This window comes from Dermacentor silvarum, chromosome 4 (genome assembly GCF_013339745.2).
Source record: "Dermacentor silvarum isolate Dsil-2018 chromosome 4, BIME_Dsil_1.4, whole genome shotgun sequence".
Classification (NCBI taxonomy): Eukaryota; Metazoa; Arthropoda; class Arachnida; order Ixodida; family Ixodidae; genus Dermacentor; species Dermacentor silvarum.
This window is the reverse complement of record NC_051157.2, coordinates 52,550,468-52,622,556: the sequence shown is the minus strand read 5'-3', so window position 1 is coordinate 52,622,556 and position 72,089 is coordinate 52,550,468.

Genomic DNA, 72,089 nt, shown 5'->3' with positions numbered 1-72,089 from the left:
AACAAACTTTGAGGACAGCACTTCCAGACCTCCTTCGCATCTAACGCAGGCTGTCTTTAGCTATAGTGAGAAATTCGAGCCAGTTTTAAAACTGCCGTCATGATTATTCATTTTTCAAAGTTTGTTCCTGTCAAAACTCTTGGCGCATAATTGCATCATCTGAATATAATTTTATTTTAAATAAAGCACGCATACAGCGCAGCTTGCGAGCAACAAAAGCAACCTTTAATACTAGCACCTCCTTCCTCCTCCTGCCTCTCTCGCTTTCTTTTTCAAGAGCTATATATAAACAAGCGTAGAAGCGAACTAAAGCAGCTGAAAATACCCTTGCAAAGGCTATATATACTCATCGCTGTTGAGCGAGGCCATATTTCTTCCATTCCTCACTGCGGGCGTGCATGTAATTTCCCGTATGCGGCCATCCTCTCAACTACACCACAGCGTTTAATATGCGTGCTCGCAGACGCGCGCACATTTTTACGGCACCCATTCTTCTCTAGGCAATTTCGTCGAGGCGCGCTCACGCGCCTTCTAACGTCACCGCTCCCGCAATCCTAGTCTCTCTGATTACTACGCGTCAGCATAACCAGCCCTTCGAAAAGAACATGCCCGCCGCCACGAATGCAAAAACAGTCGTACATTTAGATTTAGAAGCGCGTTAAAGGATCCCAGGTGGTTAAAAGTATTGCATAGCCCGCTACTACGGCGTCCCTCATAACTCACTCTTCCCTCACTCTAACGTGCAACGTGAGACATTATACTGCAGCAATGTCAGCGCTGTTTTGTTCATGAATAACAACAGAACGCGCTGAACTTTCTTGGGTGCACGAGCCATCAGTGCACACCTCTTTCTCGCAAGCTCAATGGTTGCACAGTTGAAACGCTACTAATTGAAGCGCAGTGATTGACGAGATTTCGTCCGTTTTCTTCATTAGCTAGACGTTCACAAAATCTCGCCGTTTTGAACATGGCCGTGCCGGCAGTGTTTCGTCATTTTAAGTGAATATAGTCTCGTACCCGAGAAGTTGCGAATGTAAGTTATAGCAATTTCTTAGTGGCAACACCTTGGAACGTGGATGGCGTTTATGAAAAGTAGAAATTTCTAAGTTTCGCAATGTCCATCTCTCTCTCTCTTTCTTCCTCTGTGCCTTCAAGGGAGGCTCTCGCGCTTCAGCTATGACCAGTGTGCTCGACGTCGTCTTCGGCAGACACACTCGAAGTCTTGTATGCGATCATTAAGCAGTGCAATTTGTGGCTAATTAATCGTAACATACTGCGGAGAACTGGCAGTGAGTACACCAGAATTGATCTTACTAAAGCGACATGAAACTTCAATGGTTACCCGTGAGTATTTCTTATCCTGCTCCATTCAGACATCTCAGAATCTGGACAAGAGCATTCAGTTCATTTTCTATAATGCTATGATGGGTTGGGTCAGCACTATTACCACGGTTTGAAAATGGTGAAAGAAATAAATGGTGCGAAGGTATTGAATTTACACATAGGCGCAATGAAAGCAGATCCTAACGTGCTCTTTCCGAAATGAAAAAGACTCGACTGACCGCATTAGAAAAGTGTGTTCGACATTGCTCGCTTCTAAAATGAGAAATGTGAAAGAAGTACTTAACCTTTCCACTCTCAGGAGTTACGGAACATCGGATTTGGTCACGCAAAAAACTAAAACACTGAACAAATGGTACAGCTTGGCTATGACTAAAGCAATACTATGCCACAAAATATTCTGCGTGGGAAAACACTAAAACGATTATAGGTGAGTGCATTAGTACCTCCAGAGGCTGGAGGTACTAATCTCAAACGTTAACACTCTACAAGCACCCACCCCACCGCTTTAAACTCAAATGCATTGCACGAGCGAAGGCAGCGGGTCTGCTTGGCGTAGGTTCTCTAGTCGATAACGTCATAGTGCGTATCAGCCATTTAGGGAATGTGAAATGGCGTTAATTTAAGATGTTTGCTTACAATGAGTGCTCCGCGGGCTGTACAGCATAAACACGGTATAGTGCAATGCGTGCAAGCAAGACGCAGCTAGAATTCGTCCCAAAGGAGCTCCCTCCAAGTTCGAAGTACGGTCTCACGACTCTTCCTTTCCAGCCATGCGGTCGCAGCTACAGGGCGGACGCACACCACTGAAGCCCATTCCGGAGCTCAACCTGCAATTAAAGCTGAAACTGCCCGTAGGTGCAGCACAACTGAAAATGGTAGTAAGCGTGGTAGGCAGCGGCTCGGTTGCGAAGCGCATCCCAACTTTTTCATAAGGGAAACGCTAGCTGCAGTAGTTTTCGGCCTGCCGGGGCAGGTCCCACAGGAACGAGCTGGCGAGGCAGTGCGAAAACCCGACTACGGAACAAACGCCGGTTTGCGAGAAAGGCATCGCACACCCGATGAGCACACAGACGTGCAGTACACACGAACGCAGAGGGGCGCGAATGCCTAACGAGGCGTACTACCCGGCTTCTTCCAGCTATCCCACCACTCCTGGCGCGAGAGGGTGCTTCCATGACCCTGTGGAGCATCACGCTTGCAGAGGCGTCCTCGCGCACATCACTTCCACTCATTCTCCCTTTACGCGGACAGACTCGGGGATGAAAAGGGAGCCTCGGGATTTTCCTCCAACTAACCGAGCTTCCCGTCGCCTTCCCCATCTGTCATGATGGCAGGTGCCGCAGATGGCGTTGGCGCTCGTCCTAGACGAAGCTGCTGAAGCAAGCAAGCATGCTGGTTGCTTCTGTAGATGGCGCAAGCAAGGAGGACGGGAAAAGTAATGGGGAGGGGCGCTTTTGGCTCAGTCCGAAACAAGTTCTGAGAGGTACGGTAATTGTGAAAGTGCTGCGCTTGTACTTATACATGCTGCAAACGGGTATCGAGGACTTGGATATCATAGAAGGAATCGGCGGCTGGCTTGAAGCGGACAAGAAGGCAATAAATCTTAATGATCATACATACCCTTGCTGGGGAACTGAAGAAGCTTCGACGTTCATCGAAAGCAAGTACGCGCGACGCACACGTCTAATAACTTATGATGTGATCTGAATCGACGTATCTCACAATATTAACATGCACTCTGCAGGAACATGGTCAAAGATATACGATCGCTCAGTGCGACATCAGCACCCGCGAATGCTTCTGTACAGCAGTCACTTTTTCGTCATGCACCAACTGCACGGCATATTGGAGAGACGTCGTCAAAACGCGTAGTAAATATATTTCGCAGGACTACTGCAGTTCGAGATCTCCAAATAAAATTACACTGCACTTCTCCATTTGCTTCATATTGAAGCACCAGAATACCAGGAGTAATTTCGACTGTCACCATTGACTTTTAACAGCGGAGTTGTTTAAGCTCTTGCTTAGGCCGCGTAGTGCGAACAAAAACTGCGCCTGGCGATAACGTCACCGCGCGTTGCCTAGCAACCACCTCGCGGAGCGGTGTGTGCTTCGCCTCCTCTCCGTGCCATGCTCATGTTGCCTTGACGCTGGGACGTTAAGAAGAGGAAAGTAGAGCATGCGCGCGGAGTGTGCTATGCGGCGTAGAGAGAGAAAAGAAAATGAGAGCGAGAGAGAAAGAAATTGTAGCAGCACCAACGAGGCAACGGCCAGAGCTGCTGCCGACGCCGTCCGCGTTTCCCCGAGCTCGCGCCGAACGCGCGCGATGTCCGTGATTGCAGCCGGCGCCTCTGGCGGCGGCTCGGCAGGTTTCGACCAGCCACGCCCCGGCAAATGTGGAGGCGCAGCTTGGCCGTGACGTCGCCGGGGAGATAAAGCTCGGAGCCGCCGCTATGGTGGCAGAACTATCGTTCACTCTGGGGCGAGTACATGTAGCCTTGACATGGCACGACCAAAGATCCGGACACCCAAAGATCCGGACACCCGCTTATCTTTAAGCGCGTCGCGCGGCCAAGCGAAAATCTGCGCGTCGGCGGCGAGGCGATTGGGAATACCGTAACTAGCAGCACTTAGTATTTCCTAGCAAAACTTAGCCAAGCCTAGTAAATCCTGGAAGATACTAGGTCGATCACCAGCTCCGCTGTTTACTCCAGCCTTGCACCACTAGTGCAAGCTGCCCACATTTCTTTCTTTCTTTCTTTCTTTCTTTCTTTCTTTCTTTCTTTCTTTCTTTCTTTCTTTCTTTCTTTCTTTCTTTCTTTTTGGAAAAGGAAAAGGAAAACGCTAGCTAGCAACTGTGGGAAGGGCGAATGAGATGAACCAATGCAATCTATAGAAAAGAGTATCCCTACAATTCACTGCTGATTACTGCCTCCACAACTGTGTGTTCCGGGTGACGACATGACCTCACGCGAATCCTACTAACCAATATGAGATAGGATCGACGCGCTTTCGAGGAGAGATTCATCAAACAATCTAAGGTCGTCATCTTCATCACGATCACCACACGCCACCTCTCAACAGTCTATGCACATCCTGCACAGTTGTTATTGGGTCTGCTTTTCTACCTTCCACCGGCACCTTGGAAATAATACCAGCTTTCGGTGCGGGTAGATGTGCTGAGAAAATAATATTGCATGTCGACGACAACGTGCACGTAAATTAAAAATGTGTTCAATGCGGAGTATTCACTTGGCTTCATGGACGTCACAGTATTATCCCAGCCACAACTATCAAACGATTCATTCGTGATTGTTTAACGTCCCAAATGGGCACTGGGGCTGAGAGAAGTCGTTGTGGAAGATTCCAGATTAACACTGAGCACCTGGGATTCTTTAACGTGCATCTAAATAAAAAGTACACGAGGGTTTTCGTCTTTCGCCACCATCAGAGTGGGGAGTCGCAGCTATTCACAGTACCGGATCAGGTAACTGCAGAATTTGTGATCGTGATACAACGCGGTGATATCAGGGGAAAATTAATGTGGCTTCCTTGCCTCTAGGTTCTGCGCATCCCATGAATCCTATGTTTTGTTCTAGTGAAAATTCAGTTGAAGTCTAGCGTTCTGTCCAGTTTGCTTCTTTCTGTCGTCCGATGTCTTTTTCGCGCTATAGTTAATGATGTCTCAAGTCGGTAATAAGCACCAACTAACCCAACTGTCTTCTCTAATTGTGAAAGACGTACTTATAAGTTTAGTGAATACGGTTTCGGGGATTCCGCTTAAGCTGTAGACCACTTTTCACACGAACAAGTGGGTGCCGTGCCTAAATCTCTCGTTTCAATCTCTATAGCACCCGGCTCGATCAAGGTGATCTGTGGCTCCAAAATGATCGAGCGGAGGTATTCCGGAATACCCCTTTAGCAAAAAACCAGCCTCTATCACTGCCACCAACGCTATTTTATTTGCTGTGCATTCTCTGAAGGAACTAAGCGGATTCCCGCACCGTTTTCGCGAAGCACTCCGCGACCATCACGTTATCACGCACGATTTAGCTAAAGGCCCAGCAATGTGCCACGGACGAGTGGTCCTTCCATCGCCCTCGTTTCCAGCCTGCGCTACAACCAGGAACTCGCAACCTGAGAGCTTAGCTAGCAAGACCCAGGTCTGGGCGCGAGCTTCCTAAACGAACACTATCGCATTTGCATCTGTAAGTGTTTGCTTGAAACCTCACCGGGCTAAAGCGATGCGGTGAATAGAGCGAGGAAGGAACCATCAGCGCAGGCACGCGCGTTCCATTTGCCGGCCTTCGCTTGCGCCGAGATGCACACAAAATGCCCGTGCACAAACCATGGCGCCGGCCGCATGTCCGACATCGCACTGGCAACTTGTATATGTGCTGCTGAAAAGCGTAGCAAGGTTTCGCGCTGGGAAGAAATGCTGCTAATCATGCGGCGGAGCATAAAAGCACCCTTCCCGCAACTAGAAAATGGACAATTAGGTGCTTTTCCCAGCAGCGGGAGCGAGAGCATCCGGGTCCATTATGCTAGAACCCGGATGCTACCCTGCCTCCGTCACTCCGTGTCTCTTCTCTCCAGCACTGTCTTGCAGGTCTATGTTAGATGGTTAAATGAATGCTCGATAAGCTAACTTCGATTTAAGGAACGTCCGATACACGTGACAACTTGAGAAACATTATTTTATCGTTAAAAACTTGACAGCGCTGAGAACTATACCTTAATGAGGGCCCTGTACAACCGTGATGTTGCATAGCCCACCGGCCGAGGGGTAGCGCCCCCGCTCAATGCCACCTAGGTGGCTTTGCTCCGCTGCGGCGCATTAAGCGTAAGCGCATTTCACTTTCCTGCTGGACGCAGGCCTTAATCAAACTGTGGAATGGTAATTGCATTTTTGTGTCTGATCGAACGCATGCGACAACGGCGAGCCGGCGGCGCGGGCAGAGCAGGTACGGCGCAGAGAACGACGTCACTAACGGCGCTAGCAATGGCGCGCTCGCTTGGGGGCGACGTAGACGTAGAGAACGATGTAACTGACGGCGCAGCCAATGGAGACGTTTAGAGAAACATGGGACGAACGGTTTTTCGTTTCGCCTAGCCATATACAGCTTTCGCTGTAATATTCTATGAATCACTGGATCCTCGCAAAACACTGTCACATATCTGGTCAGTTATTTAGATTTAAATTCTTGCAGAAACTTTCCGGGTGAGACGCTATCTAAACTAGCTAACCCTGAGTAATTATATGGTCTACGCTGAATAAAATGTCCTCGGGGTCATGCTTTGACACATTTACGGTCGAAAATACTTTTTTTGCAGCAGCAGCACGGGCTTTCTCTTTTAATGAAAAATGAACATTGTCATCCATGTAACAAACGAAGCTCATACGAGTTCCCAAGAAAGAAGCAAACCCAATTGATGAAAAAGTATGTGATCCAACCCACATATTGGAATCTATGCGAAGCGAAGCTCTTGTGAGGCGGTCAGTGATAACGCTGAATATTTGCGCATTTCATTCTTACGTCTTTGGCGTAAAGGAAACCGGCTCACGTATGGGCTCTCGCGCATGCGTACTACAAATGTGGCAAATCTTACATCGGCTTGTATTTCTTCATAACTGTGGCTGCCATCGAGGAGACGATCAAGCACCTCCTCTGTGACTGTCTCCGTTACAATGTAGCAAAAAAAGTGCTTGTGACCGCACTCGTAAAACGAAACGATGGCTCCTTCACAGAGGAATCATTTCTAGGAGACTGGTCCAGACGGGTATCGGCACTCAAGGCCTTAAGGGCACTGCTCAAGTTCTAAAGGGCTTGTGAATTTCCCGACCGACTTTGATAGTTGTAGTGCCTAGCATCGCGTTATTGTGCGCATTTTTCTCACTTTATTGTTTATATTTGTTTCTTCTATCACCTTTCATTCCCTTTACCCCTTTCCCCAGCGCAGGGTAGCCAGCTGGTACTTACACTGGCTAACCTCCCTGTCTTTCCTTCCCTGGTACCTTTCTCTCTTCTTCATTTTAAATGTACTGGTCGCTTCTGGGCCGATCCCCCATTGTGTACAATTGTCATAGTATGAAAATTAAAATTATCGTCAACATGCAGCGATCATCTCAGAGAGCAAATTAGCTCTCTGAGATGAGATGCCAAATTAGGCGCTGGCACGACATGTACCGCCCGTTTGTTGTTGTTGTTGTTGTTGTTGTTGTTGTTGTTGTTGTTGTTGTTGTTGTTGTTGTTGTTGTTGTTGTTGTTGTTGTTGTTGTTGTTGTTGTTGTTGTTGTTGTTGTTGTTGTTGTTGTTGTTGTAGCCGAACCCGCATGTGGCTCCTACCCACGGTGGAGGATTGACCAGGAAATCGGTGGATTATTCTAAATTAATATGCAGGATAGATTTCTGAATATCTATGGAATTAGTACTGAACAGCGTAGAATCGTCCAATCCCCCGTTGTGGTTATGTGTCATTGTATTGAGAGCATCATCACCATCATCATAATCAAAACGCGGACACGCTTGTTCACCTATCCCACGTTGTAGATATTGTCCATAGTATGGAAATCATAATCCTCATCAACAAGCAGCGATCATCTCGGAGAGCAAATTTGGCGCTGGTAGGACATGTACCGTCCGCTTCTTGGCCAATCCTCGTTGTGGATATGTGTCATAGCATGAAAATCACCATCATAACCAAAACGTGGCACCCGTCTAAAAGAGCAAGTTGGTGTGGGCACGAGAGACGAATGCATGCGGTTGGGGCCTAATTCAGTTGTAAAATTTTATGATCAAAGAGACTTCCAACCAGACTGGTATCCATTGTTGATGCTGTGTGTCCTCTTGGCTCCCTTTTAGAGAACTTTTTGCAGTAATAATTGTACATTGGAGTGCTTGTTTTGTGCTTGTAGACGCGGCTATGACTGTTTTGGCAACTATGTAAATACCTTACTCGTGTACGTTTTATATTCGTAATAAATACCACGAAAGAAAAAGAAAAAGAAAGCGAGTGTGGCCTAATAGTTGGAGCATTTGGCTGCGGCGCTGGGAGGGAAAAACCCACCTACCAAGCAACCGACTCACGCTAAACCATGGATGCTAGGCAAACAGGACTTCGCTTTAAAAGGCATAACTTTCCTTTTAAGTTCCTTGCTTTAATTGCCTATTTGCTTCATAATCACACCACGACAATGATGGTTCAGGTCGTTGTATTTTTGAAAACTCATAGATAAGAAGATGAGGACCGTGTCAGTGCCACAAAAACACAAGCTTCTGGATTCTGTATGTTTTGTACAGCACCCCCCCCCCCCCCCCCCCCCGCCCCTGAATTCCTGAAGATTGCTATTCCTGAAAATATGTCAAAACAACCACCAAGCGATCTTGTTTATAACTTTCCCAGCTTTATACACCTCTTCTGCTAAAAGAAGAGACTACACGAACGCCACACTTTCACATCGGCGCTCTACCGGCAGCAAAAGGGGCAGCCAGAGGACTCCATCGCTCTTACATATCGGCGCTGCCCGATGTCGCCATTAGGACAGCGGACGCCCTCCAGTATAAGCCACCCCGGAATCAGCGCATCTGTCATCGCGCGGGTGAAGGGAGGCAGGCCGGCGGACGACACGACGACATGGGGCCGGAATCCACGGCAATAAGTGGACGCCAAAGTGAAGGGACGGCGCCCCGTCGCCCATTCTACGTAATGAGCGCACTCAGACCCCGGGCTCCTACGACGATGGCTGGACTGGGCGCAGTGGCGACGCGTCGTGCACCGAGCCTCAGCAGCAGTAGTGATGCTGTAGGCGAAGCGCAAATGCCCTCTTCGGCACCGCCTTCCCCCTCAGTTCTCGTCCCACCGGCGAGCCTTCGCCGAGCGTGGTTGCGTGCCTTTTGCTCACCCATCACATCGGCTCAGAGTTGTTGCACCACGACCAGGACCGCTGTGCCGGCCGTTTGTGTTCGCCTTCCTGGTCGTTAGTGCTGGTTCCTTTCGGCCTTGGAACAAAAGTGTAAATCTACAGGGTGATGATTTTAAGTTTCATGGATTTAAAAAAAATAGCCCTGTTCCAGATATAACATTATTCTAGTCCTTGAGATGAATTATTTAGAGTGGCGGACATTACTTGCACGAGAAATCGAAACACATATTCAACTAATTAAGAAAAGTTCACAAGTTATTTTTTGAGTAATTACTTTACGGAACATATTGCAATTTACGAATGGTAGCCAGTGAGATTGCAAGGCGTATCCACTCGAAATGAATTTACAGAATGCCGCCAGTCTGGAGATATGCACCTGCAAACTCGCGGTAAAAATACACTACTGTTCCACTTACGTCTTTAACATAAAGTTCTTTTCAGTAATGAATCACAAAATAACTGGAACGCCCATGTATTTCGTTCCACACATTAGAAATAAATACATCGCGCGCGCGCGAGCGCGTGCGTGTGTGTGTGTGTGTGTGTGTGTGTGTGTGTGTGTGTGTGTGTGTGTGTGTGTGTGTGTGTGTGTGTGTGTGTGTGTGTGTGTGTGTGTGTGTGTGTGTGTGTGTGTGTGTGTGTGTGTGTGTGTGTGTGTGTGTGTGTGTGTGCGTGTGTGTGTGTGTGCGTGTGTGTGTGTGTGTGTGTGTGTGTGTGTGTGTGTGTGTGTGTGTGTGTGTGTGCGTGCGTGTGTGTGTGCGTGTGTGTGTGTGTGTGTGTGTGTGTGTGTGTGTGTGTGTGTGTGTGTGTGTGTGTGTGTGTGTGTGTGTGTGTGTGTGTGTGTGTGTGTGTGTGTGTGTGTGTGTGTGTGCGTGCGTGCGTGCGTGCGTGCGTGCGTGCGTGCGTGCGTGCGTTTGTGTGTGTTTCATTGCGTATCCACTAACTAGATCACTCTCTAGAGCAGCTCGCGAGAACCAGGTGTCCGCATACTGTTATAGCCAACATCTTAACTACAAGCCATCCCAGCCAGTTTTTACGAGCAGTAACTTTTATTTAAATTAACCATTTGGGGCACTGGCCAGAACCAGACGCCCTAGATGCTTCTTAGCGTGCATGCTTGTGTTCGACAGCACGGCGTATGAGGAGTAGCATGTACGCACGTATGGCGATGCAAACATCTCCAGCACCTAATTAAATATTCAAATGGACGCAAGTGCAACTTAAGAAACTTAACACGATGATTAGGAAGCTCGTTAAAGCTACCCTAGGGATACCGATTAACACTGCAACCGAGATACTGGTGAGTCTAGGGGTGCACAACACAATCGAGGAATTGTGGAGGCTCAGCAGCTAGCGCAACAGGAAAGCATGAATATACTACGTAACTTATTGCGTGTTTACGTTCCAACTGGTTATTTTGAAGGATTGTTTATTTCTGTTCAGCTGACAAACTGAGTCTGGGTAAAGGCACAATCTCGTTACTACTGCATTGGCAGCCCGAACGTCTTTTCCATTTTACTTAAAATCGTACGCATACATAAAAGCACTCGCTTTGGATGGAACCTGCTATGACGTATCGCCTCCAGCTGCGTCCTCCCTGATCGCTGGGCGAGAGTCATGCTGTTCCTCCGAGCGTAACAAGGACGGATCATCCAGATTATACCGCCATATTCCGATGGTATAGGTTACTTATACGTAAAGATTGTATAGATTGCTTAGTAAGACACCAACAAGAATTTCCGATCAATCATTTTTTTCTTGGAATGACACTTCCTTCGGAAACGTATTCCGGTGAAATAAAGCTTAGTCAGTATTATTTATTTATTTATTTATTTATTTATTTATTTATTTATTTATTTATTTATTTATTTATTTATTTATTTATTTATTTATTTATTTATTTATTTATTTATTTATTTATACCTCAAAGGTCGCAACAGGACATTACATGAGGGGTGGACACGGAGAAGGCGGAAATGATGATGATGACATTACAAAGATGAGTCACAACACTCGATGGTAGATCTAAAGCGCGCTACATCGCGTATGAGTGCAGTTTGTCTAGGACGGCCATTCCAGTCTCGGACAGTTCGCACGAAGATTGACTGCAGGAACGTAGTGGTGCGGGCTCGTGGCGGGATTACGGCGTTCGGATGGCCTGTTCGACGAACACGATGAGCCAGTTGGATCAGCTCGCTGTCACGAGGTATGGAATAAAAAAACCTGTGCTAGAGGCATAGGCGAGAGATGCGACGACGAGAGACAAGAGGCAACAAGTCTAGTTTTGATTTTAGCGATGAAACGCTAGTGTGATATGAGTAATCTAAAAGAATAAATCTGACAGCACGGTTCTGAACAGATTCGAGAGTTTTAGTGAGATTAGTTTGGTAAAGGTCAACTATAGCACATACATATTCAAGTTTTGGTCGCGCGAGCGTTTTATAGGCAACTGATTTTATGGGTGGTGGTGCCATGAAGAGATTACGGCGAAGATAACCAAGAGTTTTGTTAGCTGAATTGATTATGTGGGTTACATGATTTGTCCAAGACAAATCTTTTGGAGAGGTGAATGCCTAAGTACTTGAAGGAGTCAGTGGTAGATATAGTACTGTTATTATTCTTGTAGGCACGGGGGATGTAGTAAGGTCGGCGGTGTAATGAAATGTGTACAGTCTTACTAGTGTTCAGGGACATATGAAGGAGATCCTCTTGAAGGGAAGTTACTTCCGCGAGGTTATTGATAGGGTGGTACAGTACACAATCATCCGCAAAAAGACGTATTGCAGAAGTTACAGTAAATGGCAAGTCATTAATGTAGATTAAAAATAGGAGCGGCCCAAGAACAGTGCCCCGAGGTACACCAGACAGAACGGAGGAAACAGCAGATGTAAGGTTGTTAGCATATACGAACTGTTTTCGGTTAGTTAAAAAACACTGTATCCAGTTAAAAACAAATGGATGAATGTTTAGGTGTGATAACTTTAGCAAAAGACGAGAATCTGGAATCTTATCGAAAGCCTTTTCGAAATCTAGGAACAGGGCATCAGTTGGAATGTTATGGTCGAGGTTTCAATGATTATCATGAATAAATATATAAGAATATAATAGCACGGCGATCAGTGCTGTACAATTTTCTCCAGGCGTGAACCTCTTTCTCCAAAGCAACTGCTCTTAAATTTCATTTCAGCCAGCACACAGCACACGCATCATGTAAAAGGTCAAGTTCCCGTTCTAGTCTCTAGGAACACGCTCACGCAGGCAAGGGAAGAGTACAACGAATCATATGGACTTCCTCATAGACTCGGTAGACGCAAAATAACGTCGGGGACAATATACACCGAGACATTCGAGACCGAGCTAGTGGTCCACGTTAAGGGCATGCATGTCCCCATGTCATTCTCGTCCATATTTATGAGACTTAGCGTTGCCTCGAAGTGCCCGTAAAATTGCGAAATATGCACTTTGAGACGGGGACGCTTCGGTTACTATAGTACTATTTAAACGAGAAGAGGAGAAAGGGCGAATGAAAGTGAACTTGTGTAACAAAGTTATTCTGTAGCGCTTTCACTTCGTGTCTTCAGATTGTTACAGGGCATGAATATTGCACAAGGCATGCAGTGCGCAACCTCCCGCCTTCCCCGAGTAAATTTCTGCGGTGCTTTCCGCACAAAAAAAAATGTGACCAGCTGGTGGGGCTTCGTCCGTTAGCTTTTTAAGGTGGCAGTCTTTTTCCTAGCGGCAAGCATACGAGTTGGCGAGCATTGAGAAAGAAGCTCTCTTGAGAAAGACTTACAGTTGCGGCGAAAATTCAGAAGTTTACGGGTATTAAGAACTCGAGGATGCCCCCAACTAAAAAATTAATTAGCTTAAAACTTTGTAATAATTCAGTTCCGGTGGTGTTTCAGTATGTTTCACTTCTCACTAAACCTTGTCATCGTGCTGTGATTAATATTCCCGGTGTGGAGTTAAGCTGATACTAAGTACCACTCTATATGTGTCGTATTGAGAAAGAAGAGGCACTCTATCCCAACCTCTCCACAGTAACCGATATATAGCAGACATAGAAGACAAGAACACAAATAATAAGCAAATAAAACTCTCGACAAGTACTATAATTAAACGGTACGCTAAATTAGTGAACAAGTTAACCTAATCTTAAACAACACGTAGAAATGGAAAGAAAACCTGCATGGTGTCGTGCGACTTGCTTAGACCAAAATTCAACGAGACCCATCTCACCATGGCTGCCGATGTCAATGCGATTAGCATTCAAGCAATGTAGCAGCACATCCTATTGCTGAAGACACCTTTAATTACAATCTGTAGTGGTAATTCTCAAATTTTCAATGCTTAGGTTTCGTTACTAATTGCGCGGACCTCATGCTTTTGTAAGAATTGGTGTTAAGCGAAACATTCTTTAATGTTTGTGCAAATGTTAACTGTAAATTTTGTACAAAACGAAATGCTAATGACAGAAATGTTTGTACAAAATGACGCAAATGAAATGGACTTTTACGCACTACTCCGTAGCAGACTTCTTGAATATTCGGTTGCCAACTTCTTCACTTTTCTCTAGCTCAAAGCTCTTCGATCAGTGCACGCTGAAGCAGAACAAGCAAGACAAGACGCAAGAACAACCAACCTCACTCAATGCACGCTCAAGTTTCAGTTTGTTCACCTCAATTCTTTTTCCACACTCGGCTGCTTCTGCAGCCGACTTCACTTCTGCCTATTGCCCTGCTTGTCTATTCGCTAACCTACCTATTACGTGGCATATGGCCAGGATTGGGCACGTGCCCAGAAATACATACTCAGTGGCTCAAGTTGCCTAGTAGGGCGCACATCCAGTGCCACTGAATGCTCTGGTTCTGCTTGTCTATTCGGGTACATACCTATCCTGGGGAAATGGCCAAGAATGGACACGTACTAAGTGGCCCTAGTTGTCTGTTGGGCACACATTCAGTGGCACATACCGAATGATCTTGTCCTGCTTGTCTATGTGGCTACATTCCCATTCTGGGGCGATGGCCAAGAACGGACAGATACCCAGAGGCACCTAGTCAAGTTGTCTATTGGGGCACATAGTCAGTGGCACAAACCCGGTGCCACTGAATGCTCTTATCCTGCTTGTCTTTGTGGGTACGTACCCATTCTGAAGAATTGGCCAAGAATGGGCCCACAACCAGCGGCCCATACTCAGTGGCCCAAGTTAATTATTGGGGCACATATTCACTGGCACATACCTAGCGCCAGAGAGTGCTGCTGTCCTAGCTGCTTGGCTCTTCGGGTGCACACGCATTCTGGCCACTTTGGCAAAGGATGGGCACATATCCAGTGGCCCAAGTCTGTCATGCGATAACCGTTAGATTGCAGCAGTCCTAATTGCGGTTAGTATCCTAAGAATGCTAATCGTAATAAATGTTTTAAGAAGCACGAGAAGTGAGAAAGCCAGTGCAAGTGCAACGCTTTCCAGTTCCAGCAAGATCGACGAGGTCATTGGCGACTTCGTCACAATACCATTTGACAGATCAGAGAGGAGATATTGAAAGGACATTGCAAAGCTAAGGAGGCCTTGCACGCAGAGCTCTGTTCCTGTGCCTTCAGTAACTTTCGTTGCGCAATCAATCAACTATGACTGCCATTAGAATACGCAATGACTTTCACATTGCATGCTGCCCCTCCCCTCCCCCAATACTCCTAGAAACAGTGATTAGCTTCTTCTGCGTAAGCTAAACTTATTACCGATGCTCTTACGTGATAAGGAAAGCATGTACTATAATAATACGCGCCGACAGCCAAAACAGAGACCATCATAAGCGAAGCATGATTTGCATTAAATAGCAGATCAGCAGTTGCATAGCTACACATCAGTTAAAATTGATACTCTCGTACTGTCGAGTGGCATCTTTATTAGTACACAAAGGAACAGCATTTATTCTCATCTATTTATTAATAAAATGCGAAAACACCCGTGTACTTAGATTTAGGTGCACGTTAAAGAACCCCAGGTGGTCTAAATTTCCGGAGTCCCCCACTACGGCGTGCCTCATAATCAGAACTGGTTTTGGCACGTAAAACCCCATAATTTATTTATTTATTTATTTATTATTTTTGATGTCACTCGCAGTTCAATACAGAATGCCACTTGACGTCGTTTAGATGCGAATGAGATCTCGTAGAGCACTCCTAGGATTACTGATGGCCAAAATGACGTGAACGACGCCGAAGAGAATACGAGTGTGTTTTTCCATTAACTTATGCAAACAAAAAAGAACCTGTAAAATGCGTTTTCCTTTCTTTTTTAGCTCCTTTACAATTCTTTTTAAAGCGACACATTCTTTTCTTTTTCTTTTTACAACCGTCTACGTCGGCGCTAGGCTGCTTCGTCTTCAGCAAAAGAAAGGTGCCGAGTGCAAAGAACGTCCGTGCCTTCTCGGAAATTGAGGCGAAGGAATTACAACTCGCAATGACCAACCGACCAGACGAGCAAACACTACGCGAACGAGACGCAAATTACAGAGGGTGAAAATTTAAGAGAACGGAGACGCCAAGACGGTACGTGCTCTTTGTTCACGTTGCTCAGCGACAGACTTTCTCCCTCACTTTCGGCCGCCAATTCCCCATTACAGCAGCTGCACGCATGCGCATTAAGCGGGCCGAAGCAGACATCTTTCAAATAGAAATCGCCGCCCACGTATGCACGTAACGCCCGTTCAAACGAGCAAGAAAGAGGGACTGATTGGAAACGCGGCTGTGCGTAATGATTTCCGGCACGGCGCAGCCTCGGTCCCTATGCGGGGGCAGCGCCAATTGACCCTTAAGAAACGCTAATGTCACGTTGAAATTAAAGGACTACACCGAAAAAGAAGCCCTGCTTAGCCATGTACCCAAAAACGTAAGTGGGCAACGGAGCACCGAGTCTACATTGCCAACTTGCCGCCTCCGCAGCAGTTGCGGCTAAAAAAACTCGATATTCTGAATTCGTCGCCAAAAACAAACCTCTGGAAAGCAAAATGTAGAAAGAAGAAAATCACGAAAGCTTTTGACAGATAAAAAAATGCTGGCTCCCCCTTAATCGAGAGTAGATGTAAGCATGAAATGGTTACCGGCAAAGCAGATTGGTTGATGATAGCAGCCACAATCTTAAAATGGGTATAGTGTATGTTCGCAAGAGCGCACCCCACTACACCACACCACACAACCATTCGCTGGACGCCGGACGCTGCCTTGCTTTATGCCGACCTGGTAACGCAGCGTGGCGCCGTTTCTCGAAGGAGGCAGCGCCAAAACCCGCGCCGGGGGACTCGCGGACCGCTGGCGTTGAAAACAGCACAGGCAACCCAGGCACGCCAATGCATTTCTCCGCAAACTTCGGGAATTAATATCTCGAAACTGGTGTCATCCTGAGAATTCGTTCCAAGTGGATCCGCCTTGCTAACTCCACGGCTAAAATTTGTAAATTGCAATGTGATAAGGTAATTATGTTGTTAAAAACCTAATTAGCGAATTATTGCTAGTTAGTCGATTATGCATATCAATTTCTTTGTGCAAGTAATGTCCGCCTCTTCGAGTAGACCAGCTCATGAACAAGAATTGTGCACTCTGCCACAGGCAACATTTAAAATTAAGATAATTGGCAAGAGTGGTGATACGCTAGCTAGAGAACTTTTGGAGGCCTATCACATAAAAGAAAGAGGCACGAGTTGTATTAGTGATACGTCTGTTTTTCTGTTTTACAACGAGATGCAGCTGTTAAAGTCGTCACTGTAATCGCCTTAGACGACACTGACACACGCATGCGCATTTGGTGAATCCCTCTTGCTCTGCTGTAAGAATAAAACAGTTGAAGTTCAGCGCCTAACCTGTCGTTTCCTACTTTTCTTTCCAAGTCTTTCTTTTCCTGTTCGCGCAACCATGCTTTCCCCAACATTTAAAATCTTTTGAAAGCGTTTGCTGAAACACACAGTAAATCAGTAATAAAATAATGACAGTCACAACAGATATGTTCGATGGCTATATTTTAGAAATTCTACTTGGGCTAGCTGTCACTAACTTCAGCAGCCATTGTCTCTCTATAGGGGTGTCTTCGCTGGCCTTCAGCCACAGGGATATCTTAATTTGTTGGAACTTATTACTGTATTCGGCACACCAAACGATTACTTTGTAAAATGTCCAAGCTTATCAATTGCTTCATTCATTTTACTTCATCATTTTAAATTATTATTTTTCCAAATTGATTTTAGCTACAGATTTCTGCATTTTCTCACTTCTCATCCACATTATAATATTCTAAATTTTTTTGCTTATAATATTATTCAAAACACTCTCACGCACACACTTGTAAAACGTCCCGCTTCTCGGCCACTTCGCCATAGTGGGCAAGAGACATTGTTTAAAAACAAAAGAAAACAAAAACAGTAGCATCGGTATGCTGTGCACAGTGCCATTCAAACATCTCTACCATCCAAGACAAGAAGGTTATAACCTACAAACGTAACCAAATGTACAATTTTCTCGTTCTAAAGAAAACGCATGTAGACCGACTTCCCAGACTGGGCTAAAGTAATGCGAAGACACAGGCGACAATCCATGATAGAACTAAACAAAAAGTAAACAAAGAAAAAGAGAGAAATGAAGTGAGCGAGGCGAGTAATGGAGAGTTGCTGCCACTTTGGGCGATTGTGTTGCCACCGAGCCAAGGAATTCCTAGGCCACCAAAAAAGAAATGCGCCAGCAGTGTCCTTCGCGAACGACTTTCTCAAATGTCGATTTCTTTTTATCGCAGAAGCACACCGCAGATATAGATCAGAGAAAACAAAGTACGGAAGCGGAGGCCTTACAGGGTGAGCACAGCACACCTTCTATAGATAGAAGGTATACCTCGCGCTACGAGCCGTGACGTCACGCTCGAAGGTGGTAAGCGCAAACATTTCAATGGAGGGAAACGGGCAATGCTTAGCACAGCCACATCTTTTTTTTTTTTTTTTTTTTTGAATGCATGGGATCTCTGCATTTCTGCGTCATGTCACGGTTCAAAGAGCGCGAGGTTTATTCTATTGTGTGCAGGACGACGGGGGCTACTTGCATTGCAACCCTAAAGCTGAGACCACGCGAGCATCGTTCAGGCAGTGCATATATATCTCGTAAAAACAAAAACAGCCACTCAAGTTACTCGGTCGGCAAGGAGGAAACTCGAAATGGCAAGGAGCAGAGGCTGAGTGAGAATATGCACGAGAACTCGCCAAACAGAAAATGTGGACGTTGCTACTAAGTCGTCGGCTGTGAGTGATGACGCACTTATCCGGCTGCTTTTAGGGGAAGTTCCCTCGCGTATCAGCCCTTGCATTGCCTAGGGCGCATTCCATTTTCTGCTGCGAGCCTCAGGCTTGCTTCGATCGGCAGCTTACTACTTGACCGGGAGAAAAGAAAAACGAAAAAAAAAACATAAAATGTGCCCAGATGGCGAGTTTTGCTCAGCGAACGTCCGAGTGCGTCAGCTCGCTTTTTAATTATTTTTTAAGCATCAAATGCTTTTAGCCCCTGTTGTCGGCGACCTTAAGTGACCTTGAGCCAAAAGCCAGAGCTGTTATAAGGGCAATCAAACGAGATCATCCGGGCAACCAGTCAAAAGTTAAGAAAATGCAGTCTCTGGCCTCCAACCCTTTGTATAGGACCACATTACATACGCTAGTTACTGCCCAAACAAGTTACAAAAAAATATTTCTTCCGAGTTTTTCCTAATGTTTGTTCACAATATCATTCAAGCTGTAACTTCTAGAACGCTCAAGTTTTATTTGTCATTTCCAATAGCGACGTTCAAAAGGCAGATACAGGGCACCATGCACTTGGTTGTCATTTTTTGGCGCTGGTACAAGGTTGCCTGTGCTCGTTGTAACGCCAGCGGTCCGTGAGTTCCGCGGCGCGGGTTCTGCGGCGCCTCGAGAGATAGCGTCCGCTGCGTGGCGCATTCTTCAGGCGCTTTTCTTCTTCTAGCTGGGCAGTGCGCTCTGCCTCCCTGGCGTCTTTCGATGACTGTCGTGCCGCCGGCCTTCAGCCGGTTTTCTTCGTCTAGCTGGGCAGCGTTCATATGGACCAGTGCACATTATATGGCGTGCTGCGGCGTGCTGCGGTGTGGTGCGGTGTGGTGGTGTGGTGTGGTGTGACGTTGCTACATGCACTACACCCATTTTAAAATTGTGGCTAGTATCATCTCCAACCAATCTGCTTTGCCGGTAGCCATTTCATGCTTACATCTACTCTCGATTACGGGAGATCCATCAATTTATTATTTTAACTGCGAAGCACTTTAGGGGCCCGGTCTGTCGGCGTCCATCACGCCTGATCTGTCGTGATCACGCTCAAGAACAAGTGCTCAAAACAGGGTCAAAACAAGTGCAGAATTGATCAATATCGGTTCAGAATAAACTAACATGATTCGAAATAATTAAAATACAGGAATAATCAAGCATTAAGCGCATTAATTAGCATAAACTCGTTAAAATCGGTTCCGAAACGCCAGACTGGTACCAGCGCAGCACACGAGAGGGTGCCACCACCCCACAAGCGCTCAATTGCACCTCCCTCCAGCGCTACTCCAGCACCGGCGCATCACTGATTCGCACTTCCCCGGGTTTCACGTTAGTGGAGCTGCATTAGCGCTGGGTTTGAACTACACAAGCGCAGGATTTGAGCAGAATTTTCTTATTTCTAGTCAGCACTTCAACGTCTTCTTATATATATACTGCCCGCTTAATCTATTCCGAAGTACTACTGCCAATTTATTAAGGAATTCATGCAAGACACTGAAAGTGCAGACTGAGTAAGCACACTGTTATTTCCGTTCTGCGGGGCTCCAAAGCATTACTCCGAAGGGTGCAGCACTATAGAGCTTTGTGGTGTCCTGTCCTCTCTCTATCTCATCTTTCTATTCCCTCTTTCCCGTCCCCCAGAGTAGGGTAGCCAACCAGACGCATTTCCGGTTAACATCCCTGCCTTCTCTTTCTCTCCTCCTCCTCCTCCTCCTCCTCCTCCTCCTGCGCATACGAAGCATGTGGTGGGCTCCGGCGCCTAGGAGGTTGAATGAATATTTGGGATGAAACGTTTCTTTGGTTCGTCCACCTTAAATCATTCTTCCAACGGAAGTTGCTCCTGCGTTATGCTTAATACGGCCAAACTGAGGTGTAACGGCTTGCAATATCTAGAGTCGATGCTTCGCTAACTTAACCCACACACTCGTAACGACCACAAAGGTGTTAAAATAACTGTTACTAATATTTCGTACAAGGCTGGAATTTTCAAGTAGGCAATGTGCAGGCAGATGGCAGCCATATCCTAAAAAATAACTCCCCGTAAGGGATGGCTGCGGAGAAAGGGACCGTTCTATAAGTGTGGTTTCAAGGTACGAGAAATAGATCATACGTAATAAAATAAGAGCCCTAAAATAAATAGTAAATATCACCAGGCATGCGTACACAGGCGTAAAAAGCCGTATGCGGAAGAGTATGATTCAGCCCCAAAGATACTGAAACAAATTGAAGATGATGAAATGCAGCCTAATGGCGTTATATTTTTGAATTATCTGCATTATTTTCTTCGCTGCATTGTGAGACCTTAAATATTGTTCTAGACTCTCTTTTTTTTTTTTTTTTACTCATGTCCAGTTTTTTCAATCGGGTATTTTTCTTCTTTTTTATGCGTGCACGTCGACGTATTCCTTCGCGTCGACTTTTACTGAGACGCTTTTTTTTTTTCTTTTAGACCAAGTGAACAGGTCGACCGATCCCGGAAAAGGTTCAGTCTATGGTGCCAATGTGGTTCACTTTCTTCTTAACTGACACTAATTAGGCCGGTACCCTTCATCATCCCTACTAATTGACTAATTCTCTCTTCTTGTTTTCGAACGTTCAGAATTATATTTTGATACCTTTTGCGACTCACTGCGATTGCATTTCGCATCGGCGTATGCAAACAGCCCGCGGAGCCCGGCTTGTGAAATATGTGGGTGCGGTCAGATGATCGCGCATCAGCGCCCTCTTTCGCAAAGCATCTCTTACGCAAGTGCCGCGGCGACTGGACATCGCCAGTGCTTTCGTTTCTTTATCACACATATCGTGAGTGGTGGTGACTCGAACTGCGGCAAACGACCAAATCTTCTTACGTAATAAACTTTCCATGAATATCGGGCATGAAAAATATTTCGTTTTGTTTTTCGTGCCAAGAAAAGCACGGCACCAAATTTTATTGTCTTTTTTCTGGGCACGTTATGACGTTTTTTTTTTGTCTGTTTGTTTAAATGTAGTGTCAAGTTCGTCATAGGGTCTATTTTCTTTTATCGATCTAAAACGTAAAGGTAATGGAAGTCACCAGCGTCAGTAATCATTGATATCCCAATGCTAATGGCTGAACATTAAGAGAGAAAGAGAAGGGGGGGGGGGAGGGAAAGGTTTGGGCCAGCGACGAGTGGTCGGTGCAGCATTTTCTTACACCACTCATTCTTGAACCAACACGATACAACCCCTGCCACGAGAACATCAGCGCATGTTCTCGGGAAGCCTCACACTTAATTATAGATAGCCTCGCGTATCAAAAAGGCAGCGGCTCGGAGAAGCGTTGGACAGTTGCGCAAAGCAATTGCGGCGCTGTTTCCCTCGTTCGCCTTTTACGACAGCAATAAAACGCTTCGTGATGTAGCGCTGTGCGTTCGAAAGATAACAAATTAACCAACAACATGCAGCAACAAGTTGTCAACGCACGGTCTAAAATGGCTGTAGCCATCAGCAGCAAAATGCCGAAGGCAAAGAGAGAAATAAAAAAAAACTCGGCAGGACCCATCTCACGATAGCGGTCGACAGTAATACATTTAGCATTGAATCAAGATAGTGACACAACGTATTGCCACCGTCGAAACGTATTATGCATGAGGCGTGAGTCGTTTGCATTTGCGGCGCAGCCCACTAAAGCGTCAGGTTGCCGTCCTTGAGCAACCCTTAATTGTGAAGTGGGGTTGAATTTGCCCAGCATCGGATAAATTTACAGGATCGTTTTTGTCATTATAGAGAGGAAAATTCCTAGTGCAGCATACCTGGTTGCCAAAGTTGGCGTCAAAGACGTTCATTTAAGAGCGGCACACACTTGCTGGCCCATTCCCATACCACGCTATCCACAAACCCGCTAGTTTGAAGAAACGTACTGTTCTAAATTTCATTCCAAATTCTCTCGGCGTCAATTGACTCGAATACTGTTCATTTCTCTTGCCTGCCACACTTTGCTGTTTTTTCTTTCTTAATCAAGCGCGAAACACCGGGAGATATCACTAGCCAATTTAGGCAGTGCCCATATTCTGTACCTTTCTATTTTGTTTTCCACTCTTCTTATCTTATGCGTCGCGCGGAATGGCCGATCATAGTGATAACGGCAGCTCGTCGAGTGGCGCATGAGCCAATGACGAAGGGCGAGAAGAATGGAAAACAAACTGTGGAACGTTAGAAAACATAGCTCCATGGTCTCGCACAAAGGTGGAGGTCATCCGAAACGCGGCTATTCCCTCAGTCCTTCAGTTCCAATGAGATTAATTTTGATCTGCATTCATTTTGATGTACGTTCATTCTCATTTATTGTCGGGTACGTAAACACAGAACATCTGAGACTCCCCCCTCCCGCCACCCACCCACACATCCCGTTTACTTAGCACTACGTGACGTTGCATGACGTCACTGCTTCAATGCGTGCACTGCTACGCAAGGTAGTAATTTAAATTGCATTCTACGAAAAGTACGTCACGAAATGCATCGTTAAAAAACATAGCTTTTGCAAGCACGGGCAGCCGCGTTTTCCGCTGCGCTTACGAAAAGTAGTGGGTGGAAGTGCTGGCGAGCGCCAGCCATGCGCGCGTACAACTTTTATATCGATAATGTCACGGATTAAGCCAGACATAATAGATATCACAAATGGATGAAAGAAGGCAGGACAATGCCAGGCATAAATTGAAGCCTACGCGACGCGCTGAGCTTTCGCTAACGTGAGCCCTCCGCTGCGGTCCAGGGAATGACGCCAACTAAGTTTTCGGTTAGTTACTTGGCTGTTCATTGTCTTTTTATCCTGCCGCCTTCGCTCCTCCCTCTTCAATAGACTTCATTTTCAGTTACCGCCATAGGTATTTTATTGCTCATCTTTCGCGCAAGTTGATGAAAAAAAATATCATCATTAGCCTATATTTATGTCCATTACAGGACGAAGGCCTCTCCCTGCGATCTCCAATTACCCCTGTCTTGCGCTAGCTGATTCCAACTTGCGCCTGCGAATTTCCTAACTTCATCACCCCACCTAGTTTTCTGCCGTCCTCGACTGCGCTTCCCTTCTCTTGGTATCCATCCTGTAACTCTAATGGTCCACCGGTTATCCATCCTACGCATTACATGGCCTGCCCAGCTCCATTTTTTCCTCTTAATGTCAACTAGAATATCGGCTATCCCCGTTTGCTCTCTGATACACACAGCTCTATTCCTGTCTATTAACGTTAGGCCTAACATTCTTCGTTCCATCGCTCTTTGTGCGGTCCTTAACTTGTTCTCGAGCTTCTATCTTAACCTCCAAGTTTCTGCCCCATACGTTAGCACCGGTAGAATGCAATGATGGTACACTTTTCTTTTCAACGACAGTGGTAAGCTCTCATGCAGGATTGTTTTACAAATACTTTCGCTGAACGTTGATAAAATTTCAACAATGATTTAATGAACGGCGACACAGCTCCTACGAGTGTGTAGAGGGGGAGTAACACGTTGTGAAAATGAGACACGTGCTTTGTAAAAGTAAGTTCTTTTTTTTTTACATTCACACTCGGGTGAGCGTTAAAATCACTCCGGTTGCAGAACCTCGCGCAGGCAGCACTTCGTATAGTAAAGGTGACGCAAGTACATGCTACCGTTTTATTTATGGCATATTTAGTTCATGGTAACACCCGCAGCTCCAAGAAAGAAACAAAGAAATAAATAAGGTTGTGGTGGAGAGTGAAGGAAAAACGGGCGTACTGTTAACGTGCACACGAACGGATACGCTCGTTTGCTCAAATGTTCAAATCTCGCGTCCGTGGTTGCGTAAGTCGCCCAGCAAGGAAATGACGCTGAGCTTTCACACATGTTACGAAAGCTCCAGCACCATGAAATCGTTTCCTCAACATGCGGGGAAAAAGAAACTACGAACTGAGACACGCAGACAGCACACAGCGCTAACAACAGCGACTTTTTATTTCATTTATTTTGTGTTGTTCAGCACCTCAACATAGGCCCCGCTTTTCGCTGCGGCGTCTGTACAGATGTTTCTCTCACTAAAAGCATGCATCGCAGTGAAAACTAGAGCACGTGGCACATATCTAATTAGGAATGCACTAAGGTATAGTGGTGGGTAGGAAGCACTGTTGATTTGAAACCAATGTTAAACCTTTCACCCTGCTTGTTTTCCGTATTGTTCACGTGGTTAGACAAGTATTCCGTATCACTTCCGCAAGACTAGTACGAACAATTTGGGGAAAAACAGGACCGAACTAGGAACGTTTGGCCGGTAGGTTGAAATGTTTTGCAGGTGGCTGTAATTTTCAAAGTTTATATCCTTCGCAATAATGCTAGCGATAGCCGATGACGACAGAGAATTTAGACACATTGACACATGTAATGAATAGCTACTGCTATGTGTACATGTGGAATTGACGAGTACCTATACAAGCCCGTGGGCCCGCATTCACAAACGACGTTGTTATGCTAGAACAGTTCGAAATCACAGATGCTACCCACTTGTGATGTTGGACGTATCATTACTAGGGAATACTGTCGTCCAATTAGAAGCAACGCTTACGATACTGTTAATTCGGCCTATCTCTTTCATTCTAGGAATGAAGGAGTTGGCAGCATAGCACCTCGAGTGTCCCGTGCCCTTTCTTGTGGCGTTTTCTTCCGAGACGCAAAGGTATTGCACAAAACTAAGCAACTTGCCCAAAATTTCCGCCTTGATTAACAACCCTTTTCCACAGAACGAGCGTCAGCCAATCACGCAGAGTTTTCACGTGCCAGCATCGCCGCGAGTCCAACTTTTTGTTAGTCGTGGGCCGCTCTGCTTTGCAACCCACTGCACGGTATTAGGGTGACAGAGGAGAGTAAGCGTTGCTGTGTGCAGTCATTGCAAGGAAAGTTCCGGCAACCCTGCACATTAGGCTCAAACAGCGAAAAACGTAGCGCAACTGCTTCGAGACAAAGAGAGGTGAAAGCAGCGTAGTTAACGATATAAGTATGCATGCAAAAGAAAAATGTCGTACAAGGTCCCGTTAATTGTCATTCTTCTAGCTGTCTCTAACCGCAGGAAAAAAAAGAAAACATAACACCATGGCTGTAAGAGCCCACCGAAAGCAAACGATATGTTTCGTAGCATCGACGCAGAGCCCAGCTGATGTTGCAATAATTTCCTATACACGATGCACTGAACCGAAGCCACAACAATTCAGTTTTGTTGCGTGGACGGTAGGAATAAACAGAAAGATAGAAAGAAATAGAAGCACGGTAAATGACAAACCCGGAAACAAAACGGCCGCGCGATAATTGGCGCCAGCACGGTGAGCCGCCGCCACTCGCTGCAATAAATCACTTCAACTTGATAGCACTAAAACAAACAAAAAAAGAAAATAGAAAGCAGGAAAGGAAAAAGAAAGAGAGAGAGAGAAATAAATAAGTGAAAAAATCAAAAGAAATCAAAAAGAGAAAAAGAAGGAAGATAAACAGAGAACAGTATATATACTCGCAACAGGGCCGGGAGTGTAGAGGCGAGCACGGGGCAATGCTCACTGGAAGTGTTTGGCTGTTACCCGCAAGAGATGCAATATCGGTGCAGCGAGAATACCAGAGCTGCGCAGCCGCTATCCTACATAGGACGAAACATGTTCTGGTGCATTTTTCCGTTTTCCTCCCCATTTTTGTGGAGCGTTAGCTGTGCTATCGCGGTTCGCTACCTGGCGCACGCGCACGGTGCAAGCGGTACACGGTCGTGTCGGACACATGCTACGAACACGCCGAGATAAGAACACCGAAAGACGGAGACACGCGCAGTGCGTAGGGCGCTGTCTGAGCAGGCCTCTTATCGCCGTCGAATCTCGGGAAGAGTATATGAGAGCAGCCAACCGAAACATGGCACTGCACTCCCTCGTGCAGCGAACTCCACGCGCGTGCGCGCCCCATATGCACGATACGTCCCCCGCAGTGAGCTTATCTGGCGCGTACTGGAAATGAACAGTGACAAATGAGCAGCGGAAAACACATTGATTCAACGAGAAGGCGACGAGGGAGGTGTGTGAGGGACGCTGCTGGCTGTAAGGATGTTGAAAGAGTCGAGCACGCGGTGAACGTTCACACAAAACAGCCGCTTAGATCGGAAGCCGCACTGTCGCTTCCGGTCTGCAAGGGCGTGGAGACATGGAGTTTTCCCGGCGATTTCATTAGCTATTCTCACCTCATTTCTATATATATTTTTTGTACCGAAAGGGGGCAAAGGGCGTTCGAGGAGCGAGTGAATTTGCCTAAAGATTTACGGTGGTATATACCTCAAGCCGACCTCTCCGCCTTTCTGCAAATAAACCGCTGTCTCTGTATATACCTGATGAGAAACGCCATTCTACTCGTCGTCGTCATCTCAGTAGAAAAACAATTGTCGCAGTTTCACCCGAAAGGCGAAGCATCAATTGCGATAGCAAATTAGTAGAGGGCTATACGGAGTAAGGATAGTAGTTTTATCAGCCGTATAAACTTGGAGATGCAGAAGCACCAGCACCGGGCAGAACTGTTGTCGACGCCGTCGGCGTTTTGCCCGCGTTCGCACCGAACGTTGCCGGTGCCTCTGGGGCCGGCTCGGAGGTTTTCGACGAGATAGAATGAGACACTCGTCGAGCAGCATCGGAAATCTTACCCACCTTCTCGCCTCGCAACGTTTTTATATAGATACGCATTTGGTGCCGCAGCTAAACGTCGCCTCCCCTCCCTCCCTCCCGTCCCCCCACGGTCTTTCGCGCGACGGAAAAAGTTACGTTTGCTCTCTATATATGGAAAGGAGGAAAGAGACGCTTAATTCTGCAGCCCTTCAGGGAGCATGGCGCAGAACGCGCGTTTGCTCTCCGACATGCGTTCGCTACCCGTGAAAGCGCGCGTCCCTCGCGCTCTTTCACTCGCACATACAGCGTCCGGAGCGCGGCGACGATATCATCGCCGTTGACGTCATACGGAACCTCACGGCGACGGCGACGGCAGAAATCTGCTTTGGAGTGTCCATATAATTGCTATCGCAACAAAAGAAAGTGGAAGAAGGAATGAAGACGCGCATGGACGGAGCGAACTGTGCAATACTGCCTGGCGGGCCATTGGAGCCCATAATTCACTGGGTAGTATCCGCATGTTACTCGAAAGCTGAAGGACAGGAAGTGTGACGTCAGTGAAATATCAGGACAGTATAAATTGTCCGAAATGATGCATTGCTAACTTACGGCTGCTAGTGATACCTTTTAAAACATTGGGAGAGAGTGCTAAGTTGTCGAGGTGCATGATGCAAATAAGGCACAAGGCGGAGAGTCACCGTCAGTTAACCAAAAATTAAGCTCCATCCGGAACGAGACCCTAAACAATTCTCTCTGCGACTCACCAGAATCGCATACCACTAAGACGCCTCCCGAAGCTTCTACTGTGACACGTTAACAAAAAAGTCACGTGTCTCAATGCTTTGACAGAAATGCAAGGAATTGTTAGCGATAGCAAGGTATTAGACAATTACACGAAGTAGAGTTCGTATATAGTTCACTGGGCCTTATACATTCCAGTAAACGTTCGCTTCCTAACTAAACAAGCAAGGTGTCCCGCACCCAAAGACACACATGAACAGATCTCCCACGATGACCGCAAGCACTCGCTGTCACAACGCTGGCATGTTCAGGAGCGCCAGCTGCGGGGAGAGCCTGTGCTTGTCCCAACGCGAACGTTTCTCGCTGCCACTCACTTCACCCATTCAACTGTGCCGCACCTCCAAAATTCATGTCACGTGACCTGCAACACCAGACCACCAGCGTTCTCGGCTCGCCCTTGCAAGCTCGCCCTTCTCCCTGGTAACCACAGCAGGCGATTTCAACGTAAGGCACGCGGGCAGCCACGCGCAGCCGCGGCCGGGACAGAGGAGCAGACGCGTGGTCTCCTCTTGCAGGTGAGCGCAAGAGGAGAGCTATTAATAAGTGCAGGTTCGATCACGTGACATTCAACGTTGGGGGCGTGGGAAACCGCGCGCATCAAGCCACCAGCATTGTCGGCTCGCCTTCGCATGCTCGCCCTCGCACCCGCAGCACATCACGTGACCACCACGACACGGGACTATACTTGGGACAGCACGGTGGTGATGATGGTAACGCCGACGGCGATGGAGGAAGTGCGTCTCGAGTGTCCATATATAATTGCTATAGCCATAAGAAGCATCGACTGTAATGCTCACCTCTCCCCACGCAAAGTGTGGCGGCTCGATGGCCGGGTACTTGGAGGGGTGATCGAAGGGCATGTTTTCCATGAACCACTTGAAGGACTTGATGTTGAACCGCTTGCGAAACTCATTCTGCGCCGTCAGGTCACCGGGTTTCAGGTTGTGGCATATGGCCGCCGCTCATGTGCAGGTACTCCTTGCACTCATCCATCCACACCTGCACAGCGCGCAGGAAGGGGCGATGAAAGTTACTAGCCGGGTTGCCATCATGGTAATCCCTACTACGAGATATCTGCCACCGACCTCATTGCCACGTTCATTAGCAGTGAAATGTAAGTACTATGGTCGGTGACAACCTACGAATTTTCGCTGCTAAGCCAGAGGGCACGGGATTAAATCACGGCCGCGGTTGCAGAATGGTGGCGAAATGCAAAAACGCTTGTGTGCAGTGCATTGCGTGAACGTTAAAGAACCTCATGTAATCAATATAATCCAGAATCACCCATTACGGCGTGCCACATATTCATATTGTCGTTTTGGCACGTTTAACTCCAGACTTTAATTTTTTGCAACCTACGAATACAGTGGCAAATACAGCGCTGTGCAACCTTAAAAAAATTGGTATAGATAGGCTAGCCCAGTTGTGTTCGCGCATTTCATTGAGGCCACGGTGGGGAACTTTTTCAATAGCGGCATCTCGCGGAAACTATGTTGTAGAGCGTAGTGGCATAGGGGGTAGGTGTAGTGCGGTTTTATGGGCAAAGCTCGTACTGAATTTTTAGGTTGTCACCGAATATAATATCGGTTTACGTATAGCTTTTTTAGGTATAGGAGGTGGGCAAGGGGATGAGAGTAGACGTATAGATCTGTCAGAACAACATAACGGACCAAGATTCAAATAAGTCTTGAAAAGCCACAACGAAGATATCTGTTCTCTTCAAACCGCCATTGTGCACAGTCGGACCCACCCCATGCATTGGCGCACGTATAACGCGACCTAAGTGCCCCAGTGCCCTGAAATACCGTAATGCTGTGCGGTTCACTTTTGGAGCGCACAGCACGCGTCTGCCATTTTTGAAGCATAGATAAATTGGTGGACTTAGCAGTAAAAAGATGCACTTCGAGGGTTCAGCCACTGCAATTCCTACCGCCGTCATACATCAGTTAGCGCTCTTTTACAGGAGGCGAACCTGGAAACCCTGGAGGTAAGGCGATATCGAGAGAGGCTCAAAATGTTATATTTAATTCATCGGGAGCACGTAAAATTACATAAGAAATTGTATATTACACCTTGTAGGCGGCGCCTAACGCGTTCATCACATTCATTCAGGTTAGACGAGTATCCGCACCATACCACTTTATTTAAGCAATCGTTCTTCCCTCGAACCATTCATGATTGGAACGCTCTGCCTGAAAACGTTCTTCAAAGCTCAACCTTATCATCCTTTGTGCACGCTCTCGTTAATCTATGACACGAAACGTTTCCCACGATCTCTGTCCTATTTCATATACTGTGTGATATAGATCAAAACATGTTAAGGGCACCCTTATTTTTGTGTGTGTGTATAAGCCATTGTGTAAATGTGTACTGTATTGCAGAATTCCTCGATATCCTCGTTGCTTTCTTTCTTCTTTTTTCAATGTTGTTTCTTCTTCTTTTTTTGTGTAACGAGATTACGCTTTGCCTGTTTCCACCATTCTTTTTTTTACATTCTTTTTTGTGTTCACATGTTATTAGCTTGCTAAACCTTTTATGTACATCCCACTCCTGCCTATAGGGCCTGTAAAAACAGGCTGGCAGTACGAAATAAATAAATAAAATAATATCACTGGCTGATTCACAGAGAGCGGCATGGTGGGAGATGCCGTGGAGATAACATTCGGATTCGGCGCGGCTGGTTCAAATTGAGAAGCAGCAGCGTAACGACCGGCGGAATTTTTTTACGCAATATATTGGCCCACAGAAAACGATGATAGACTTCTAGACGGATCCTCCATCGATCTAGCTCGACTTAAAATTTTATTTTGTGTCCCTTAAATGTCAGGTTTCCACAGCTACGATGGTGCGTTTAAGAGGAAATTTTAACTTTGGGCCTAACTCCGATTTCTCGATTGGAATGCACGTAAAACGTAGAAATGCTCTTGTGAGGCACATGCTGGACCGAGTGGACTTAAGTATGTTGCAATTAGGTCAGAAAGTTAAGTAGGAGCAACTCTAGAGAAGCAGAATTTTTATTTAGGACTTAAAAAAATTGCCAAAAATTCGGTAAGTTCGAAAACATGAAGCATGTATTTCCGAAATCTGTCAATCTGCATCAAAGCGGATATCACAGTTCTGCCAGCTGCATCTGGTAGAGCATCTAAAGCGGAAAATTTGATCTACGAGTTTACAACTTATGTGGAGCTGTTAGGGTTCATGACCGTTTTGCAAAAGTCCTCACAAATTAGTGGCATATTTCTGAGCGGTCTATAATATATAAATTTTATCCGCTTTAGGCGTATTATTAAGTGCAGTTTACAAAATATGGATATCCTTTTTCCTTGGTTGGTAAGAGAGTTATGAATGGATACTTCTGAGTCGCCTGCCGGGCGCCCAGCAGCCGCGCGCGGATCAGGCCCTCGCGCCTCGTCGCCCGCACCACGCGCACCTTGCTCCAGTGCTTCGCGATGTAGTCCTCCAGGGGCTTCTTCAGCTGCTCTGCACGGGTGCAACACGAGAACGAGAGAGAACGACGACAACCAAAACAGTCAGCGGGTTTGGGAGCCAAACGTGAAGGAGTTTAAAGTGAAGCTTTCTTTCCGAAAAATGCGTATAGGTTTCTCTTCCCTTTCCTCAGCACCACTCTGTGACTCCATAATCACACCGGTTATCTGTCCTACGCATTACATGATCTGCCCAACTCAACTTCTTTCTCTCTCTTAACCTAAACTAGAATATCGGCTACATCCCTTTTGTTCTCTAATCGACGCCGATGTCTTTCCTTCTCTTAATGTTACGCCTATCATGATTTACGCTTCGACCACTCGTTGCGCGGCCCTTGGGCAATCAGTTGCGCTGCATTGACTCAGCGTTGAACGCACTCTACACAAGGCCACACCGAACGCGAATGCGAAGCAGGCGAATGAAAAAAAATAAGAAGAAACGCATCTCGTTATCAAGCTCCACGTCACAATAAAACTCTTCGCGCTTTGCTGAAGCTTTACAAGGCGCTGCCACGTTTTCCACGCACGATACTAAAACGAGAAGAATAAAAGCAGAACAGAATGTTTTAATTTTTATTTGGGTTTGAATAATGCAGTGATGTTTACCAGGGGCAAGTGAAAGCAGCCCAAGCTCTGTGCCGCGGCGTCAACACAATTTTCTAGATTATTTTTCACAGGCCAGCCTTTCTTCTAGAAATGGAGGTAATTAAGCTCCAGTCGAACGAGAGCTGATGCAGCAGGAGAGATCGCGAAAAAGAGGGAATGAAAGCATGATTAATTTATCCCACACTCTGAGCGTGGTAAAAGGTCTTCTGACGCTTAGCTCCACTGAATGAATTAAGTGCAACAAGCAAGAGCCAAATGAAAACAAGGAGGCAATTACCCTGGATTCAGTTACGATCATGTTGATGACCATAAGTAAGAAAAGGGAGGCCACGGATCACAGCGAAGTAATTATGCCATCTTTCACTGGTCTTATTCTATTAATAACGGCATGAGGTGAAAGTGACACAGCGCAGAAACTGGGCACCCATAAAGGTAAAACTTGGTCGAAACTCGTAAATTATCGAGAAAAGCACTCCTGTCCACGCCTTGAAAAAAGTAAGCATACCTACCTATTATCAATTCAGTAGGGACGGACTGGGTAAGCAAATGAACACCTTAGTTGTACGAAATTGTTGTTGTAATCTTTTCAATATTGTTCATTATATCGTCTAGTGGTTGTATAGTTACTCTTGAAGTCAGCATATCTTACATATATTGTGCATCCTTCTAGGTAAATGTGGTGTCCACCACTTTGTAACTTTTTACACTATGAATTTCCGTTTTTTTTTAGTTATTTCTGCTTTTGTATCGAGTGATGACTGTTCTCTTTTTTGCTATTCTCACTCAGTGTTGTGCTTATGGGCAGCTGGCGCTTTGTCAGGCATTTATTTGTCTTTTCGCCGGCGTCCACAGAAAATTTGTACATGATTGTCCGAAAATAAACTAACTTCAAACTTCAAACTGCACACACTTCATACCGTCATTTAGGCACTTAATTTAACATCCTCCAACAAGGCATACCTCAAGTTCTGCTGTATTGGAAATAAGGGAAACAAGAGCCGAATTTGCTAAGCTTTCTTTTGTACGTGCTTTTTACCATTGGCCGGTTGCCTCAACATTACGAATGGCTGGCACATGCTGTTACGAAACAGTTCTGGTGTAAGAACTTTATTGCCAATACGGGAATACGGTCCCCGATGCTTAAATGAAAAAAAAACGAAACTTGGGTCGTCTATCCTTAGAAATGGATAGCAACGCTGCATCCGTTGGAATACAAGTTTTGATTACAAATCATGGTTATAACCCTAGGCAGTGGTATCTCGATAAAGCTATTAGTTCTTCATCACTAAGTGAAATATATAAATAATGACAGCCGTACCGAAATATTTTCGTTCATTCCTCTGCACGCACTAAATCACACACATACGCACACGCGCACAAACGCACACGCATGCACGAAATGGCGTGATTCAGCAATCCGCACGCAACAATCCGCACGCAGCAATTCCGCTCTTTGCCACTCCTCGTCCTCCTAGGCGGATTATGACAATCTTACCGTCCTTCCCGAGTAAGCGGCTCACGGCGTTAGTTCAATCATTTAGGAGACATCCGGAAACACTCGCGATCCCGTCCTTAAGAAGATCCTTGCCTGACGCTCTCCCTTAAGAAGCGTGTGTGTTTACCTTTCAGGAGGCAGCAACGATGTTGTCGCGCCATGGGTTGTAACGCCGGGCCCTTGCGCCCACTCCTCCAGCTTCGCAAAGCCGAAAAGCCGGTAATCGCCCCTTCTAGCGGCTAAAGCTTCTTTTTTTTCATATCCGGTAAAAAACACCCCACAAAGAATGTCGCAGTCTCACCCGAAAGTCGAAGCATCGATTGCGATAGAAAATTAAGAAACAGCCATACGAAGTAAGGATGATAGTTTTATCGGTCGTATAAACTTGTAAACGTTCGCTTACTAACTAAATTAACAAGCATGCTGTCCCGCACGCAAAAGCAAACATGAACACATCTCAATCGATGACCGCGGAAACTCGCTGCCAAAACGGCGGAGTGAGGAAGCGCGGCCGCACGAGCGAGCGAATTGACTTTCGTGCTGCCTCTCGCTTCAACGCAAACTAAGCGGCGAAAACAGTGCACGGCGGACGCTGTCCCTCTCGCAGGTCGCTTTCAAGATAAAGCCCGCGCGGCCACCGCAGTAAAAGGCCACCCCCCCTCCCTTCCCTCCCCCCGGTGCCTTGAGCGCGACGGAAGACGGCGCGCTTCCTTCCCGCTTTCCTCCCTTGTGCGCGCAAGATTGAGCCGCCATCGTCGGCTCACACTCGCACGCTTTCACTCGCACATACAGCATACGGCACGCGGCGACGATGTTATTGCCCTTCTACTTTATACTGAACATCATGGCGACGGTGACGGCAGAAATACGCCTGGAGTGTCCATATAATTTATACCGCAATAAAACGATTCGAGGCGACAGGGAGCCAAGCGGATACGAATAAACCACAGAACTAGAAATAAGCCAAATGACACAATGCAAACAGCAGCAGAAGGATAAGGCGGTTGATCTTTTTTTTTTCGGCATTTTCCGGTCGCTGCACTTGCTTCTGCTGCTGCTAGAGGAACAGAGGCTCCCTCGGCCAGGTCACAGTTATCGCTATCCTCTTTAAAAGATAATCGCGCCTGCAGCTGTCACTAATGCAACCGAACGGGCCACGCGGGGGTGCGCGGATTGTCTTCGGTGGCCGTGGCCGCCGTTTTTTTATGGATCCGTATCGGCCATCTCCGGAAGCAAGACTCCCTCTGGTTACTCTCGTCCTCTCGACGGTGTCCCGTGTTGACACCGCTGGTGGGACGGTACCTTTTATTCCATCTATACTACGTATTTATTACTTTTCCTCTCCTTCATCGAGCACAATATTTGTCGCCCGGTTACTCTCTCCGGGAGCCCACCATCAGCTGCTGCTTCATCACCAGCGTGCCCCGGCACAGAACACACATCTCGTCGTACGATTGCCGTGCACAGGAAGGAAGCATGTTCTTGTTTCATTCCCAGGGGGAATGTCAACAGAACAAAACGATATGTGTTGCTGACCTCGATCCTTCTCCGAGCAAGCGAAACGGGATACGATCAGAAGGGTCGATAGAGAACGGAGCCCGCGGGTTCATTCCCCTTTTATCGGACGCATCGTCATTATTGCGTCTTGTGCGACATATACTGTCAGCTGATGATAAGCGCAGCAATGTCGCTCGACTGAGGACCCGGGCGCCTACATGTCGTTATAACTATTTTGTGCGCAAAAGAGCCAGGTATAAAGCGAGAGTGCGAATGCATGCGTGTGTTCACGGAAATCAAACTTGCGGGCTTCGTCGTCTTTGTCTTCCAAGACAAAATTTAGTTTAACGGCCCATTGTCTCCCTCTGCCAAGACACAAATAAATTAGTGAGTTTTACGTGCTAAAACCACAATTTGAATGAGGCACGCGACTGTGGAGGACTCCTGGCAAATTTTGACCACCTGAGTTCCTTTACGTCCACCCAGTACACGGTACACAGGTGTCTTCGAAGACATGAGATCCGGCAGCTATCTGATGCGACATGCCTGGTTCCTTGCCACAACACCATCCAGATGGCGCTCGCCTCCGCGCATCCGCCGCAGCGGCGCGGAGGCGAAGGTCGATGCGAAAAACAAAAGAAAGCTGCAGTTGCCGGGAAGCGTGACAAGCAGTCAGGGATCTTTGAATGCTATCGCGTTCCATGCACTCTTAAAGACGAATCTTAAGGGTCCTCCACATTTTTTATTTGGCTTTACCGAGGCGCAGTTAGAACGCAGGCGAGAGCTTGCGCGGACAAGGAACGCGCGGATAACACAGGCTTCCGAGAGCGAGAGCGAGGGTGATTTGGCGTTGCGGTGGTGCCCTCTCCCCTCACGCAACACCTGGCACGCTATTGCAGCAGCAGGTGTTCACTTTCTCCCACTCTGCTCCGTCGAGGCGCCCTCGTGACGTGGCGTCGCAGCCAATGGCAATGGGAGCTTAGGTGCCGTTTCGCTGCTACAGACGACAGACACTGCACTTTTTCGTTCGATGGGCCATTTTCCGCTTTCACAACAACAAACGAAGTGTCAGAACGAGATATTTCACACGCATCGCAAATACTGCGTTTGCTGCTTGATAAACAGTCACATGACTGGTCGCAAAAGAATGAGCGGCCACTGCAGCCGCAACGCACGACGGCGCCGCGGCTTCGAGCTTCCGCAAATCCCCGAATGACTTGTCAGGCGGGACGCGATGATCCTCGGCACCTTGCGATGAGTCGGGGGAGGTTGCGCTCCGGCTTAGGACAACAGGAAGGTCCAGGCAGAGGAAGAGGAAAGGAAATAACAGAGCGATGAAGGATTAAAAATGGTTAAAGAAAGGCGATGGTTGCGGAACATCCTCAACAGTGCACCGGCGCATCCATTAATTCGCCTAAAAATCCGTGGCCCAAACAGTAGGACGGGGAGACGGAATCACCGCTATCCATGGCAAAGAAGAGTGCAGGCGAAACCCGAAACAACGGACACGCAAACATGATCAAAGACGGCGTTCCTTCTGGGAGGTGCCAGAAAAGCGCAGACAGCGTGCCCTATTGAGAATAAAGAAAGCGTTCGTATAACTTCCGATTAAAGCGACAGCCGCAATCAACGGAGGTATGTCAGTTTTGTTGTATAGATTGCGACGGCCACGTAATAGCGGGTGGTGAAATCAGGAACGTGAGCACAAAAAGAAACTGTCTTCCCTGAGGAATTCCACAACAACAAATATTCGCAGATTTCTGCCGCAATGCTTACTGCCCCTATGTTAAACTGACTTCGACTTTCTGTATTTCTACGCCTTTCTGTAACGCCTTCGGGCCTTGAAAGTACGTGAAATATAAATAAATAAATAAATAAATAAATAAATAAATAAATAAATAAATAATAATAAATAATAAATAAATAAATACTAGGCGAAACATACTTTACAAAAACAACCTTGGAGTATTAGCTACCAGTACTCATTTCAAAGCAACCACTGTAACAAAGATGCGCCTAGAACGAGCTACCGTTGTTTCACTGAAGCAATGGCAGTGACTTCAAAAAAGGAAAAACACCAGAATAAATTTTGATAAGCAGGAAGTTCTACAAATGAAAATACTTTCTTCTTATCCGCACACTTTCTCCCAGATGAATGATTTCCAGCCACAATTCTTCCTCGCATAGGGAAAACCTCGTCATGGCACGAGTGGTATTCGGTAACCGCGGGATTAAGTGGAGTGTAGCAGGCCGCGTAGTTACTTACCTCGTTGCATTGTTTCTTGCTCTTTCTGCTCGTTTTCTGGCACAAACGTGCTTCCAATTCCGGTCTTCTTATTCGGCAAAGCGGGTCGTCAGGTGAAAAGTAAAAACGCTTTGGGTCTTCCGCGCACTAATGCAAAGCTCTGAAGACAACGAGAGAGAGGGGAAAAATAATAACAAGCGGAGTTAAATGTAAGCCTTGTAATGCAACTGCGGGCGGATTGAAAGCATCCCATGAAAGCGGACAACAGCAAAAAGAAAAAGAAGAATAGAAGAGAAACGACGGATCGGCGTCGAAGAAAAAAGCTTCGCGTGCCATATATGCACATAAACTCAACAAACGCGAGCTTTCAATAAGTGCGTCGCCCGTGTCGAATTGCACAGCGTCGACCTACTAGGCGAGCCCAGGATACAGTGAATATCAATACAGGAAGGCGAAATCGCTCGGGTAATTCGCTCGATATGGAAACGCTGCTATGTGAATCAGCGCGGCTGTTGTGGACACTCGCTTCAAATATCTTTCGGAAATAGAATCTACGATAATCTCTGCCTTCCTCCGTGTACGACGATTACTGCGTACTGTGCGTGAGTGAGTTCGTGTGGCGTCATTCGCAGTAGCACGCGACATCCTTGTGCGTCGCACGTGCGATATACGTGATATTGCGCGGTTCATTGTCTACGGCTGAAACACGTGTGGAACGTGTGCGATAAGTATGGGGGCAATTTTTTGAAGCGACGAGCGATTGAGACTACACCCAGCAGCGCGCTTTCTTTAGAAGAGCTACCTGAGTTTCACGAGTGTATAACCGAGTTGTACGAGCAAATTAGGTCAACGTCGGTAACAGCACCAAGTGCGATCAACGTTGGTTGCGTGACACGGCTCTTTTTTCTTTCCTTTTTCTTTTTTCATTCTTTTTTTTTTTCTTTTTGCTGGCTGACTGTCGTGGTGTGTCAACGACTTGGTGAAATTGCAGTGCGAATGTATGCCGGCGTCTGCATTAACCGAAAGGTTCGCAAACGATGCGATGGGCGAAAAGCGCGATTTTCGATGCGTGTCAATGTCTAGCACAAGAAAGAGAGAACAAGCGAGAAGGGGAAGGCAGGGAGGTTAACAAGAAGTGAGTTTCCGGTTTGCTACCCTACACTGGGCTGGGGGATAAAGGGGTTGGAGAGAGTGCAAAGAGAGAGAGAGAGTGAAAAAAACACAAAATAAAGACACAGGCATAGGTAACAGAAGAGACGTTCCGATCACAGACGTTCACACAGGCCAGTGGACTTCAGGAAGCGCAGGAGCGCTTGCACGGACCTTCTGATGCGATGTTGAGTCGTGTCGATGTTGCAGAATTCTTTCTTCCGACAAAGGCTGGTCGTCCAACTGGTTCAGCACGACGGAAAGCGATTGTCTCTGCACACTGTATTGTGGGCACTGACAAAGAACATGGCGAATCGTTTCCGCGTCCCCACGATTGCCACATGCTGCACTGTCGGCCATCCCTATGCGGAACGCGTAGGCATTGGTGAACGCGACGCCCAACCATAGCCTACTCAGAAGGGTCGCATCTCTTCGGGTAAGTCTCGGTGGAAGTCGAAGACTTAAGGTTGGATCCAAGGTGTATAATCGGGCGTGCATAAAATGTGGTTTATTCCAGTCTGATGAAGTGCATTGGCGTGCAAGTAGGCGGAGCATCTTTGCAGCATCTGTCCTAGACAGCGGGATCGGACTTCCTTCTTTTCCTTTCACTATATCTAGTAAAATCGTTTGTGAAGCGTTATTTTATCCTTGTGTACAAACACGCCAACCTGAAATACTTTTTCCCTCTTCTTATGCGACAACGCACAATGAAAATTTAGGAACAGGCGAAAAATCGCGGCGACAACGCAAACAGCAAAGTGTGAAAAAGAATCGTTCGAAACCTCTGTAGAGAGTTCTGAATACCTTGTTGCTACCTGAATCATAAGCAACCCACTTCCACCCGCCAACTCACTTTTATTACGAGATTATGCCCAACATTTAAACTATTCGTTCCTGTTAAAGCCTTCACGATTTAAACGAACTTGTAGCTCACAAACCAAATTAGCACTTTGCGAGAGAGAGAGAGAATAAACTTTATATTAAAAATCACACGAGCGTAGGTAGCTCATCTGCTCTGCAGTGGGTGGTCCCCTCAGTCCAGGAGTCCAGCGGCCTTAGCTGCCCTTCTCGCTCGGTTGACCAGGTTGAGCTGGTCCGTCGAGTCGGAGCTGGACAGCGCAGCCTCCCATTGCCATGGGGTGGGGTGTGTTATGGGCGTGAGCTGTGGTGTGTTTGCGCAAGCCTATACCATGTGGTAAATCGTTGCGCTTTCATCGCAGTGTGGGCATTTACAGGAATACAGCGCAGGGTAGAGACTCAAATGTGGATATGTGTTTGTTTAGAGTTTTCGACATATTACGGCTTCCTCTCGCGTCAGAACATTTTGAGGCGGCGGTAGTATTCTTCGTGAAAGGCGATAGTATTGTAGGATGTGCGTGTCGGTTAATGGTATGGGCTCGGGATGGAACTGCTTGACGCGGCCCTCTCGCGGCTCCCGGTGTGCATGCGCTCACGCGTAGGCGTGTGCGAGCTGATTGTCGCGTAAGGACTCATGCCCTGGAGTCCAAACGATATGTATGTATGGTGGGAGCTGGTGCGCTCCATTCAGAATGCGATGTGCGAGACAACTGCGGCAAAATAAATTGCGAATCTGTTTACCTGCAATCAGGCTTTCTCTCATAGTGACCATCAATGCAGAGAAGCGTGTGGCGCACAGCGCGGTGAATGCGCTCGCGGCTACCAGCCGCGATGAATGCAGAGATGTGGCATTAGAAACATGAGGTAACCACGCCTTGCGACTCAGTGTTTCCTAACAGCAATAGGTAATTGCCTTTAAAGCATGAAGGCGTAATGTAAGAACTGGCGCTCGCTGCACACGGTGATCCCTGTAGAAATGCACAGTGATCACGGGTTTCATAAACTATGCAAGAATGAATTTTCACGTAGCCACAAAAGTTTAAGAAGTGGGCTTTTTATGAATGGTTTGTGAACGAATGAAGTGGAATGGTTCACTTAGAACGAACTTTCCTAAAAGCAGCCCCTCATCGCCGATCGACGCTACGCCAAGATCTGGCACTGAATGACGACATCACCATGTCATGTAGTACGAGTATATTTCAAAGGCACTGAAGCCAGTGTGCCCGTTGCCGTATTTGTGCCAAGGCCGCTTACCAAAACCCCTTTCATAGCTTTAGTCACTCCTAACACGCGGACCTTAAGGGGTGTTTCTAACCCTCCCTAGCTCAAGTGTGCCCTGCGGCCCTGCTGACGTTGTTGCCCACATTGAAACTTTTGACAAAATCTGTTCACTTCTATGGCAGCAGCCGATTTTCGGTTGAGGCAGACGTCTCATGCAGAGCTGTTGTAAAATGCACCAAAAAGTTTTGCAATAAGAAAAGACAAAACAGAGAGGATTAAACTGCTAAGCCCGCAGTATTCCACTAGAAGACTCGCATCTGCCCTAACTTTCGGATTCATTACACCGTCGTCCCAACGCTGCGCAATACATTTGGCGCACGCAAGAACAAATGTCTCTTCAACTTATGCCGGAACGCGTTCGAAAGCAAACTCTGGAAAGGGATGTGAAAGGGGCGAATATGCATTAGGCACAAGACACGGAAAACTGTGAATGGGGGCAAAGGGAGAACGAGAGAGAAAGACGGCAGCATAGGAATTGAATAAATACTTTAGCGCCATTTTAGCATCCTACTTCAAAAAACATGGGCACGCTGCTGGGGAAGCCGAAACAGTGGGCGGCCTTTCGTTGCGCTCGCTTTCAAATGAGGAGTACAATGGCCATGCAAATTTTGGATGCCACCCGTCTTTTGTAGCGTGGGTGGCGAAGACTGTCACAATGGCATGCGATGCATTGCGCACAGCTCACAGGGCTCCCTCGGCAGGAAAAACGAAGCAGCGGACTGCAATGAGTAGGCATGTGCCGCGTTGCACAAATACAGAGGGGACGTGGATGCATTTAAATTTCGCCAGTGCGATAAACATTTGCTTAGTGATCGCTATAGATAAAAGCCCTAGTTCGAGTGAAATTCAAACAGTTGCGGGCAAAATGTATATCTAACGGAAGAAAGGTACAATGAAATTTGAAATATAAGCGCGGGCGTCCAACTGGACTGCAGCATTAACTACCTCTGGCGGTGCCTGGTCATATGAGATATGCATTCGTTATCAAAAGTATACGAACCACAGGCTCGCCACGAAAAACAGTATTGGCTATTAATTCGGACACAAAAGAAATTAAAAAGTGTGCTGGAAAGTTTGCAATGCCAACTTTGAACTGTAGTTCTCAATTTCAAGTTCCATTCCTAAGCGGAGAAGAAAATCGGCATTATCGCGGTATCAATGGTCTGTATACTTTTGCCCAGGGGGCCACTTTTGTTCATTAGATTTCTCGATTGACAGAAGGGACTATCACACAGCGGTCATTCTTTTTTTCATATAAGAAAATTAGTTATCACAAATCGCTAAGAATTACTTTATCAAAATATGACCAGCGCGAGGACTTGCTCTGAACCAGCATTTTGAGGCATACTGCACGCGACCAATGTATGCACCGCTAGTTTAAGCTTACGGGTGCCTGATCCTTCGGCGGAGCCCGGTAGAAATTGCAGAGGTGTTGACTGAACCGTCCAGCGAAGGTGTGAAGACGAGATTTGGTATTAATTGCTTCAAATACTAAAGGCATAAGAATTGTTCTGCTGCTTTGCTATCAGAGGAAACGGTAGCCAGGCACGCGCTACTTTGCCAAATAGTGGTCTGATGTCAAACGTAAGCGCTGCTCCCACGATTCAGATGAACTAAACGTGCCTTGTTGTTCTCCGATGGTCACGTGGAGTGCTCTGCCTCCTGTGATGCTCGCAGGTTTCATTCGTGCTACTGTCAGTAGCGTCAAGGGCTATTAGAAGTAAGACAGAAAGAATAAAACAAATTGTATAGCAGTTGCAAACTGCCAGCTACATTTGAAAAGAAGGAAGATTTCATTTGTCAATTTTCTTTTTTATCTAGCTGTGCGCCTGTAACTTTCATTGAGTCACATGACTACATTCAGTGTCTCTGCAACAACAACAACAAAAAAAGACATTTCCTTTTCAATTACTTTCGCATCGATCTAGTCTAAAAAATGGTCCCAAGCCTAACGCCTCGGTTTCTAGGAGCTCAATTAAAAGGCTAAGATCCCTTATCGGCCTGAGATTCCTCCTGTCAGCGTCTCCTCACTCTCATCATATCTTCCTGTAAGCGTTTTCGTGCTGTCAGCGAGAGCGGAAACGTCCACATCCCATCAGGCCAAATAACACGCCCAGCATGCTGTCGCATTCACGGCAGCGCTTCACCACGACGTGTTAATGATCGCGGAAGGTCCACGCCCACAGGTCATTCAATGAACTGATTAGGCAGATTCTCCTCTCGCTCTCGAGTTTTGCGGTGGAATCTGTCAAGTCCAGTGCACCGAGGTGTCCCTCTCGTGACAGCAGCGCCTACTTGCCTTATGTTCGCTTTATGTCACGCTGGTTCTCGTCAATGGCCGCTTTATGTGCGTGCTTCCCCTCAGTGCTTGTGCGTGAGAGCGGAGAACGTAATTTTATCGGCATAGGAAACGATCCTTGAATTATGGCGCAGAGTAGTTAGAGGTGCGCTGTTAAAATACGTCGACATTTAGCGTTAGCCGAACGGGCTGAAGAGAATGTTCACGTGTTCTCGGTCACCGTAGGGATAAGTTATTGTAACATGTTGGCATAAACAGTACAGGCTACGGCACACTCTTAGAATAATGTTAGTAAAAAAAAGGAGAAAAAAAGTAGTAATCGGTGTGGAAATCCTGTCTACTCGCCTCGTGCTCGTTTATTCAGACCGACTGTTTTTTACACCTTCGTTATTAACCAACTTGCCTAAGGAAATGTTTTACTTGGTTTTACTTGGTTCGTACAGATAGAACTTTATCAGCTATTACTACCCTGTTACAAGGCATTTACTACCTTCGAAAGGTCAGACTAAATAAGACTTTGTAAATACCGCCTTGCTGTTGCCCATGATCTAATATGCTGTGTAGCGGTGTTCTTTGCCCGAAATTTAGAACTGCGCTTTCTTTTATTATCTTGGATTAACATTTATGTGTTAATTGTCCACATATGTGCAGACTGTACATTATGCAAGTTCATGTTCATAACTTCGTTTCCCAAATACATAAGGGTTCACCAGCAAAACCTGGGTTCCCAAGACTACGGCTATATATATATATATATATATATATATATATATATATATATATATATATATAGCCGTAGTCTTGAGAACCCAGGTTTTGCTGGTGAACCCATATGTATATATAACGTCATCCTCCAAGAAGTGCTGAGTCATATCCCGGTCATTGTATTGTGCACTGCTTCGTTCCATTTGTCGTGTGTTCGTTTCTGTGAGTGCAAGCATGATTTTCGTGGCGGTCGTGACCTTTATTGCCACCATTATTCGATGGTGCTAAAATATTGACTAAACCATGTCTCATTTATTTCACCTGAGTAGTAAATGCTATTGCCTGCGACGTTACTACCTCCGGTTACTGAAAGCTTAGTGAACTGTGTGACAAGCTGTTGCTAGATTTTGGTTAGTAACTCAAGCGACTTTCTTTTTTTTTCTATGAGTGTGATAAGAAACGACGTACTAGCGCTCAAGAGCTTATTGCTATCTCACCACCTACACGACCACCTGCATATTCATTCTTTCCGATCAATCCGAACACTTCGATAAACTAGAAAGGCTGTTGAGATTATTACAATCACATTGTGTCTATGCATATTATAATATAAAAGTGCACCAAATAAAACAACTTCAACCAATTTTAAAGCCGCATCCCCGTCCAGGAAACACCCCTACAGGAGTTTGCGATCGGTCTGTTTGTTACGGATGCCCCGACGAGATGATTTTATGTAAGTCATCAGTAGCACAGTCAAAATTACATAGGGCACTCGTCAAGTAAAACACTTATTCAAGGGTTCCGACAAGTTCCACGCAAATAACAAAAGCAGCCTGTTCTGATGCATAAGACGCTCATTCAATGCACCGACTAAAGATTTTCATTTGCGAACTAGTAGTAAACTAGGATGAGCGTTTTCTCTTGACTACTCGATACATTTGCGTTCCTACGCTCACCAGTGTATCTATCGATGGTGTGACATCAAAGTTCGTGCATCTTCAGCGACATGCTACACAGCCATGTCGAATCACATGTACAGGTGATAACAAAAGGGAAGGTGGGGAAGAGGGAAATGGGGGGCGGGGGGGGGGGGGGGGGCGAGTTTTGCTGTCACGTCTTTTATTTTCCTCCCTTTCTTAGTTCACGTTTTGATCGACGTTGAGTGTACGAGCAGTTATCCACAATACAAAAAAAAAACAAAAATGAGCTCGAACTTTGGTGTCACTCGATAAACAAAGCAGCTCATAATATAGATAAAGCGATAGCTGAGAGCCCCTTAAGTATTTACCATGAGCGACCTGCAGGACTCGCGCAACGGGTGGAATAATAGTGATCGCTGTCGGGCCTGCTGTAGTATCGACGTTTAGCGGTTACTCTACCATCCGTCATAAATTGCACGTCTTTACTAAAGTATGCACGTAATGTACAAGCCGTGTGTGTTAGATGCCTCTCGGATCACTAAACGTTAATCACGCGTAACACCACCGTAATGACACAGTGGTGGTTCCCCAGAAAGTAATCTGCGCACCGGCATATATATATATATATATATATATATATATATATATATATATATATATATATATATATATATATATGCCGCGGCATTTATTTATTTATTTATTTATTTATTTATTTATTTACAATACCTACAGCGCCCGTGTGGGGCATTAGTGTAGGGGGAAATATTAACATTAAAATACAAAAAATACAAATGCTATCATTCAAGCTTCGTCCCACACTTATTTACGGGGAGATGCCGTCTGACTCACAGTGAGACGCACTCGGCCTCGATAGTGCCCGAATCATTGAGCTTTGGAATTGGATGACGAATATCTCAAATTAGGAGCGATTATCAAGATTTTTTTTTTGAATGGGAGTGCACTGAAATGTGACTGTCCCTAAATTTGCTACTTAGACAACTGCCCCCAAGGCAGTAATAAAAAATATAATTAAGAAATTCTTGTTAATTAGGCTTCTGAAGCTTATGTAATTAGTGACAAAGTATGTCCTCCTCGCTTAGAAACTCGTCTGCAAATACGCCAGTTTCGCTGCACTCAATATTTTTTTTCTTTTAAATAAAAAGTCTGTATGGTCTAAAAGAGCACCCTGTGTACATAAACACTTACACACGCAACACGGAAGGAGCGACCGAACGGAAAGCCTCAAATACGTGTGCTAGTTCGCAAGAGAGAGGGAGAGAAAGCCCTGCACAAGGGGAGGGATACACTAGACATACTGCTCATGAAGCGAGCAAGCCGCGCCGGCATTTGAGTTCCAGGAACGACGGCCGGACTTCGCCTTGTACACGGCTTAAAGCACGAGTCAACGTTGCGCGCCCACGTAGCGCGGAAAGACGCCGAAGGAGGGTAACTAACAGCGAGCTCGCAATAAAGAGAAACCACAGAACGTGGAACATTCTCTATTCACTCCGCCTTTCTTCCGCTAAAAACAGCGCGACGCGGGGAATGCGTGGAGCGGCAGAGAGCTGAGGATAAAGCGAACGCGCGACCCATAGCGGCCTCTCTGGTGCGTTTTGCCGCACTGCACGATCCGTTGCCGTGAGATACCAAGCGGCGTTAACGCTGTAAAAGCGCCGCGCTCAATGGCGACGACCAGCTATGGCAGCGGGACCTGCCTGATGGGAAATGACTACTTCGAGAAGCACGCCGGGTGTAATGAAGACAAGAAGTGGTTCCACCATAAGGGCGCGAGCAACTGGAGAACCGGGCGAGAACAGGGCCTGAACGGGCTTTTCCTCAGCCTCCCAACGGACCGGAGGCTCACCACTTTCCACGCGGTTCAAGGCGCGAGACGGCATTTTCTTTCTTTCATTCATTCTTTTTTTTTTTTTTTTTGCTATTGGCTCAGGGGGTTAACGCCAGACACAGGGATTTACTCAACTCCAAGGGTATTTGGAAGCTCTGAGTTTTACTTAAGCGGCAGCTGCTTGGCTGCGCCAATGTGCCCTCTCCCTCCCCTGTATCCCGAGTGTAGAGTGTAGGGTAGCACACCAGATCTTCCCCTTCTGGTTAACCTCACTGCCTTTCGCTTTTCTTCTGTCTCTCCTTCTCTCTGCTAAGCCGGCTGGACTGCAGATAGGCTTCAGAGAAGACAATTATGTAACCGTGGTCACACTCGTATGTGGCCCAAGAATGCATTTCGTGTGCCAACTGTGCAGTTTTCAACCCTTTCAGGCCCAGTGATTCCATTTGTAATCACGTGATGTATAGTTGCCTGCAAAAATGTACCTTTCAGAAACAGAAAATGCTTTCAGAAACGCAACTGTTGTACGTAATTGGAAATATTTGGCTCTTATTTGTATATGCTGAACACTCTGCGCGTCGCTCAAGTGCTGACATTAGTGTAACGCTGCAAACACTACTTTAACCACTACTTTAATGGATTTCCGCATGTTCGCACACCACCTACCGTTCTTGACAGATTCCAAGCTAAGAAAACACTCTTCAAATTCTTTCTTTTGGCGATATTGTCACGTTGTAGTGACGGTCAAAAGAACACAGTAGCAAAACTGTGAATGATGAACCTAACTTTTCATTGTGCGAACTTGTGCCCCAAAATGCAAATGGCATTCAAAGCACTACGATAGCGACGAACACAGTCGGCGATTGTCGAAAATCCGATCTGCGAGTCAAGTGTGTCGGCTTTTATACGTGACTCGTCGAAGGTTCCGCAGTAATTGCTGGTGCCCGCGTGCCTTTCAGAAAGTACTACACAATTCGTGTCGTGTATACTATCGGATTACACAAGATTCGGCGAGAACGGACACAACATTTAGAATCAACGTTAACATTCAAGTTCCAATCATGCAGGCGCATCTCACGCCTAGCGATAACGTTAAGCTGTTAGCGAGTGAAATGCAGTCCCCGAGAAAAGGATAAATAAGTACACGTGTCAATATTAATAATCCGTAAGCGTCAAAAAGGAAGCCCAAGTGAAATGTGCGGAGGAAACAACCGTGGTTGTTGTATTAAAAAATAAAATAAAACGTTCGAAATGGACATGACATGTTTCTGCTGGGCATGTCTGATAAGCGTCGCCGTAAGCTTGAGCTTTGTGTAGATGTATTTGTCTTCTTGTGCATCGTGTTTTCTCTCCGAGAAATGACAGCAGTTCAGTGGCGCTCACAAGTTTCCCGATGCAATCAGAAACAGCTCCCCAGCTGTCACACACAAACACACACACAAACACACACACACACACACACACACACACACACACACACACACACACACACACACACACACACACACACACACACACGGCTATTTCTGTGTATGTTCTCGCACGTGGGAAATAGTATCAGACAGCTGAAAAGGCAGATTAGGCAGATTACGAACATGTGACAGCGGACATAGATGTTCCTTCCTTGTAAGCGCGATTAATTTTGGGTGCCGAGTCTGCTTTACTCTTGCTGCTTGAAGTGCGACAATAAGGGGTAAAATCTGTGCCGACATTTCTGACGCGGCTAATAGGACGAAGAAAAGGTGAAAATGTACTCTGTTAGAGAACCTCTAGCGTGTTATCGCCGCGGCAGAAACCATAAGAAATTTCTCGTGCAGGTGCCCTCGTGACAGAGACTATAGAGAAATCAGAAAATGCATATAAAAGAAAGATTTTATACTATGAAGGCAATATCCTTTAACTTCTGTTGATTGCTCTCTTCTCTTCTGAAGAACCACAGAGAAATATAGATAGAAAAGAGATCATAATGACTGCCTCTTGTTGCGCAGCGGCCACTCTCTCGTTCCAGAGACACAGCTCCGTGTTCCGACCAACGTCGTTAGCGCTCTTTGGGAACCACTGCCGCAACCACAACTTGTGTCGACGATCGCGCTGTCGGCGTCTGCGGTAGACCTCCACCACCTTCCTGAATGTGGTGCTTTGCCGTACCGGCAAACGGTGCCAGATTGTGCCAGCACAGTGTCGTCTCTCCATCTTACATGGAACGTCACGTGATAGGAAGTCTCTGTGTCTCTGTCGCGTGCGTCCGCGGGAAAGATGCAGTCTTTAATGGGCGCTAGAGATATTTGCATGGCCATACGCGCATACATGCTACTCCAGATGACATTGGTTGTACGAGAAGTGACTCACTCAACACAGTCGCACACAACATGCGCATGTAACAAGCACAAGCATATACTGTAAGAAGCATCTAGAGAGTCTGGTTCCGGCTTGTCCGGAACGGTAAGAATCACAAAACTTCTTATTCATAAGAGCTCTCTGTCTTTGTCTGGCCGCCTTGTATTTATGATCTTTGCTATACCAGTATGCCAAAATCTGTTCTCGCGAACGGCTTTATAGGATATGAGTTACTTAGTAAATACGGAAAGGATATTTATATTCACTCACACACACGCACGCACGCGCACACACGTAAAAAAGCATCGAAAAAAAAACGATCGAAGGGGGAAAGTCTCGCTGATGACGTGCTGACATAGCTGCAATTGATCTCATTTTCCAGCTGAAATATGTCGATAGCATTACGAATTTGTAGCTTCTTATAAGTTCTTCACTGTGCTGTGATAAAAAGCAGGTTCATAACATTGTTGCAAGACAAATCAATACTCTTTTCTGTGCAGACACCGAACCCTGGGCAGACGACTACGAAAAGAAAGAGCAATTTCTACGAATTAAAGGTTTCTCTGGTGTTGTGACAGTTCCTCCGCGTAAATTGTAAAGAGAGAGTGAAGAGAGAGCCTTCAGCACCGTTGCTGAAAATGATAAAACATGATAAAACAGATTCCGTAGGCAGGATAAATTATTACTTGCAAATGGAAACAGTAGCATTACCCCTAATACACATTCCAGATACGACATACCTTCAAGGTGCGACATTTCTTATCAGTCATTCAAGTGCAACAATGTGCTCATTTATGTACTACCATGTCCCCAGATTGCGAATGAAATAATGCAACAAAATTAGAACTATAAAAGTAAGGAGCGCTCCTTGAATTCGTGCTGAGTATATCTTTAACCTCTACGCCTATAATCTTCTAGAATGATTGGCTGATTTAAAGGTGTTAGCTAGGTGAATGGTACGCTAGAAGTACAAGAGATTTATACTTTTTGCATGTGTGCGCGCATGAATACGTCAAGTTGATGCCTTCGCATCCTAAAGCATTACCGATAGACATCGCCCATACTCTGAACCATTAAGCTGACTGGGGCGAGAGTGTTGTAAAGAAGTCCTTCCGCTGGCCTTTGCCGTGACACTGGGCCAGTGCGGTCGTGCGACGAACTCGTGGATCGTACTCATATCGATTAAAATTCCTTTTAGCTTCTCATCGGAATCAAATGATGAAAGTGACAAAGACAATACGCATGCAATGCACGCACCGTGACATACGGGAAAAGGTTCCGCATTCATTTGAGACTAACAATAAGCGATCAATGGATGGCGTGCATACTGCCATCCCGGAGGACACAGATATTAATGTTTGCATTGTTGAAGACCAGGAAGGAATGCTTCATACGAAGCTCGCAATGCGTCGCAAACGAGCGGGAGGCCAGTTGAGATGCCTACGACTTTCGGCCCTCTGTGGAGCCTCGTATACGTTGAACAGCCCCCATGTGCACTCCGCTCAAGTTGGTTTTCGTACAACGACTTCCTCGGGATCAACGCAGGAGGGCGGAGGTGACACCCAGCAGAAAAAAAGGAGGGGGAAACAGAAAGGGGGAAAGAGCTACAAAGTCACGAATGGATGCGAGCATCGTGGGAGATCCGGCGGAAATTTTTCTAACGCAATATGCGTGTTTCTGGGCGCACTCATAAGAGCCACCGGCACACCAAGCAGGATAGAAGACGAGAGTGGAGACGCGGTCCTCGGGGGAAGCTCTTAACCGGGAGGGTCTCATACAGATCGACAGACGAGGAGGGAGAGAGAGTGCGGGTAGAATAATGCAAACGCGGAAGAGCTGCTATATTCCTTGGGCCGAGGCATCACGCGCTGAGCGTATAAATATTACATCGAGGTGCGCTGGGTGCGAAGGCACAGAGGACGCTCAAGCTGCTTTCTCGCCCATTTCTCCCGGGAGTAATGGGTGGCAAGCGACCCCCTCGACCTACTGTGACACAAGTATAGTCTCTTACGAGGACCTTGAGGACGTTTTCGTGCCCTACGAACACCAGGTCGCCGTCTCTAAGAAGGGTTTCTCTGGTTGGCTGTCATAACAGCCGGCTCTCACGTAGGCTTCGTCATACGAGCGAGATTGTCTGTGCGTAAATGCGGACTGAGGCACGCGATAACGTAAACGTACTGCAGCAAGGGTGTATGGGCGGCTCTTCCTATCCGCGTCGGATGGCCATTTCGATACGTCCAACATTGACGAGTCTTCGGCTCCTGGTCCTTTCTATGCGCTCTGACTCACTCATTCCCAAAACAAAGAACATTTCAAAAGATGCCAGTACTTTTTGAGTAGGCGAAGAAGGTTGCGGGTTGTCGCGAGCCTCTATTGGGCTTCAGCTCGCAACAGTTTCAGCGGGAATTGCAGCTCAGCTGACCTCCCGAACGTATACCGGCCAAGGCCACGGTGTTGCTCAGCTATGTACTCTACCTTTTCCATAACTTTGTTTCTGGGAAGGGAAAGGGGGGGTTACAGGACAAGGAAGGGAGGGAGGGTGGCTGCAGCTTTTAGCTTTAGCAAGGACAGAAAAGCTGCAGAGCACTGCCAATTCTTATACGAGCCCAACGTTCAAGCACTCGGCAAGCGTGTGCCCAATAGTTTTCAATAAAATAATCGCGCTGGGTATTGACGCTGTGGCAGTCAATAGCCAGCGGAAGCGTTGAGGGTAAATATATTTTTACGATATCATCGAAAGATGTTATAGAGACGAGCCGCCGCGAGAAAGACGATGAAGTGTGTCTGTGCTCTTGGTGCGAGCGAGTGTGGGCAACACGGTAACGCTTGTCGCGTTACCCTGTTGACGACTCTGACACCTCCAATACTGACAGTGCTGCTTGCGTTTTCTCAGTATCCCAGCTCCTTCATTTCGCCGACCAGCAACGTCGTGATGCCTACATCAGAGCACTCATCGACCGTTTGGAACACTCTCCAGCCGATGCTACTCTACGCCTATTCGTCCTCCGCGACGGTACTCTGTACCATCGTCCCCTTCATCCAGACGGCTCTGAGTTCCTACTTGTAGTACCTAAGCACCTCCGCTCAACCGTTCTAGAAGAGCTTCACGACGCACCAACGGCAGGACACCTCGGCGTATCTCGAACCTATGACCGAGTACGTCGCCGCTTTTTCTGGTCGGGCCTTGCCCGTTGCGTACGGCGTTACGTCGGCGCTTGTGAACTTTGCTTACGACGCAGGAAGCTTTCCCAGCTCCCCGCTGGTTACCTGCAGCCGCTCGACATCCCGGCTGAGCCCTTCCATCGTGTTGGCTTAGACCTTCTCGGCCCATTTCCGGAATCTACATCAGGAAACAAGTGGGTTGCCGTCGCTGCGGACTACGCGACCCGCTACGCCGTAACACGCTCTCTTCCGACCAGTTGCGCTACTGATGTCGCGGGCTTCCTCCTACACGATATCATTTTGATGCATGGTGCTCCGCGTCAAATGCTCACCGACCGTGGCCGTACGTTCTTGTCCAAAGTCATTGACGACATCATGCGTGCCTGCTCACTACAGCATAAAATTACCACCTCCTACCACCCACAAACGAACGGCCTCACTGAGCGTTTGAACCGCACGCTTACAGACATGGTATCGAAATACGTTTCAGCCGACCACCGTGACTAGGACCTGGCTCTACCTTACATTACCTTTGCGTACAACTCTTCCCGTCTCGAAACTGCTGGCTTTTCCCCGTTTTACCTCTTGTATGGCCGAGAACCGACGCTACCACTAGACACTGTGCTCCCGTCCACCACAGCTTCAACTAGCGATTATGCCCGTGATGCAATCGCCCGTGCTGACCATGCTCGCCAACTTGCGCGTGCTCGTCTGCAAGTGTCTCAAGAAAAACAGAAACAACGCTACGACCTCCGTCACCGTGATGTGCATTTTGAGCCCGGCACCCTCGTGTTGCTTTGGTCACCATCGCGTAAAGTTGGTCTTTGTGAAAAACTGATCTCCTGCTACACAGGCCCATATCGCGTGCTCCGCCAAGTGACCGATGTCACCTATGAAATCGTTCTAGCCACGCCCACTGCGTCCTCCGCTGTGACCACCAGTGATATTGTCCACGTCACCCGACTCAAACCCTACAACTCTCCAAGCGCCTTGGATATCTAACAGCACCGTGACGGCGCTTTTGCCACCGGGGGGGGGGGGGGGGGGGGGGGGGTAGTATTACGATATCATCGAAAGATGTTAAAGAGACGAGCCGCCGCGAGAAAGACGATGAATTGTGTCTGTGCTCTTGGTGCGAGCGAGTGTGGGCCTGGCTGTCTGGCTCCAGTGTAAATAGCCTGTAAATAGCCTCTTTCGTCTGTGTCCTTCCACACGTAACAATATTCTGGGGTTCAAAGTGCCACAACAACGATCTCATTGTGAGGCACGCCGTAGTAGCGGATTCCAGATTGATTTTGACCACCTGGGGTTCTTTAACATGCACCGAAATCTAAGTACACGAGCATTTATGCCTTTCAACCCCATTGAAATGCAGCTGCCACAGCCAAGATTGAACCCGCGATGTCGAGCTCAGCAGCATAACACCATAGCCACTAAGCTACCACGGCGGGTAGCTTCGAGTGTTTTTTGTTTTGTTTTCTACACCCGAAATACCATAGTGAGATTTGAAGCTGGGCTTCGTCCGTAAGTGGCTTTGTGCACAACAGCACGTCATACGTTGAAACGTTCTTCAATCGCACACATGCCTTTCAGAAGAGGATCTGCTCAAGCTCCATAATCTTCTAGGGGCAAGCCGAACGTTCACGTAGCAACCTACTACGACTCATTACTACGGACGCAACCGATGGTCATCACCAAAAAATGCATCGTCGTTTCCAAGAGAAACAAACGCAGAACCGTTAAAGGCCGAGACCACTGGGCGCTTCCATTCTTCCACTCAACCGGGCACGAGGCGAGTGGACCTTTCTGATCCTTACGCTCGATTAAAAAAAAATAACGAAAGAAATCAAGCCAACTACAACAAAACAAGAATGTCGAGAGAACTTCTGAAAGCTGCCTCCATCGCTCTGCGACGCAATGACCGGGTGGACGGCGTACAAGGAAGACGCAGAGGGAATGAAAACAGCAATTTCGCGCTAGCGGCCTTCATGCTTCTCTTATATCGAGACGAACTCGGAGAGAAAAAAACTGCAAAGTTGAGAAGAGAAGAAAACAAAGCGTGCCACTAGCGTTCGCAGGGATCGTTGTTGTGACACGAAAAAACAATGAAAAAAAAGAAAGCTCAGGCAGTCGTTTATGTTATTTTCTCTACCTTATTCTCACTGGTCAATGCGCTGGCAGAACGAGCCACGCACACAACGATCAAACGAAGGCGAATGGAAGTAAAAGAGAATGAGGAGAGGAGGAGGTTACAGCAGCAACCCCTCTCTCTAGAGCAAAAGAAATCAACATCAACGAAGCAGCACACCCGCTGTATCTTGCTCACTCTGCCGTTTCGATACCTCCTTTACTGTTTTTTACGGCCGGTCCTCGAAGACGAACAAGCTCGCTCTTTGCGATACCGAGGCGAGTAGAAGAAAGAGCGGAATTGAAGTGGGAGGGGATCACAAGCTCATCGAGTCCGACGGTAGGCTGCACACAGCCTGCAGCATAGGTCGCACCGCTCAGCGCCCTGTAGGCCAACTGCTCTAAGAACAGAGCGCGGAGCCAGGAGTCTATCACTGAGGCTGGAAAGCGTGTAGCCATGTCTGCGCGTTTCCGCTCGTTTTCTTTTTGTTGCCGGCCACGAGGATGGGCAGCGTTTTTGGAGCCTACGGGGCGCTATTATTAAGTCGAAATAGGCAAAACCTAATGCGAGCACATTTCTCGGGTTACAAAGCGCTACACAAGGAAGAAGATGAAAGGGCAGGAGGGAGAGTGGGATGCAATAAGGCCACTGCAGGGGGGTGGAGAGCTGGGCTAGTTTGTATATATTCGTCGTATTCAGGGGCATAGAGACACACACTAAACTAAAATACAACGAGTGCTTGTTCAGGCTCGATTTTCTGTGGGCGTTTTTTGGCGCTTCAATACCATTAAGGTATAGGTGGTGGAAGAAGTGCCAAAGCTGAGACTTACAAGGACACTTCTTGTCAAATTGTTTCTCGTCCAGTTTCATTACTCAGTCTTGGTTTCTCTCTCTTTTTTCACCAGTTCATTTTAACATCGGAGCTGTTTAAGCCGGGCGTAATGTGTCTGCTGAACCCAAAAATGTGGGCCGATCCTGGCGGCACTGCAGAAAGGGTCCAAGCGCAATAGCACATACCCCCGTGAATTAACGAAGCTGATCCTAGCTAAGTCTAGCTAAGCGTGGTTGGGACTACTTAAGCTTAGTCAGTCATCGATAGGCAATTGATAGCCAATCAATAGCTAATCGATAATTGGTTAATAATCAATAAATTCTGGCACATGCTGGGGATGACTTGTCAGTTCTTAGCCTAGCCCAAATGCGTGGCCAATACCTCGCGATAGCCAATCGATAGCCAATCAATACATAATTGATAATCGATCAATAATTCAATAAATTCCTCGAAATGCTGGGGATTAGTTGGTACTGCTTAGCCTAGCCCAAAAGCATGGACTACCTAGGTGCCCATCAGCTCCGCTGTCTCTTTCGCATCGCGCCTCCAGTGCAAGCTACACTAATTTGTTTATCACATAATCCTGCTAATGAAGATTCAAGTTCGTTACTTTAATATGAATGTTCCCAAGCGTCGCTAGCTTCCATCATGACCTAAGGGCCACAGTGCCTTTTTGATGCAGCTTGAGCATACTGACGACTCGTTTTGGCAACTCGGCAATAAAAATTCGTACTACGGCGTCTATTTTCGTTCCAACTCACTGCAGCCGAAGATTGATCATTTGGGAGTCACATTGAACGGCAACTTAGCGTCAGCTGAGGGCACGAAATTGGCACAACATACAACAATCTAAAGACAGTGGGACCAAGGCCATTAAAGCGCGATGCATCCTGCGTAAAATGGCCCATCAGGCACAGCGAGGCCCGAACAATATTGAGAAATGTTTCGTGTTCCAAAACGAACTTGACGACCGTTGCATCGTACGAGCCGGCTTTAATTTAGAAGCTGTTGCGGGATCGTCGAGAAACGAAAAGGGAAGAATAGGGAGGTTAACCAAGGACTTGCCCGTTTGGCTACCCTACACTTGCGGAGGGAAAGGGGGGGGGGGAATAATAGACAAAAAGGAAAGAAAATAATACTAATAAAAATTCCGTCATTTTGAACCCATTAGTATAGGTATGTCTGCTGTCACAAGCGTTCGTACAGTCTAGTCCCCTTCGAGAACGGCAGAAGGGCTTTTGTGGCCTTGTGCTTGCTTGCAAGAATGCATAAGCCACGGTCCCAGGATCTTTTCCTACAAGAACGCTCTATTATCTAATAGGCTGAGTCTAGCTTGTAGAGCACATCATTGAGCGTCAAAGGATGGACAGGGGCAGGAAGGTGCTGTAATGTCTCATCGCACCCTTACAAATTGCACGCCACACTGTTGGTCATTCCTATAAGAAATGAACGCGACCCCCAACCAGATGCGACAAGGTAAAGTTGTTTGGCGACGGGAGTCCAGGGGGCAGGCGAAGTCTAACCCTATAGGGTCGAGAGAATACAAGCGATATCTACATTTCAGATATTGTAGTGCTGCTTTCGAATCGCCGAAAATAGCCCAACAATTTTGTAGCTGCTGGAGCACGTAATTTATTGCGCCTTGAATAGCTGCAAATTCTGCTGCTTTCGATTTGTTATTTGCAGAGTATTTAAACTGCAATGAGTGTCAGATCAATGTAACAACCAATGCACCGGTAGAGCTGTTGGAATTGGTTGAACCGTCGGTGTAAATGTCATCATCATTATCATCATCAGCAGCAGCAGCCTATATTTATGTCCACTGCAGGACATAAATACATACAGGGTGTCCCATCTATCACGCAGCACGATTTTTAAAAAGAGGAACGGCGTTACGCGAAACAAACCTAGTGCGTATTGTTTCCACTGCAGTGGAGTAGCCGCCAGTAATTTTTTCGTTGCTGGGATTTCATTAGGTAATTGTAATTAATTATCTAATTCGAGAAGTACCGCCCTAATTATCAAAGTGTCAATTAAAAAATTGTAGAGCAACATGAAAAGCTCCCGATACGGCTTTCTGTTGCTCCGTACGTGCTACATAAAAGTGTTTTTCCGAGCCTGAAAGAAGCCCGCGAATACACGCAAAGTGCCTCGAGTGGCCAGTCCCGCGGCCATTCTGCGTGTATCCGCGGACTCCTTTCACGCTCGGAAAAACACATTTATGTGGCACGTATTGAGCAACAGAAAGCTGTATCGGGAGTTTTTCATAGGCTCTACAATTTTCTCATTTACACTTTGATAATTAGGGCAGTACTTCTCAAGTTAGATAATTATTTACAATTAGCCAATTAAATCTCAGCAGCGAAAAAATTACTGGCGGCTACTCCCCTGCACTGTAAACAATACGCGCTAGGTTTGCTTTGCGTAACGCCGTTCCTCTTTTTTTAAATCATGCTGCGCGATAGCTGGGACACCCTGTATAAATGCGTATGCGGTTAAAATAGGAGTCGTTTAGGAGAAGCAGGGACAACTGCTTCAGGACTAGCGGGGACACGACTGCCTTGTTAACAATCGCAGCAAGTGATAGGCACACGTGAATTTGCTGGAGCCACCCCAGTGCCGATGTTGGGAGTTTCGCAGGCTTGAAGCCAGATGGTATTGAGTCACGGTGTCTCGTCACAATAACACAGAATGTAGCCTGTGGTCTTCGCACTGGCAAACCGGCTAAATGTGGGATCGCAGCTGTGAAAGGTGTCGAATGTGCGCTCTTAGCATCTTAACGACGATATGAGTGAATTCTGAAAGGCGCAAAGGGAAAGCAGTATTTTACGGAACAATTGGCGTACTATACGTCTGCTCGTTGCGTTGTTTTGCGGCGCACGCTTCATTAGGTGACCGCATACAGTGCCGTGTGTGCGGAACAAGAACCGCAGACGCATATCATAGCGTAGCTCAATTTCACGTCAACCTACCTTGCATTACGCTGTTTGTTTCTTCTAAATGATCTAATGATCTACCTGATATTTCTTGGAAATAGTGCTATATGAGCTATTAAACATTCGCACAACTTCTACCACATACTCCCCTGATGCGACACAGCGACTGACCCTGCCCACGCTCGTATTCCTCAAACGGGACCGGAAAGATTGTTGTCACCAATTCACAGTGGGAGGGCGCCCACTGAGGAGTGATGCAAGGGAGAACTGAGCAAGGCATTACAAATTAGCGAATGAACAGTGCCTAATATAAAATGGGAGTGCGTGCAACGTAATAGTATCAGGTCTAGAAGCAGTAGCATGCTACAACGGTACTGAAAAAATTCAGAGCCTTTCGCCTGTCGAGAAAATGAGGGTAAGCGAAACTTCTGGCAAGACGACACTGTCGCAGGGGCACCCGCCGCGGTGGCTCAGTCAGCTAAGGCGTTGCGCTCCTGAGCACGAGATCGCGGGATCGTATCCCGGCCGCGGCGGCCGTATTTCTATGGAGGCGAAATGCAAAAACACCCGCGTGTTGCGTTGTAGTGCACGTTAAAGAACCCCAGGTGGTGAAAATTATTCCGGAGCCCTCCCCTACGCCATGCCTCAAAATCAGATCTGGTTTTGGCACGTAAAACCCCAGAAAGAAGAAGTCGCAGTCGTTCCACTTCGTCTGCCCTAATTTGGCGCTGAGCCGTGCTCCCTCAAGGGTAGCAAAGATAGCGTCAACTTTTCCCTTTCGTCACGAACCACTTACTACTACTGCCCTAAACTCAAGGTCGGCGGCTCTTTGTTGACGTTTGGCCTCAACATCGCGCTCCCGCAACTCGGGGTCTGCGGCTCTCCGCTGACGTTTCGTCTGGGCTTCGGAAGCCCTCACGCTAGAATCGGACGACAAGCTTCGTTTACCCCCATTTTCTCGACAGAAGGGCTGGTGATTTTGTCTCTTTGGGTCCCACGTGTGACAAAGGTATAGTTCAATGGAGTGTTACAGGTCCCCGAGCCCACAGGGGTATGTGCAATTGAACTTGGACCCTTTCTGCACGATCACCAGGATCGGCCCACTTTTCAGCGTGACACCACCACCACCACCGCCGAAACTCGTGAGCCTATAAAGCTTCACTTAAAAAAAATCTGGACAACGGAACAGCCGAACTAATGGTAACCGAGAAGCACGTGGCAAAGACCAAGGAGGGAAAAACTAAACAAACCTATATGTACCTATATGAGACGCCGGCGTTGTTGCGAGAGAGAGATATATATATATAGGTATAAAGAGAGAGAAGAGGACGCAAAGAGAGATCAAGGACACCGCACCTAATGAACACGTCCCTCCCTCCCTGCCTCCCTCTCTTCCACGGTGAATAAAGACAGTCATGCTTCTACTACGTTAATGAAGCAAAGGGAACAAGACACGAAACAGGGAAGAGCAAAGGAAAAGGCAGAACTAGGACACACACGCGCCCCGCGCTGAGGTCCGTGCTCGGCCCGAGGGAGGACCACGGCTCGGCGGTATACATCGTCAGCAGCGACGGCGGGGACAAACAAGAAGCTGTATACAACACGAACGACGGCGTGAGTGAGAATCATGCGGGGAACTACCGCAATGAAAAGCAAGAGAATGTCACGAATAACGGCCTGCCGTTATGCGCCACGCCAATTACCTCTTCTTGTGCCTGTCCTACGACTCCTTCCCTCTGCACCAAACACCCTCTATATCAGCTCCACTCGTTTTCTTTATCTTTTCTTTTTACGTTGCGCACACTTTCATTTTCTCGTGTCACGCGTGGTCATCCGTGGTTGCCAGTTTCCCATGTCATTATTACTATTCGCCACCGTTTCTCCAAGGTCTCTAGCACTCTCCTTTCTCGAGCTGCCCATCGCCTAAGCATTTATTCAAGTCCTATATTGCACAACAGCGACAGACAAGAACAGCACTAAACGCATTCAAATACACACTGTTTCACTCGCCAGACGTGCTACACCGAGGCAGCTACTATGGCAGAAGCAGCCCGAAAGGAATCACGCTAGTACGGTGCTGGCCTTTCATTGGCGTTTACTTTTCTCCAACGATCCACTCTTCAATCAGTAACATAATCCAATCGGCTCGGAAGCAACGGTCCCGCCAGAGCTGACCCTCGCGAGCCGCGACCAAATAGGCTGCGGCGTGCCACTATCAGGCAGTGTACACAATGTGCCTTTTGTGCACTCTTCCGCAGGCTCCAGGGTGTGCTTGCGTGCGTGCGTAGGAGGCAGAAAATGGTGGCGACCTCGAGAAACGCTGCCCTTTTATCTCGCCCGCTTTAACAAAGGGCGCGTGGACCCAACTGTGTGCCTCGCGAGCTCTTTTCTTGGCGACAGCGCTACTATTACTGCTACAGAAGAAGCCGGAGTGCTGTGGCGTACCACGGGGGATAGGAGGAAACAGCAACGCAGTCAGACCGGCAACACAAAAGGAACTCCCATGCGCACAAAAGAGACGACTACCAAGGGTCGGTATAGGACAAAGCGAACCATGTATGGAGTGCGCTTCACATTTCTGAGGGCTCTCTCTGCAGTGCGGCTCGATACTCATGCGCGCGTTCCTTGTTACAAAAAAAGGAGGAGCATGAGGTTTTCGAGTAACGTCTAAAACCTAATGTTGAAAGAAAATGCGACATTAAGTCGAAGGTGACATTAGCCGCGAGATCGATAATAGGACGACATCTTGTCTGGTTGACCAGTAAACCCGTAATAAAGAAAGACCACAATTTGAAAAATATATAAAAAAACCTGAACCCCGACCAATGAGGTGTGGTCAAAGGGGTGGGACGGTTCGGCGTCCGTACGGAAATCGTGTTCACTTCTTGAGTGTGGAAAGCTTTCGTTCAAGGACGCAGTGTTTACTCGTAGAGTGAGAAAGGCTTCCGCAGGAAAGCCTTTACGTCTGATCCCCTTTGGCCATGATTGGTGCACTGATGTTGTTGTTTTTGTTTCCTTTCTTTAGTATGTGACTTTGGCCTCGCGTATAGCCGAGAGTGGTGCGCATCGTTAAGAAGACACTTTGCACTATATTTCTTATATTTCTTTCACGAGGGTTTGTTGAAGTGTCGTCCTAATACATAGGCTTATTCTCATCGCTAGAAAAAGGCGCTAGAAAAAGGTGCTCGCAAAAGATGAAAAGAAACGTTCTGTGTGAGTGTTTATTTATGTGTGGCCGTATCTCAAGACATCGACGTCATAAAACCAGAACGAAGCAGGCAGACGAATAAGTACAATAATAAAAGCTTCTAGGCCCTCCTTCGGTAACGAATGCCCTCGCAGCAACCATCCGGCAATGAGGAAAAGTTCAGGCCGAACAGAAACCTTCGCGACAGATCCACACAAAGCTGAATCTCAAACTAAAGCTTCAGAAAAGCACAAGAGACCCGAGACGGGGTAAAGCATAGAGAAAGGAGCTCGAAAAATAAATAAGTGGGCGCGAGATAGGCGGGTTCACATTTGCGTTTCAGATTAGGTCCCTGCGACAGAGCCCATTCCCTAGAGCGGCGACGAGAAAGGAAAACGACAGAAAGATGTTCGGGAAAGAAGAGATAACCCCGTTTATGCAGCAAATTAAAATATCAAAACACGCCAGGGTTTCGCTCAATTCGTCGCCGGGGCACGCGGCGTGGGAAAATAAACCGACCCGAGTAGGAGGTGAAGAGAACCGTGCGGCGAAGCCCACCCCGCTTGCGTTTGACTGCGCAAACAGTCTGGCCTATACACACGCAGTCTACTTGGATCGCAGCCCCCAGCAGCATGAAGGGAGCACAAGAACGAGCCCCAAGGAAAGCTAGGGAAGTAGCTATTTTTCTTAGTCCTGATCCGGGTGTGCGTACGCAAGAGCAGTGGCTTCCCGTACAATCCCTTTCTTTCCCCTTACTTCATACCCGCAAGGACTAAATCCGCTACTGGTGCTAACATATGGGCAGAAACTTGAAGGTTAACAAAGGAGCGCGAGAACAAGTTAAGGACCGCATAAAGAGCGACGGAACGAAAACTGTTAGGCCTAACGGTAAGAGACAGGAAGAGAGCGGTGTGGATCTGAGAGCAAACGGGCATAGCGGATATTCCAGTTACATTAAGAGAAAGAAGCGGAGCTGGGCAGGCCATCTAATGCGTAGGGTAGATAACCAGTGGAGCAAGATAACCAGTGGATCATTAGAGTTACAGAATGGGTGCCAGGAGAAGGGAAGCGCAGTCGAGGACGGCAGAAAATTAGGTGGGGTGATGAAATCAGAAATTTGCAGGTGAAAATTGGAATCCTCTAGCGCAAGACAGTAGTAATTGGAGTTTGCAAGGGAGAGGTCTTCGTCCTGCAGTGGACATAAAACAAAATAGGCTGATTATGATGCTGATGATGATCAGTAAACGTGAAAAAAAGTAAAAACGCAGCGGACTTCAGCGATTCAAAAATGAGTCAAAATGAGTAAAAAACTAAGTGTGTGTTGTTTCGCACCCCAGGCACCTTCGAAAAAAATAGACGACCATGTAGCTCTCGGGCCATTCAAAATTAAAATAGAAAAGTCTGCTAAAATTCTAGGTGTATTTTTTTTTCAGAAGACATGTCTTGGAATGAACACGTGAAAACTTTATTACCAAAATTAAGTAAAGCCGCCGGTGTATTAAGCCAGAACCGTCACACTTTTCCAGTCAGCATTAAAAAGATGTTATATTTTGCACTCTTTAACTCTCACTTACATTACTACATGCTAAGATGGGGAAACATGACAGCATCGAACTTACAGAAACCCTTCCTCATTCAGAAAAAAGCACTTCGATCAATGGAAAATTTCTCGTTCTTAGAACACACAGAACCACTTTTTCACAAACATAAAATTATGCAAATCCAGAGTACATACAAATACAAATTATTGAGCACCTATAAAAGCGCCACATAAGGTAGGGTGGAACTATTCCAAGAATTATCAAATCTCAGGAGAAGTACAATTTCCTACTCTTTCAGATATCAACCGCCATACTACGTTCCCTTCTCGTGCACTCATTAAGGGAAAGAAAGACTTGACTACGCACCGGCAACTACACTAAATGAGCTAGACCGGAAAAATGTTGACGTTCTAGCCCTTAAGTAACAAAAACTTATTTGACCTGTTTGTGTGACTGTATTTGAACTGCTTGTGTGTCTAATTGTTCATTGAAATATGCATGCTGTGTAATTCTTCTTGTAACTGTCATTTGTGATCGGATTGTATGATCGTTTCTTTATTTGCTGATATCTTTGTATAACTGAATCCATATAACAAATCGTCGTGTCACTTCTGCTGTACGTGTGGTTAGAGCTTAGTCAAGTTGCACAGATGCAGCTTTTTTCTCTGACCCCCTATTTTCGCAGTAACAATGTATTGTCTACGGCGAAAATAAAACTTGATTGATTGATTGATTGATTGATTGATTGATTGATTGATTGATTGATTGATTCCTTTGGCTGTGAACTCCTTTACTGCGACAGCAGCTTTCTCATTGAAGGCCACCATTTTAATTTTGCTTGCATCCTCTTTGATCAAATAATTGTGCACACCCACTATGCGGGACACGGTGTGAGATTATATTGTACTACCCGAATTATTCATATGCAACGACGCTCGGAAGAAATAATAGTCCACCAAGCATATCTATTCTTGCGCGAAAAAAAATAGTACGTAACAGTATCTGTTACGTAGCTAAGACGTTATGAATATATTGTTTTTATTATCGGTCGGCAGGCATACGCGAGTAGCAATAAATTATAGAGAGAGCGTTTCATTTACTAGAATGGCCTAGCTCAGCCACTCCAGGAGTGAGAATGGTCCAACTCTCACCATTCAGAGGAGTTAAAAGCAGTACAATTTCGGAGATCTCGCATTTCTGGAATGGAGTGGGAATGGAATTGAGGGTTCCACTCATCAAATATGCTATTCATCGAAACGTGCAAAACGCTGTGAGTGAGTGAGTGAGTGAGTGAGTGAGTGAGTGAGTGAGTGAGTGAGTGAGTGAGTGAGTGAGTGAGTGAGTGAGTGAGTGAGTGAGTGAGTGAGTGAGTGAGTGAGTGAGTGAGTGAGTGAGTGAGTGAGTGAGTGAGTGAGTGAGTGAGTGAGTGAGTGAGTGAGTGAGTGAGTGAGTGAGTGAGTGAGTGAGTGAGTGAGTGAGTGAGTGAGTGAGTGAGTGAGTGAGTGAGGTGAGTGAGTGAGTGAGTGAGTGAGTGAGTGAGTGAGTGAGTGAGTGAGTGAGTGAGTGAGTGAGTGAGTGAGTGAGTGAGTGAGTGAGTGAGTGAGTGAGTGAGTGAGTGGAGTGAGTGAGTGAGTGAAGTGAGTGAGTGAGTGAGTGAGTGAGTGAGTGAGTGAGTGAGTGAGTGAGTGAGTGAGTGAGTGAGTGAGTGAGTGAGTGAGTGAGTGAGCGAGCGAGCGAGCGAGCGAGCGAGACATCAACTGCAGCCGGTTGTTTCAACGTGAGGAGTAAAGGGCGACAAGAACAAAGTAAGGCCGAAACTCCCTAACGGACTTATCGTAAATGTGCGAATCTTGTGCGCCTAGGTAAGACTGGGGCACTGCTGTTTGCTGCGCGCCGCTTTACTGAGCGGCTTGGGGTCACTCTCCTCGGCCGCGTCACTTTATCATCGCACAAACTACCTCTACACATAGCACGGCGCCGCGCCTATCACGTGACACCGCTTGCGCATTGGTAGTGCCGCCACTTTGAGGTTCGCGCCGGTGGGACCTTAATTGATGATAAGAGAGCACAAACCAGTGCAAGCACAGGTCGTGCAATGCTCCGCATTCCGAAAAAAAGAAGAAAATCTGGAACCCGATGCAACGATGGCAGCTGCTGCCAACATAATCGACAGTGCTCCAAAGTTTAAGTTGAAAATAAAAATGCGTCTGAAAATGCCAGAAAAGGCGAGACCATGCCGACCTAAAAACGCAAGGCATATGGCAAATCCCATCGGCATCGCGCTACTTTAATCGAATAATTAAATAATAGGTCCAGTGCTCCACGGCGCCATTAGCTAATAGTCGATCTCAGCGCAAGCGCCGCTCAGTTCACATAAAGCAATGGGAGCCGACGAAGTTTTCTCGCGGTCTTTCAAACACTATTCCTCGGCTTTGTTAGCGAAAGAACGTCTGAATCCATCCAATTAACATTACTACGTGGTTCAAAACTGTCGCTCACCTTAAATCCACCTGAACGATGGAGCAAAAAGAAAAGCAAGAAAGGAAGAGGCTGCAATAATAGCATCACCAGTCATAAAAATAAATTTACTTAAGGAGGTTCATCGGCCACTGTGAAAGCACACGTCGCCAGGTCAGCCGCGAATAAACCCCTCGAGAAAGCGGCACGAAATAAATTGAATGTGATATTAAAATGGCACTGTTAGTGCATTGCCGCATACATATTTTAATGACAGCGGAAATACCACGCGCGCGCGTAAGACTGCGATGTGGTCATCAGCGAAACGCTTAAGAGGCTGTGTGAACAAGGGCCGTCATGTCTTGCTTTCCCTCGATGAAGCGAAAGAAAGACAGAAAAATACCTGCAACAGCGAAAAGTTTTGCATCACGTTATTGTGAGAACATCAGCGGGGGAAATGCATCTGCACTTCAGCAGTAATTGGGTAGAAACGAAAACCCTCTCGAGAAGAGGTATAGCAGGCTGAGTTTGCGTAACCGGATCTTCATATTGTTTGAAGTGCCGGCAAAAAAGAGAAAAATATGCAAATAATTTATTTTTGCGATGATAGATACTGCTGTTTTAACTTTTCCTGGGCTGTAAAAGAAAGTGCGCGATGTTTGGTGACATTTGATAAATATCATCATATCGCTAGGCGTTCGCCTGCAGTGACACCTCAAACATGCTATATACGAGTGAATGGTCGATGCTGCAAGCCAACCAAAAGTGTCAACAGGCCTTGAGCAACGGCGATAGACTGAATGATAGTTGATAGACAATGTTCATGGCTTCCACTTTTGCCTATATGTCTTGTCTGTTGAAGCAATGAACCAAATTGAGCCATGGGATTCTACAAGCTATGTTGGAATTATTGCAAAGACCAGGAATTTTTGGAAGCGGAGGGTGATATATCGGAAACGATAGGTGTGGGCATGAAAAGGCTTACGATCTTTTAACGCCTTCGGTCCGCATGCAGCAGCGATCACTCTTTGGTAGCATGTTTGAGGGCTCTAATGTCGCCGCGCACAAGTGCGTAGTCACGTGGTACTTTTTCACACCGCGCACACTTTCTTTGCAGGCCGAAAAAGTTTAAGCCACAGCAGCTATCGTGCCGAAAAAAAGTATTTGGAAATTAGTCAACAGGGCTGTCTAACTTCTCCAGTGAAAATTTCGCGTTAAAATCAATACTTTAAAAGTTGTTTGATTATCTAAACCCGTATTAAAAGGTACTCGCAGTCCCTCAAGAAGGTAGGGAAAAATAATAAGAAGGTTGCATTCTCGTAACACTCACGTTTATTTTGTAAGGCTTGACATGAGTTAGCTGAAATACCCTGTATAACGAGTCACCGTGTATGTAGCGGTAGTCATCTGCACTGCCGCTACATACAGATGTTCAAGTTACCGGCTTTGTTCTCTACAGAATTAGGAAATACAACAACAAAGGCTATCTAAGTATTTTCACTGCAAAAGAATATGCGCCATCAAGCGCATCATTCATTCAATAAACCGAATGAATTTATCCCGTTTTAATGCGAATTGTTTTCTTTGGCTCTATCGCCCATTGACGTATGCTCTGGCTGTCTCCGCTAAGGACACTTTCTCTCTCAGAACCGAGTTGCGGGGCGTGTTCGTCAGTGAATGCCAGTCACCCGTGAGCTTTGCGGCGTTTGCAGGTTTGCATGATGTAGTCAGTAGTGGAGCTGTGGCGCGTTTCTCTGAAGTCTGGGCTGAAGGTTGCCAGGAACGTTTGTCACCAAAAGCCGCTGCGTGTCTCTCGCTGAGATGCGCCGAAATGTTCCCTCCTTCCGTGCGTAGTAGACATTACAATACTATTATACTTGCAAACCTATTTGTGACTACTTTCACTGTTCCTATGACACTCAGAGGCCGTCGCTTCTGCGGTAACTTAGTTTCGTTCAGAAGTCAAATAGTCATAACTTTTTTATTATTATTGCTATTTTTGCAACTCACGCTTTGGCTTTGTCATTTCGCCTATTACCTCCTCTTCACTACAGTCACGTTACCAGGGCACGTTGCCAGTGGCAGTACGGAAGTTCGTTCTCGCCCGACTGTGCAAATGGAAAAAAGGTGGATCACAAAGTTGATGTTGAAGAGAGAGGTACGAAGATGAGAAAAGCCAGTAACGAAAGTAAGAAGGGCGTGCAGCGAGGCAATCTTGAGTGCACTCGTGCCTCCGCGATCGATTCAAATATCCGTACCTCGCTGTACCATGCACACTCGATCGGTAGAAGAGGCGCGAGCGAACAAACTGCTCTCTCTCTCTCTCTGATCGCTCACTTGCCTGTATTTAAATAAAGGGATGCACGCAACGAAGCCTTATACGATGCAGTGAATTCCCCCTACTTTCTTTTGTCGCGCCTGGGGAAACGTAGTACAGCCTTCGGCAAACTCGCCCCGAGCGCATGGAGCGGTGCTGCGCTCAGAAGTGCGTTTGCATTTCGGCAACACGCCACTGGTTCGAGAACAACTTGCTATGACCTAAGAGATGCGCGTAGACGGCCGCGTTTTGCGTGTCCTTTCAGCAGTTAACTTGCTATCGACTAGCCCAGGCGTTTTGTGCAGCTAAATTTTGCCCGCATCCATAGAAATGTCTCAGTTTCGCCCCCGAAAACCGAAGCCCCGATAGCGTTATCAAAATATTAGTCAACTTACACTAAGTTCGTCCAATTCTCTCGATCATCGTACTATACTTGAGGGCGCACGCCAGCTCAACATCCAGCCCGGCATCTTTTACCACGGCGGTTACAGACTGCTGGAGGCTCACATCTATAGAGAGAAAGAGAGAGAGAGAGAGAGAAGGAAGGGGAAAGGCAGGGAGGTTAACCAGATGGGAAGATCCGGTATGCTACCCTACGCCTATACATCTATACAACGCGGTGGCAGGACAGCGGCCTACGCCTTTCACTGCTCGGTGTGACCCGGAGCTCTATAAATTATTATCCCTTCGTTCCCTCACTCGACTCTCTCACTAAAAACAACGTGAACGGAAGCGCCGAGACGACGACGGTGCATGCGCCTGCTACAACACCTCCAGGCAGTGTTTACCCCCTTCTCTGATTCCTTCGCACCTTGCATCGTTATGCCTGCCGACGAGTCCATGCCAGTAACACTTTATATCACGTCCGTCGCAAGTTCGCGCATCTCTCATCCCAAGCTGCGCTGAGAAGGTCGGCTGCCGTTAACAAGTGCCGCCGTATTCTCGCCCGTGCGTAGGCACGTACCATCCGGAGCAAAACTTGGCAGACTATACGGCACCAGCAAAAATTATATATATATTTATGACGCGGCCGTACCACCTGGAATAAGAAAGCACAGTTCAGCGGTTAAATACAGAAACTTCGGTGTGCGTGCCGTTCGATTTCAGGCTGCATATCTTGGTTGAAGCACACGCACAAACACCGCACGCATGCACTCGTGCACATTGCAACACTCCTGATCCTCCAAACTTTTGATCGCGATTGCATGCGCCTCTTTGATACTTTTGGCGGGCACTAGATAACTGTGCGCAGTTCGCTTTTTTGCCATGTTGAGCTGTTCTTCTTTCAGAGTTGCTAGACAGCTCCGTGTTTTTCCGGAATTTTCCCAATATCGATTCAACTTTGTTTCTTTATGCAGTCCAGAGAAGAGGAAGTGCACTAAAGATTGTAGGGTGAATGATTTCTATGGGTTGCTGCAGCATCATCACAGGACAGGCAGGAAGCGACCTGGTTTTTTTCTGGATAAAGCCTCTGCTTTCCTCAGCAATATCTTTTTTTATCTAACTACCAACAGTGTTGTTATAAACTTCGTACAGCATGCAACTCGGCGACACTAATCAGGCAGTTTTATTTTAAATAAACCGTAGAGATTAAGCAATGAAGGTTTTAGAAACGGTGAAAGCATGTTGATTGCATTATCAACGGGGAACTCTCCCGACCGCACAAGTCACTAAATATATTCTTCTGAAATGTGGCAAATAATAATCGTCGTCTTAAAGCTAGAACAAAGGAGCAATCATTGTGCATTGTTTTTTTTTTAATTAACGAGAAACCCTTCTGAGTGTATATTAAATATGTCATGCTTTGAAGCCAGTGTGTATGTTCCTTCTCAGCGGCAAATGAGAACTGGTTGCGACACCAAACCACATGTCACCGAGTGCAGATTTACAGTTTTACACGCACTGTTTAGTTATCTCCGCCATGGGTACCACTCAGTAGTTAAAGTCTTGGGACCGAATTCACGAAGCTTACTGTTCGTAACAGCTGTTTGTGGTCGACTGGCGACCTTAAATACTATTATGTCCAATATGGCGATTGGCGGGCACGTGCTCTATCGAGCAGTTCTAGCGTAAGAGCTTTTTTTCTCAATGTGGGCCCAGATGTGCACCTCTTAAATTCTCTAACTTATTTCAGTAACTTCCCTGCCATCGTATCATCATCATCTTCTTCATTAATATCATCCAATTTCTCGTATAGCTCAGAACTAATCAAACAAAAGTGAATGTGGACCTCCGAAGCTAGCTGGCGAAAAGAAAAAAAGACACCGCGACTAATACCGTCATTCAGTAACAATTTACACTTAAGTGAAGGCGATATTTACACGTTTAATTACACAGCAATTTTTTATCTATATTTCTTAAACGGAGAGGTGCGCTATTTTAGTTATCTGAACAAGACAGACATGCATGCATGCACATGTGGAATGAAACAATCCACGCCGCGAAGTGCCGCCTAGCGAGAAATGTGAGCACGTGCAAGCTGTCTGTCATACCGGCCTTCCTTGACAGCATCATCCACCACGACCGGGTATTTTCCTCCAACCACATTAATAGCCGAATAGTTGCCTGCCGGTGAAGGAGAGTTTCGGAAGTCGCGCACATCACTATAATTCATGAAAAAAAAAAAGCGGGGGTGAAGGGGGGGGGGGGGGGGGGGGGGCACGAGACCAGGTATTTGTTCGCGGTATTGTTAGATAACGTCTTCACAGAACAATTTAGTTCTTTTTTTGAAGCGGCCGTGAAGTTAAGCAAACGTGTTCCTGCGCTGCCACAGCCGACGCACGGGAAAGCTAACAATTTGGAACAAAATTAACAAAGTTTTTCGTGTGTAATTGCAGTCAGATTGGCTGGCCGCTTTCGCTAATAATGTGTCTAATTCGCTAATAATGTGTCGATTGGTTGAAATATGCCCTTACATAGAGCTCTAGCGCCAGATATATTTTGTGAATATGGGCCCTGGTAGACTGAAAAGTGCTATCCGTAGGGCGATTATCGCGAGACAGGCCATCTATCCACGCGAATGCCTGTGAGCAGGCGACAGGAAAGCAGACACAAACGCAGCTCACGAGCAGAGCGTGACTACGCACTTGCACGTTCGACCAGAGGAGAACGTGATACGAGGTACCAGTGGTCGGGACAGACGCGCCGTTGCTAGGGAAGCAGCAAGTGACAGCCAGCACTCAACGGAGGAACCACCGAAAGTGAGAGAGAGAGAGAGAGAGAGAGAAGTAACAAAACGACCGAAGATCGAAACGAAAGTGCGCAGAGAACGAAGCGGCGACGTGCTCCACAGGGCCACACCCAGGGGCAACCGCTTCATTAGGGAATCGTCACAGTGTGTAGTACAGAAGCGAGAAAGCGTGCCGGCAGTGCCGACACGGTTACAAATGTTCACACAAGCTTTCGGGGAATACAGCATTAACGAAAATGTTAAGGACCGCCTTTACCTGAAGCGGCGCAGCCTCAAGTTGAGAGGCGCACATTGTAAAGTCACTCGCATGCTAGGTGCAGATGACACCACTCTATCGATTCGTCGCTGCATGCTGAGCAGCGACTTTCCTACAGCGCAAGAAAGGAAACGCTCTTTTTGAAAAACCCGAGAGTTTTTCCCGGCGTACATTCGCCTATATGCCACTTTATAGGTAAAAGGACAAATGAAGAGAAAAGCACTAGAAGACGGTGGACGGAAAAATTAGAAACAAACAACAAGCTCCGACAACGACGTCGACAACAATTGTTTATTGCCACAAGCAGGCGCAGAAAGCACGTGTTGCTACGCCGGAATACACTTGAACAGCGCTGAAGTAAACACAACCAACTGCAATCAAAGGCGGCTCCCAAGAAGGTCTTGCTGTTAAGACCGACTGCCAAACACGGTTTCACGAAGATGCGGCCGCGCTGCCGTAAGGTTTGACGTGGGAAACATACAGGGCCGTCCGATGAAGTGAAGCGTCCCAAACTGCTTGCGGGCGTAGTAGTTGGCACAATCACGGAGAATCACGAAGGCATGCGAGTTTTGTCCAGAATCCTCGCCTCAGAGTCTGCTGCAGAGTCTTTATGCGGCAATCTGTCTGCCGCGAGTTTCGGCTTCAAAGAAGTGTTACGAACACAGCCAACGGAGGCCCGATATAGAAATTGGCACTCCCGAGTGATAGATAAATCGAGACGCCTACATCCTTCTCCTTCGTACAATGTCTCACGCAAACCATCATGTCTTTCTCATTTAATAAACTGAAGTCGCCTCATCGCCATGGAAAATAGCAAGGACAGCGACAGCAGGAACATGGGAGATAGGAAGGACAGGGTCAGTCCCAAAACAATTAGTAAAAATACGTCCTCGCGTCGTTTTAACGGCCGGTTAAGGATTCCACTTCCCAGCCTCGTGATCTCCATGGTGTTCCATAGCAGTCTCGTCAGCTGACAGGAGGTGCGTTTAGGGAGTGAACGCGTCATAACCCATGCAGAGGGGGGTTCCATGGCGTGCTGTCAGAACACACGAACAACAGCCTAAAGTCTGCAGTGGTGCCATGAGAAGAAATGCCGCAAAAAGCATCGGTGTACGACGAATATGCACGCCTGCAACGTCACGCCACGGCACATCCCTTTATTTTTCAACCATCGCAAGCACGCCATCTAGCTGCTAAAAGAGCTGGACCGCCCCTGCATGCACGCCCCTTCCCTCCAAGTTCCCTTCCAAAGATAGCGAGCGATATGGAAGGGCCCGCCCAATTTCGAACGGTAAAGTGCACGCTCGCTCGGAGAACGTTTGATATGGGAACGCTTCATACGGCCCCTGTTTCTTCCTGCCTGCGTGGACAACGCGCCCTATTAATTCC